The 64,700-nt window shown below is 38.5% G+C and overlaps 1 protein-coding gene across 1 annotated transcript; it reads left to right on the forward strand.

The window, feature by feature from the left end:
• Positions 1-12,250: 12,250 nt before the first annotated feature.
• LOC123248698 lies at positions 12,251-58,566 on the forward strand. Its single transcript, XM_044677556.1, has 8 exons — positions 12,251-12,820; positions 18,404-18,545; positions 24,262-25,177; positions 43,422-43,620; positions 43,687-43,810; positions 45,037-45,464; positions 48,611-48,749; positions 57,031-58,566. The coding sequence occupies exons 1-8, from the start codon at positions 12,401-12,403 to the stop codon at positions 57,939-57,941; spliced, it is 3,279 nt and encodes a 1,092-aa protein (XP_044533491.1). The 5' UTR covers positions 12,251-12,400; the 3' UTR covers positions 57,942-58,566.
• The last annotated feature ends 6,134 nt before the right edge of the window (positions 58,567-64,700 follow it).

Consider the following 64,700-nt stretch of genomic DNA (forward strand, 5'->3'; position numbering starts at 1 on the left):
GGTTGGGGTACGGCACTCCATCTCTAAAAGGTTTGCCATCACTGCTATAGACATTTTTGGACTTTCTGGCCCCTGAGAAGGCAGAGAAGATTCTGTCCAGCTTCTTTGTTCCCTGGGGCTGTGAGTTTGGCTTGAGTGACTTCATTTTTCTCTTAATTTGTGACTCTAAAGACTTTTCCAGCTACAGAGTTGGAAAGGGATTTTATATTGTACCTCTTCTTTGATCCATAAGTGCCCTGAAAGTTGTTGCTACTTAGGAATGCTGTGAGCATGTATGTGTTGTGAACATGTTTCTCTTTGCTGCCCACTAGTATTTTTTTTTCTTTGTGGCTTCTTTTCCACAGCATACTATAAAAGCTTACCCATATTCTTACTCTGAGTGGAGTAGAAGGACTTGCCTTGGGATAATATGTATATATTTTAACTTGAATTATTTCCCAACATCAGAATATATTATTGTTCTTCAATCCACTTTTATGACACTAGTTAGGGGATGTGGCCCTGAAAATTTGGAAGAAGAATGATAACCATACCAGTAGGATTCAGCTTGAACAGGCTACATGCCTCAAGGACAGGCCACCATCATGGATGCAGTGGCAACTGGTTGTCCTGAACTCTGGTGCGGGGAAGGAACATGGGGAAAGCATCCCTTCTGCTAATCTAGGGAAGTGATATTATGGCCATTCTGTGTGGAATGGTCAGTAGTATCTGAGTGTAGAAATATTCCTAGTAGATAAATTAAACCATATCATTAGCACCTGCCCATGATATGAAAATGTCAAGTAGTGGGCCAAAATAAAAAACTAAACCCTAAAAGGGTTATGACCGAAATCTCAGTTGCTATAGAATTAGGAGGACGCAGTGTGGTGCTTAGATGGTAAGGCTGAGAGACAGATGGAAGCTGGAATTTATAAGAAGGACTGTGAGGCTTAAGACCGAGATGTGAAGGAAAGCAGTTTAATCCTAAAATCTATTAATTTAGCTCCTGGGAATAAAATGTTTTGATACATCTTTTAGATACTGGGTGAACCTAGGCTGGCAAAGCTTCTTCTCCAAAGGCATGCGATTTTTCTGTGAAGAGAATCTGGGAGGCATGAAATAAGAGTAGGGTTTGAGACTGAGAGCTGCAAGAAACCTGTACATTTCAGAGAAGTCATAGAATCACTGAGCCTAAGAATTTGGCTCATCAGGAACTGTATTTGGTTGAGAATCCTCACTTCAGTAGTCATGACAAGGTCTGAGGACCTCTAGTGAGAGAAAAATCATTCTTTATCTTCTGAGGCAATCCCTTCTCCTCTTGTACATCTCTAATGTTAGGAAGTTTTTAATGACATAAAATGTAAATCTGTCTGCAGATTCTGCCTCTTGCTCTTCATTCTGCCTCTGGGGCCAAACTGATTAAATCTAATCCTTCTTCCACATGACAGGCCTTCAGGTACTTGAAGACAGTTATGTTTCTTCAGCTGATCCTCATGAGTGCTTTCTCCAGTCTTCAGTCTTGGGTGCCCTCTTCTGGACATGCCACATCTTGTCTGTGTCCTCACAACCTTATTGAGTCTCCTTGTCTCAGCAGAGGCAGTGAGCTTAGATTGGCAAGACTGTACAAGGCTATGCTGATGCCTAGAATTGAACATAATCCTCCAGATGTGGTCCAACTAGAGCTGGGTGCAGCAGAACCTTTACTCTCTTGACTGCTGCTGGTGTCATAAGTGAAGCCTAGTATAGCATTGGCTTTTTGACTGCTGTCACAGTGCTGACTCTTATGAACTTGTGGTCCACTGGAACCTACAGATTTTTGTGTGTGTGAATTGAGGTTTCCTCTCCTACCTCCTTTATCTTATTTGACTCAAGTCATTATTATCTCGTCAGAGGTCTTTTTGTAAACTAACTGATCACCCAACAGGTCAGCTCTGCCACCTACAACTTTGACAAACATGCCCTCTATGTCTTGTTATGAAATATCGACAATGGTGTTGAAGAGTTTAAGGCCAAGGATAGATGGTGGAGACAATCCACTGGAGATCCCCTTTTGAGTTGATGCTCCATTAGTGACTACTCTTTGGGCCGGTCAGATCCCCTTGATTGTACTCTTACAAAGCTCGTACCTCTCCATCTTGTCCCCAGAGATAATGTGAGAACCACTGTTAAGTGCTTTATTCAAATACAGCAATTCCAATAATTGCTATTTGGCAATAAACTGCATCTACATCATTCTGCTGATCTATAGTCTAGTTACGTTCAAAAGAGGCAGTGAGCTTTGGCTGGCAAGGCTCCATTCTTTCTTCTTGATAAAGTTATGCTGGCTTTTAGGGAGCTTTGCTTCTCATTCTCAGTGCTTGCAAACTATCAGTATTTTAGAATATTCTTAGGAAAAAAGTCAAACTCCCTGTCTGGTTTTTGCAGCCTCTAATCTCATCTCTTTTTTTGACAGGCATACTTGCTGCTTTCTTGGCTCATGACACTTTATTTACAATGTTACAAATAGGTGACAATTGGAAAGCTGAGCTTAGGCAATTTAAAAATCATTGATGTCATGGAAATTTAGGGCAAATTCTGGTGAATTCAACCCTAGGATTGATTTAAATGGTTTATAACACAGGCCAGCACATGATAGAATGGCTTGGGTGGATCAACAGTCATTTGCTTAGAGATGGAGTCCCAGGTGAGTTCTCTCACCCCCCAAATTATGCCTCCTATTAGGGCAGCATGCCAGCTGGTGGCCTAGATATGCAGCATGAGTTCTGGGCAAAGGCACACTACATCTGGGTTTTATAGAGTTTTCCATCAAAGTGCTTGCTGTGGAAGCTTTCATATCGCTGGTCAGGTGATGGGGTCAGGGAACATGGTTGAGTACCAAAAGAAGGGTTTCTAAAAATTAACCAGGAAGACCAATTCAGGATGAAGCAGGTGGAATAATAACTGTGCTGCATCAGCAAGCTTGTGAAAGAGTTTCAGCAGCCAGTTTTAACTAGAACTGTATGCAGTTAAGGTTTAATTTTACTAGCAGTTTGCAGCAGCTTTCAGGTCTTTAAGAATAATGCCTTAGGGTCTCCTGACCATTTAGTGGTAGTCCCCCCAATATGTGAAAAAAAGCAATTGCTTAAGAACATTTCTCAGAATTTTTGGAAAAGGGAGAGGTTGCATATCAGACTACTTTCAGCACAACAAAGATGATTTTACAAGCAGATAAGCAGTAAACAGTCACTTATCAAGGAACTCCAATTTGAATTATACACGAATTTCCACCCAAGATGAGATAGGACAGGGGTCGAATCTATATATCAAAAATCAAAGGAAAACAAACAAAAAATAAAAGGAAATTGGACTTTATCCCAAGATCTTTTGTATATTCAGTTAAACTGTGCATACTATTAAAGGTTCTCTTCCTACTTAAAATGGGTATTTGGAACACCAACAAATATAAGAATTGTTACTGGAGAAAGTAAACCTCTTTTGGGACTTTGATATGCAAAACTGTCCAGAAATAGAACTTCAATAGGTAAATTAAAAAAAAAATCACAACTTTGCACAATAATAAAGTTAATTAAGTGTTGGGTTAGCAAAACAGTTGTAAGATGATCGTATTTAGTTAAAAAACTCAAAGAAATTACTTTGAACAAAATTGACCTTGAATGGCCAGAAGGAGAGGCCAAATATGCCTTGGACTATTTGATATATCAATTATCCACAAACTAGGACTTAATCAAATTAAAACTAAAACTATGAAGAGTAAAACTAGTCTCTTGGAGGGCAGGAACAGTTCCATTTGTGCTTATGTTATGCAAAGGTAGATTCAAACAATGAAATAATACTTTTTCCTATAACTCAGTACTTCAAAATTTAACCCAGAAATTAGTTAATAATTTTGCCTACAACATCACCATAGTTTTTTTTTCCCAACATCTTTTGCTTCGCCTTCCTAGAGTACCATCCCACATAAGGGACATTTTAAATTAAAAAAAAAAAAAAAGGAGGAAAAAAACAGCACAACTAATTAATACATCAGAAATATCTGAAAATAAGCTCAAGGTACCAACCACACTTATGGACCTCTGACTTCTGCAGATGAGTAGGCTGGCTCTGCCTCTTTATGTTGCTTCTTTTAAGCCATGCTAGTTCTTTTGTAATTTTGCAACATTCACTTGTTTGGATGTGTGTGTGTGTGTGTGTTAATGTGTGCATTCTATTCACATTGTTTTCATATGTATACTATTTTCTTGGCTCTGCTTACTTTATTTCTGTATCTTTATTTTGTATTTATGTGGGATCTTCCTACGCTTCTCTGTGTTCACTCTACACATTTTTTTAATAGAACAATTTTTAAAATTTTGAAAAATTTTTTTTTACTGTTACATCATTTCTCACAGCATTTATGTGTCTTTTTTTTAAAGCTATTCCTGAATTGATAGGTGTTTTACTTTGTTTCTAGTTCTTGTCTATCACAAAAAGTGCTGGTATAAATATTTTGGTACATGAGGACTTTCTTATCAATGGTCTCCTTATGTATATAAGCCCAGTAATAGAATTTCTGGGTCATATAATATGGACTTTTTGGTTACTTTATTTGTATACTTCCAATTTGCTTTCCAAAATGGTTTTTACTGCTTCATAGTGCTATCAAAATACACTATTGTGCCTCTCTTCCCAAAACTCTTTGCATAATTGCTCTTGCTATCTTTTGGTAGCTTCGTGAATTTTCAGGGTCATTTTGATTTGTATTTCTCTTATTATGAGTGATTTGGAACAATCTTTCATGTGGTTGTGAATGATTTGTAATTCTTCTTTTGAGAACTTTTCATTCAATTCCTTTGACTACTTATTTATTGGGAAATGACTTTTGGTTGTGGTTGTGTGTGTTTGTGTATGTATGTGTGTGTAAATCATTTATATATCTTAGATACTAAACCTTGGCAGAGAAATTCAATACAAAGATTTTTCCTCTCATTTTACTGCTTCTCTTTTCCTTTTACCTTTATTTAGGTATATTAATTTTATTTGTGCATAAGCATTTCAATTTCATATAATCAAATTTACCTAATTTATCTTTTGCATTTACTTTTATTTGGTTAAAAATAAATTTGCTTCTCTTCTAAAATTTTCTATAGTAAGCTCTTTAATATTAAGATAGTGTATATATTGTATAATAATTATATAATATATTGTGGAATATGGTGTAAGGTCTGTCTGATCCTAAGTGCTGCCATATTGCTTTTAAGTTTTTTTCAACAGCTTTTATCCAATAGAGAGTTGTTTTCTAGGTAATTTTTGTTTTCTGGTTTATCAATTACTGGGTTATTGAATTTTATCGTTTCTCTTTCTCCCTCATCTAGGATATTCTACTGACCTACTTCAACTCAAGTCAATAAACATTTATTAGGTGCCTACTATATTCCAGGCAATGTGCTCTGGGGATACAAAAAAAAAGAAAAGGGTAAAAGAGTCCTTGCCCTCTGTAAGGGGAAAAAGGGGTTTTTGGTAGAATATTAAAAGGTTGGTCACCAGGGGATTGAACAATTATCAATCCCCTATTAAAGAATAACCTCAAGTTAAAATGACTTTTATGGAAGTTTATTTACAAAATATAGGAGAGAGTGGAAGTAGAGAGATGAGAAGAAGGTAAAAGTAAGAGATTGCATTTAAGTCTGGGTTTTACTCCGGCAGGGCTCCAGAAGCCCAACTGGAGAGCCTAAAAGTTAATTAACAAGGGTTTTAGCCACAAGGGCTTCTCCCAATCAAGGGAGCCTCCTGGAGGCTAATACCTCCTGGGAGGTTAAAGGAGTCAGCCTTCTTCACTCACCACGTGTAGTTCTAAGAGAGAGATTTAAGAGCAGTCTCACCAAGGTCTCAGGGTCCCAAGTCCAGAACTCCTCCATGTACAAGCAAGAACCAGAAGAGTTCTGGCTCACTCAATTCTCTTTTTAAAGGGGCCTCTTTTGCAGTCACTTCCTGTGCCTTCCTTTCAGTTTGCGTGTCCAATCACAACAGACACTTTTCTTAGGACTTCCCAGGAGGCAGTCAGTAAATTCTGATTTGTTACTCATTCTAACACACATGGGTTACAGGCCTCCCAACTCGTGAGTTAAGTGGAAATGTTTTCACCTTTGGTGATTAAATCTAAAGTTGGGCAAGGTAGACTTAATCTCATTATCACATCTCCTGGAGTTTACAAGCTTACAATTTAATGGGGGGAAGATAATGTGTAAATAAATATATACAAAGCAAGCAATGTACAGGATAAATAGGAAATAATTAAAGGAAGGAAAGCCTTTAGGGAAGGCTTTGTGGAGAATGTGACATTTTAGTTAGGACTGAACTGAATCTAGTTGGAGCTGAGGAGGGAGCATTCAGCTTGAGAAAATGCCCAGAGCCTAGAGAGAGGCAGTGTCTTGTTCATGTAATAATGAGGAGGTCAGTGTCACTGGATTAGAGTTTGTGTTGAGGAATAATGTGTAAGAAGACTAGAAAAGTAGTGAGGTGGGGGTGGGGGGAATAAGTTATGAGGGACTTTGAAATGCTAAACAGAAAATTTTGTGTTTTTTCTGGGGGCAATAGAAAGCCACTGGAATTTATTGAGTAGCAGGGAGACATGATTAGAACTGGGTTTTAGGAAATCTTTAGTGGCTAAATGGAGGATAGATTGAAGTAAGAAGAGGTTTGAAGCAGGTAGACCTACCAGTAGGCTATTGCAGTAATCAAGGCAAGAAGTTTTGAAGGCATGCACATCATATGAGAGAAGGGGGTCTTATTGGAGAGATGTTGCAAAGGTAGTGGGATAAGAGACTGTGAGGAATCTTAGATGACTTCTTGGTTTTGAGCCTAAAGGACTGAATGGATGGTGTTGCCCTCTAAAGTAACAGGGCAAATAGGAGAGGAGGTTTTCAGGGGGAAAGATAATGACTCCTGCTTTGGACATAGTGAGTTAAAGATGTCTATTGAACATCTCTAATTTTTAACCAATGATTTGATGACTATTGCTTTTTAATATAGTTTGAGATCTAGAAGTGCTATTAATCCTTTGCCTTGCCATCTGAGAACAAACTGAAACCTAAAAAAGTTTATAGAAAGAATTTTATTAAGTTGGTTTAGTAGAGGAGAGAGCCAGAAAAAAGTGTGGATTATCTTTTCTCAATCTCTGTAGTTCAAACACAAATGGCAGGGGGCAGCTAAGTAGCTCTGTAGATTGAGAGCCAGGCCCAGAGACTGGAGGTCCTAGGTTCAAATCTGACCTCAGACACTTTCCAGCTGAGTGACCCTGGGCAAGTCACTTAATCCCCATTCCCTAGCCCTTACCACTCTTCTGCCTTGGAGCCAATACACAGTATTCCAAGACAGAAGGTAAGGGTTTAAAAAAAACAAACAACCAACCCTTCCCCCCTCCCCCCCCAATTGCTGCTTGACATCTATATCAGTAGGCAAGTATAAACATTCAGTAAAACTTGGACAAAGCCAAAAACACAGACTATAGACTGATGGAAAACATAGGGTTCAAGACTTGGTTTTGCCTAAAACAAGATCTTTCCTTTCCAAAGCATTCCTTTCAATAATCTCCCAGCTTCTTTGAAGGGTTGTTTCAGACAGCATGACTCCCACCTCACATTTGGGGTTAAACAATAATAGCCACAGAAAATAATATTAACAAATAAAGTATTTTCTACATAACTCTTCTTCTCTTTCTCGTTTCTCTGAATATTTTAGATCTTTTGGTTTTTTTCAAGTGAATTCAAGTGAATGATTATTTTATCAAGTTCTATAAAGTATCCCTTTGATAACTTGATTAGTATAGCATTAAATATATTAACTTTGGCATTATTGTCATCTTAATTTGATTGGCATGGTCCAGTCATGAGCATTGGATAGTCCTTCAATTATTTCTTTAACGTAGCACTTTGTAATTGAATTTATATGTCTTTTGTGTGCTTTGATAGATGATTCCCAGATATTTTATATACTGCATAATTATTTGGAATCAATTTTTCTTTCTCTATTATTCTTGGACTTATGTTATATAAAATGCGATTGATTTGGGGGAGGGGTGTTATTTGTAGCCTATAACTTGGCTAAAGCTATTAATTTTTCACTATTTTTTTTATTAATTCCCTATTATTTTCCAACAAAACATCGTCATCAGAAAATAAGCAGTTTTTATCTCCTCTTGACCTGTCTTTAAAAGTGTCTTATACCTTTAATATTTTCTTATCTTATTGCTCTTGATAGCATTTCCAGAATTATAACGAACAATAATTTGAAAAGTGGACATTCTTGTTTTATTCCTAAATTTTTTGGAAAAGGTGCTAGTGTTTCCCCTTTCCAGAAAAAACTTCCTTTTGGTATTTTTAGATATTGATATTTTTAAAAGGCCTCTCTATGCATATATTTTGCATTTTTTAAGTATAAATGTGTTTGCTCTTTGTTCAGGGCCTTTCCTTCATCTACTGAGATAATTGTGATTTTGGTTATTTTTGGTTTTAATAAGATTGTGTTGGTTATTTTCCTTAAATCCCTATTATAAATCAATTTGGCTATAATGAATGATTTCTTGGATAAATTGCTATAGACTGACAGGATTTTATCTAAATGATTAAAAAATTCTATATTAATGATATTAGTCTACAGTTCTGAATTTTATCCTTCTTTGGTAGGGTGCCTTCTTTATTTTTGGAGAATATTTTGTGTAATATGAGTCAATTGATTCTTAAGAATTTGATGGAATTTTCCTGTGAATCTTTAAGGACTAGGATCTCCTGTCTCCTTTTTTTATACTTGGTTCATTTTACTTTCCCGAGACTAGATCATTTGAGATCTCTATTTGGTGTTCTGTTAGTTTGAGTATTTTATATATTTTAAAGGTATCCCTCTTTTTTTATGCTTTCAATTTTGTTAACATATAACTCTTTGATAAGTTCTAATAATATTTTAAAATTTCTTCAGGTTTTGCTGTGATTTCAGCTTCCTCACTTGTTATTTTGTTGATTTGATTTTCTGCCCTTTTAAAAATCATACCGGGTAAAGGTTTATCAGTTTTATTAGTCTTTTCAGAGAACCAGCTTTATTTCTAATTTTTTGGTTTGTTGTATTTCTCTTTTAATTATAAATATCTCCTCTTTTGTGCTTATCTGAGGTTTTTTTAATTTGTTGTCTTCCTTATTTTTAAACACATTTAAGTCTTCTTCTTTTCTATTTTTTTTCATGTATATTTCATGGGATATGACTTCCCCTTGAAGACTGCTTTAGGTTCATCTCAGAAATTTTGGTGCTTTTTCTTCATTATCATGTTTTTTTCATATAAATATTGTTTCTATAATTTATTTTTTCTTTGACCTCTAGTAATTGTAATTGTCTCTCTTCATTTTTCTGCCGAAAAATTTTCATTTCATTGAAAATTACATTTTCATTACATGAAAATACATTTCATTGATGATATCTCTTACTTCAACAAAAGACTAAAATAATTGGAAGGACATTTATTGCTTATGTTTGAAATGGGTCTGTACAATTAAAATGATACTAGCCAAATTAATCTACAGATTCAGTTCTCTGCTAATTAAACTGCAAAGGAGATATTTATAGAACTAGATAAAGCAATTAATTTGGAAGATCAAATGTTCTTTAATCACAAAGGAAACAATAAAAAAAGGAGGAATGAAAGTGTAATAGCACTTCTTGATCTGAAGTTTTACTATAAAACAATAATCATCAAAACTATTTGGTTTTGGGGTCATCTGGGTGGCTCAGTGGATTGAGAACCAGGCCTAGAGATGGGAGGTCCTAGGTTCAAATGTGACCTCAGACACTTCCTAGCTGTGTGACCCTGGGCAAGTCACTTAACCCCCATTGCCTACCAGTGGTTCCCAAACTTTTTTTGGCCTACTGCCCCCTTTCCAGAAAAAATATTACTTAGCGCCCCCTGTCACATACTATCACCGCCTCCAAATGCATCTGTGGCCATCACGGGCACCTGAATCGCTGCAGCACCCACCAGGGGGCAGTGGTGCCCACTTTGGGCTCACTGGGCCCTTACCGCTCTTCCGCATACATAGTATTGGCTCCAAGGCAGAAGGTAAGGGTTTTTTAAAAAAACAAAAAAACAAAACCAAAAAAACTATTTGGTGTAATTGAAGCAATAGAAATTTAGATGGATGGAACAAATTAGATAAGGAAAAGTGAGAAATGATTTAATTAAATTGTAACTTAGGGTCACAGTGTTCGATTGACCCAAGAATAGGATATAAGATCATTAATTTCAAGCTGAAATGTACTTTACAGGTCATCAGCTCAATCTCATCCTTATGGGTGATAACTCAATTTTAATTTCTGGGTAATTCTGAGGTTCTAAAACTTGAAGCTATGCCACTTCACTAACCACTAATAGAATATTGGAATTAAAAGACAGCTCTTCATTTCCTGAAGTTTAGGGTCATTAAAGAAGCCCAGCAATTTCCCATTCCCATTCAATGCTACTCTCCTTTCTCTCCTCTTGTTTAATTCTGGGCTCCATAAAAATAGCAATATGATAACTTCACAGAATCATAATGAGATTCTTAATGGAAAGTAGGTAGGGAAGAGAATCAAGAAGAAAAATGAAAGAAGGCTGTAATTCCCTAATAACTCCGTAGTGGCAGCGGGGTGTTGAGTACCTGAGGGCAAATCCAGCCTCAGCCCCTTACTCGTCTGTCCTCTAGATCAAGTCACTTCGATCTCTAGTTTTTCCATCAGTAAAATGAGATAATAACAGCATCTAACATGCGAAGGTTGTTGTGTAAATGAAAGACTATTTGCAACATTAAAACGTTAGCTTTTATTATTGCTGGATTTCGAAATGTAACTCACAAGCGGTCTGGTACTGGAGTGTGTTGGGAGGGTTAGGGGCGTTACGGAGAAAAAGGTGAATGGACCCAAAAAGTGAACCCCAAGTACTAAAAAAGTTGGCGTTGATAAACAGATGCACCACACCCTGGCGGGAAATGGCAGGTTGGCCCCTGATGGTGCGGCCAGCGCCTTTACAACAGACTATAGAACTGGCGTTTCGTCCCCAATCCCCAATAGAGTGGATGAATTTGGACGAAGCCAACAGCCCAGCCGAAAGACAGTTCCTCCTCTGATTCCTTGGAGCCAGGCCGACCCTGAGAACCCAGCGATGACGTCACCGGAGCGGGATCATCCCGATTTCCCGGCGCCAAATTCCATCCTGGGCTTTCTCGGCCTCATCCCCACCCATCCCCATCTTCCTTGTGGGCAAGGAGGTAAGGAGGCTGGAGAGGGTGGGGCCCGCCCTCTTCTAGGGGGAGGAACCAGTTCTCACTTAACACACAGAGCTCCCAGAAGGCCAATTCCCTTGGAGGGAGAAAAGATTGAGCAAGCATCTCCAGGTGCTGCTCCCAGGATGGAAGTTGTCTCTGGACTACGATTCCCAGAGGCCTTCGGGGCAGAAAAATGTCCATTTTCCCCTCCTGACTACATTTCCCAGGGGTCCGAGTGGCGACATTCTCGGGGGATCTAGTGCCAGTTTCCTTTCTCTGCTGGATCCTGAACCTTGAGCTCCCTGACTGAACCCTTTGAGTAGCTCTGGCTGCAGTTCTCCCCTGCAGTGCAGACCCACGCCCTCTTGTGTAGAGCCAGCCCCGGGCTGGAGCATGAACTCTGCCGGAGTCACGTGCAGCTCTAACCCATCTCTATAGCAACTGCTTGACAGTGGTCCGTCAGTCTCAGTCACCCAGAAAAGGGCGGAAACCGGGTCTGGAGGTTCCGGGAAATGTAGTCTGGAAGCAGAGGTGCAGACAGGGTCGCTGTGATTAGAGGAGGGTTGGGGTTAGAAGCATCCCTGCAAGTGGCAGGAGCTAAACTACTTAAAGAAGCCAGATATGTTGTGGATGACTGCAGGTCCCTCTGTCAACTGAGAGCCCTTATGTACGAAGCCTATGAAGTTGGAAGTTGGGTTTCCTGGCCCCTGAATGGTATTGGGGGAGGTTGGAAGGGGGAAGGGAAGGATACATGGGGAGGGGGGGGAGGGAGGGTAGGTGAGAATGGGGGGCGGGATTGGTTGTTGGGACTTCTGCGCATGCTTGGTGGCATTACAGGGACTACCTGGAGTGTGGCCTCTGGGAGGTCTGGTGACCGCTAGAGGGCCCACAAATTCACAAATTTCTATTTCTCCCAAAGAGAAAATATCCGAAATTGCTTTGGAATTACTTGTTTAGTTTTTGTCAGAGTTGCATTCAATGAATTATGCTTCTGACTGACTTTCATTAAGTTGTTTAAGTTCTCTAATAACATTCTAAATTTAATAACTCATTATTAATTGTGGTTTCTTATATCTTATGAGTGTCCTTGAAGAGCAACCTAAGGGGAACATCTTTAAGGCATAGACCCATCTAGAGTTGTTTTAAAAACTCGAAAAGCTCAAATGGCTCTAGAACCCAGAGAAGCTGCAACCCTCGATCCAGCATGGAAAGAGGGACTTGAAGTAATAAAAGTAAAGATGGAGGAAGAAGAGGATTACCTGTGGGGGAAGAAAGGTATCCAGAAGAGGAACAGCCCTTCCACCCAGGAGATCTCCCGCCTGCATTTCAGGCAGTTTGGCTACAGTGACACACCTGGACCTCGAGAGGCTCTGAACAAACTTCGGGAACTTTGTCATCAGTGGTTAAAACCGGAGATACATACAAAAGAGCAAATTCTAGAGTTGTTGGTCCTGGAACAGTTCCTAACTATTTTGCCAGAGGCCCTGCAGACCTGGGTGAGAGATCAGCATCCAGAGAGTGCAGAGGAGGTGGTTACTGTGCTGGAAGATTTGGAGAGAGAACTTGGTGAATCAGGACGTCAGGTGGGAAAGAGGCAGGTTTGATTTACTGTGGGGAAATGAGGTTATGTTGTTTCCTTTATTAGACAGTGAATTCCTTGAAAGTAGGGACTATTTTTTTGCTTTTCTTTGTATCTCCAGAATTTAGCACAATGCTTGAGTAGATACTTAATAAATGATGATTTACTTGCTTTGTTGATTAAGGGAAAGATAATGAGAAGAAAGTGTCTTGAGTTCAAATTTTCAGTGAGTTTAGTGGCTAGGAGTCTTAGTCCATGAGTTTGTCTCCTCTTTACTCTCTTATTGTCAACTGCTCACCACTCTTGAACATATGCAAGAAACGTAGGTAGGAATTTCTTCCTTCATGTAGGGAACTGTAGAATATAAGCAATATGTTTATAGACTCATTCAGATAGTTATTGACTGCCCGCTATAGGTAAGTCATTGATTGCTAATACACATGAGGGCTACAATCCTCATTTCCTGTATGATCATCTAAAAATTGATAAAGATGTAATAGATTCAGTTCTGTAAACATTTACATGCCTAACCATTATATCTTGTTTATTATTTTTTAGAAACCCCTAGGTTTCAAGGGCAGCTGGGTAGCTCAGTGGATTGAGAGTCTGGCCTAGAGACAGGAGGTCCTAGGTTCAAATCCGGCCTCAGACACTTCCCAGCTGTGTGACTCTGGGCAAGTCACTTAACCCCCATTGCCCACCCTTACCACTCTTTCACCAAGAAGCCAATACACAGAAGTTAAGGGTTTAAAAAAAAAAAAAAGAAAAGAAACCCCTATCTTATGTTTCAGAATCTATACTAAGTATTGGCTCTAAGGCAGAATAGTAGTAAGGGTTAAATGACTTGCCCAGGGCCACATAATTAGTAAGTGTTTGAGGCCAGATTTGAATTCAGGATTCCATCTCCAGTCTTACTCTCTATCCATTGCAACGTCTAGATGTTTCTAACTTCCTTGATTATTGGAAGTCTTGTAGGGAAGACAAGAAATTAATTATAGCACCAATTAAATGTAATAAAGATATAGGAGAGGTAAAGAATGTTATGAGAGTTCAGAAAAGGAAGAACTTACTTCTGGTTGGTGGTGGAGGGACCTGAAGCCAAGAAAAGTTTTTGAAGGAGATGTTGTTTAACTTTGCTTTGGAAGAGGATGATAGGTAGAATTTCAAGATAGGTTGGCTATAGGGTGTGGGAGTAAGTTAGTATATTCCTGGTATGAGTACTGTGTGACAGAGTAACTATTTAGAGCAGTGATTCCCAAAGTGGGCACTACCGCCCCCTGGTGGGTGCTGCAGCAATCCAGAGGAGCGGTGATGGCCACAGGTACATTTATCTTTCCTATTAATTGCTATTAAAATTAAAAAAAAATTAATTTTCAGGGGGCTAAGTAATATTTTTTCTGGAAAGGGGGCGGTAGGCCAAAAAAAAGTTTGGGAACCACTGATTTAGAGCCAGAAGTGGGCTTCTAATGTGAGGTTAGGTAATAGGGTCCTATTGGTTCTTTTCTATGGAAGGAAATTAGATGAATAGAGCTATTGGTAAGGTTCATTGAGCAGTAGCACCGGGATGAGGAAGGAAAGGGAGGGAGTAACATAAGTTCGATCATCTAACTTGGGAAAATTTTATGGAAATTTATTACATGTAATTGGTAAAAAAAAATTACAATATATATAAAAAGATTCATTGGGCAGTACTTGGAGATGCTAAGGCTGGAGTTAGGGAAACTCGTTAAAAGGATTGTTGCACTAGTATAAAGGAAAGGTATTGAGGCCCTGCTGTAGTAGAAATGTGAATGAAAAGAATGAGATGGTGGTGAAAATAATTTCAGAGAAAGGATTCAGGATCTGTGTTTCTTCCTTTTTCCTTGTTGGCTACATCCAAAAATAATGCCAAGGTTTCCAGCCTGCATGTTTGAGAGTATGTTCATATCATTAACTGAAGTGGGGGCCTTTGGACAGAACTTATTTGTTTAGTTTGGGGCATGTTGAGATTGGAGTGCTCCAAATCATCTAACAAACAATCTCACTCTAAGAGGGAGGTTTGAGACATAGCAGTGGGAGTCATTTGCCTCCACAGTGGCCAGAGTTGAAGTTGTGGATGTGGATAATATCAACCAAGAAGAGAGAGTAATAAGAGGAGTGGGTCAAAGAAAGCTTTTCAGGACATCTTCCTGTAGAGGATAACAAGAGGAAGAAGAGAATTCAAAGGAGAGGGAAGAGATTTGGCAAGCAGGAAAGTATAAAAGTATGATTTCTAAGAATCTGAGTAGGGAGGGAGTAGGTTAACAGTGTCAAATGCTGCAGAGAGATCATGGATAATAAATTAGAAGGTGGTCACCAGAGTGATGAGTAGAAAAACTAGAGATTAAGAAACAGTGGATAATGAGGAAGAAGTAATGAACATCAAAGAGGAGGAAAGAGGATGGAGGGATTATTTGAAAGAAGTAGCAACATTAGGGGAAGGTTTCTGTTTTGGGGATACAGGAGGCTAAACATGGATTGTAGGTAGGAGGAAAGTGCTTGCTGAGAGGAAACTTAATAATAACAACAGCTAGTATTTCTAGATTTCTTGAGGGTTTGAAAAGTGCTCTTCGTACAACCCTATGCTCAGCGACGTTCCCAGGGTCATAAGCTGGAAGTATTTGGAAGCAGGATTCCTACTCAGATCTTCTTGTTTCTATGAAAGAAAAGATTATCATGGAAACAAAATTCTGGAGGAGGCAAGAGGAGGTGGGGTCAATATTACAAGTGGAGTTTGTTTTGGCAAGGAGGAAGGCCAGTTGTTTCTTTGGGCCAGGAGGGAAGAAAAGATGGGTAATCTATTCCAGAGGTTTTGAAGTGAGGAGGAAGGGAAAAGCTGAGTGGGCTTATGTCAGATGACCTCAGACATTTTAGTACAAAGTAGGAAGTGAAATCATCTGTGATTGAGGAAGGGAGTAGGAAGCAAAGCTAGGTGATAGTAGAAAAACACTTGGAATATGGGAAATGTGATAGGGAGTAAGTTGTATGTAGGTAGAAGAGTGGTAAGGGCTAGGCAATGGGGGGTTAAGTGACTTTTCCAGGGTGACACAGCTAGGCAGTGTCTGGGGCCAGATTTGAACCTAGGACCTCCCATCTCAAGACCTGGCTCTCAATCCACTGAGCCACCCAGCTGTCCACTTTATAGACCATAAATATCTAAATCCAGAGCATTGTGAAATGTCAGTTGATTAGTTTTGGTAAGTTTCTGTTGAAAGTGGGTGGATGTTGTTCTTTTTTTTTTTTTTTTAGCATTATTTTTGAACTGGTTCTTAAGGGATAAATATACATATATCTGAGTATGTATGTGTGTATATACATACACACTTACATATAAGCAGACATACCATTGCAAGCATACTGAATGAGGTGAGCAAAGTTAGGGAGCCTGATGTGTAAAAAGTATTTACTGCATAGTTGACTACTTTGAGGTAGAGGATTCTTATACTATAATAACTTGAGACTGCAAAGAGAAGAGGATTTTACATGGCAGGCTAAGGCATTATCAGTGGCATTAGAGACTCAATGAAGTTTTCTTTTGACTGAGGTAGTGTTATGACAAAAAGCTATTTTAGAAGGTATGTTTAACTTAATTAAAGGAGACTGGAGGCAGGAGTACCATTTTAGGAAGCAATTTCTAGATATTGTGTATAAATATGAAAAATGATAAAGGTTGCTATAATAATATAAATTAGTATTTTAATTAAAGCCATGCTGATAGATAAAGTTATTAGACCATGCGCTTGCAAGCATTCAAAACTTGCCGCCTAGCCATAATTGTCTCCTGTCTCCTCCCGAGTCTGCTGGCCAAGAGAGTCACTCCCCCCTAACTCAGGAGATTTAAACTCTTCCCTGCCTGGAGATGTAGGCGTCCCCATGCCCAGAGAACCGGAAACGGAAACCCGTTGGACCTCGGGAAATGTAGTTTGACAATTTCCACGTGTCCATAGAAAATATATATACTTTTAGATGACATCTCCCAAATTTCACTTTTACATGTGGATGGATGGGTGGATAGAAAGCAAAAAAAAAAAAAAAAAAAAAAAAATCAATGAGTGAGTGCTTGGATACAGGAATCAGAAAAAATCCAGGATGACTCTGATTGATTATGTAATTGCCAAATCTACCTGAAAGTGAATGAGATCTCCGAGGAGAGTTTAGAAAAAGGGGAAGAGAAGGCAAGAAGCATTTATTAATTTCCTACTATGTGCCAGGTACTGTGCTAAGTGCTTTATATATATTAGCTCATTTGATTTCATTTAATCCTCATAACTCTATGAAGTAGGAGCTATTATTATCCTCATTTTACAGCTGAGGAAACTGAGACAGAGAGTAGATAAAGTGACTTACCTAGGGTCACATAGCTAGTAAATGTCTGAAACTCCATTTGAACTTGGGTCTTTCAGATTCCTGCCACTTTGCAGTGGACAGGAGAAGAATTGAATCTTGCAGCATGGCTTTTTTTAGGCATTGGGAGAAGGGAACAGAATCATACAAGGATCTCGAGAAGATGTGGTCAAAGAGATAGGAGAACAAAGATAGTTTGCTCTTATGGAAATCAAGGAAGTGAAGAGTTTTATAAAGGAGAAGGGAGCCAACGGTGCCCAGTGTGGTCAAAGGACCAAGAGGATGAAGACTGAAAGTAAGCATGGAGTGAGAAAGAGGTTAGTAGAGTGTCAAGTGTGGTGGATTTGGATTGGGAAGTCTTGGGCTTGAATCCTGTCTCTTCCTCTTATTGGAGCAAGTCTCTTAACCTCTCTAGACCTCAGTTTCCTCACTCTGTAAAATGAAGAGTTTGAACTAGATGACTTTTAAGGTTACTTTCAGCTCTCAGGCTATTATCTTCTATCATAACAATAAAGGAGACTATCAGACTTTCCAAACTTTTTCAACCAGCACATTCTATACTCTAAATCCTCCCTAACATTCTAATTTAGGCTTTATGTTTGAGAATAATTGCCCTGGGCCAGCAGGTTTTTTATAGTTTCTAGAAGTTAAAATAATGTTATCATTATGGTATGGTTTGTTGAGGATGAAAAAGTAAGCCCATAATTTATCTTTAATTGGTAAAAATGGATAAATATAAATAGGGATATTTTTGTGATTGTTTCAAGATTTTATATGCATTCAACTCAACACTAAATTATTCATTGTCCAAATAACTACATGATAACATTAACACAAACTTTTTGAGACAAATACTTCCTATGCGGTTACTTCTTTCATGTGCCAAGTCAGCCAGTATGAATTTTTTGATGTTTCCTAAGGTAAGAACATTGGCTAAATGCTTTTCCACACTGAGTACATTTGTGGGATTTGACTCCTATATATATTCCCTGATGTTTTTGAAGTTCTGAGTTCTGCTTGAAGGCTTTCTCACATCCATTACATTCAAATGGTTTCTGGACAATAAAAAGTGGCCCCTTGGTTGTTTTATGGTTTTTCTTGATCTTACATGTGAATTTCTGGTTTTTCTGCCCTTCTCCTGTATCCCTGTGCTTTGTTTCTATAATGATGTTTTAGCTTCCCTGTTGATTCTTTCTCAATGCCAAACATTTTTCATTATCTTTAGGTTGTATCCATTACAGCCAGAGAGGCAGGGGCCTGGGAGAAGATGACGCCTTTGAGAGCAGCACAGGATGCATTGAATGTCCAGCCTATGAACATCCAGATCAAGTGTGGGTCTCCAGAGCCCCAGTTCCTACAAGAAAGAGGTGAGAAGCAAGGTTGTATAACAAAGGGAGGGGATGAAGGGAGAGAAGAGGTGGGGATGTGATGGGGGTTGTTTTTAAATAGATTAGAATAGGGTCTAGCTCCTCAGTTTCAGTGATTAGGAGGCAGTGTGATGTGCAGGGCATGGTGGCAAAGGACATTGGTTGAAATGCTGACTTTGCTAGTTCCTATCAGTGTGATTTTGGGCAAATCGTGTGACTTGTCTGGGCCTCAGTTTTCTCATCTGTAAAGTGAGAGGTTGGACTAGATGATTTTTCAGATGCTTTCCCATTTAAAATAAGTGATTCCATGAAGGGATTTTAAAGACTAATCATTTCAAGTGCTGTATGATTTTGTAAATCAGATCAAAACTGTCAGCATCTTTACTAAGGACAAGAAAAAATTACATCCCTGATTCAGTTATTCACAGGAAATGTTGCTTAAGTGATTTTATTGTTGTTACAAACTATTATACTATATTTGCTTTGTTAACACTCAAGATAAATCAACATTTATTTATTTTTTAAACCCTTACCTTTTTCTTAAAATTGATACTAAGTTTTGATTCCAAGGCAGAAGAATATTAAGGGTTAGGCAAATGGGGTTAAGTGTAACTTTCCCAGAGTCACACACCTAGGAAATTCTTGAAACCAGATTTGAACCCAGGATTTCTTGTTTCCAGGCCTAGCCTCTCTATCCACTGAACCACCTAACTGCAGGGATTGTGGTAAACACTAGGCATACGAAGAAAGGCAAAAAACAATCCCCAGTCTCAAAGAGCTCACATTTAAAAGGGAAGACAACATACAAACACTATGTACAAACAAGATATATCTAGGATAAATTGAAGATAATCAGCAGAGGAAAGACACTAGCATAATGGGAATGGTAAAACTTCTCATAAGAAAATGGGATTTTAGGGGGCAGCTGGGTGGCTCAGTGGATTGAAAGCCAGGCCCAGAGATAGGAGGTCCTGAGTTCTAATGTGGCCTCAGATACTTCCTAGCTGTGTGACTCTGGGCAAGTCACTTAAGCCCCATTGCTTAGCCCTTACCTCTCTTCTGTCTTGGAACCAATATACAGTATTGATTCTTAAACAGAAGGTAAAGATTTGAAAGAAAGGAAGAAAGAAAGGAAAAAGGAAAGAAAGAAAGAGACAGAGAGAGAAAGAAAGAAGGAAGGAAGGAATGAAGGAAGAAAAGAAGAAAGAAAGAAAGAAAAAAAGAATTTTATCTGGAACTTGAAAGAGAGAGAGTAATCCAGGTATATGAGATAGCTAGTGAAAATGCAAGGAGTGAGAAATTCATTGTTATGTTTGAGGAACAGCAGGGAGGTCAGTCAGTGTTATTAGCAGCAATACATCGAGGGAGGTAAGGTTTAAGAAGGCTGGAAAGGCAAGAGGCCAGGTTATGAAAAGTTTTTAAAGCCCAACCCAGGATTTTATATTTGATCCTCAAGCTGATAGGGAGACACTAGAATTTATTGCATGCAAAGGAGAAAGGAAGGGCTTGAGTTTGCAAGGTAGAAGGAGATGTGGATGTGGAATGACAACTGATTGTGATCAAATAAGGAGATTTTAGTGTTTGTGAATAGGGAAGTGAAATACCTGTGGATGATCATGAGGTTAAGCGTATGGGGAGCAAGAGAGGGATGAAACAAGCATTTATGACAAGAACACTGTGTGCCAAGCATTATGATAAGTGCTTTACAAGTATTTGCATTTCATTTAATTCTCACAACAATTCTCTGAGTTGGGTACTATTATTTTCTCCATCGTATAAGTAAGGAAACAGTCAGATAGAGGTTAATAGGCATAGCCAGTAAGTGACAGACTGTATTTGGAGACGAGCAAGTGGATGGATATAGGAATCAGAGTCTTCCTAACTTCAGGGCTAGTATTCTGTCCACTGCACCACCTTGCTGACTCATATTCATTTCTGTGTGTCATTTAGGGGATAGTTGAGGAGAAGGAACAGTGTTGGTGATGGTAGTGGTAGTAGTAGTAATGGTAGTTGTCAGTCTGATTGACAAAAGTTCTACCCAAGAGACAAATGAGACCAGAGTAGGGTGGTACACATGGGTTTACTGAAGTGGCAAGGAGCCTAATGCCAAGAGGATTAGCAAAGGAGTCCTATAGGGGAGAGAATTGGGGGGAAAGAGGCAGCCAGGGGGAGCCCAATGCCAAGAGAGTTGGCCAGGCAGTCCCAACTGAGTAGGGGGTAGATATAGGATCTTATAGGTTTGGGGAAGGAAAGAGCTGAAAGGATAAGGCAACCTGGATTGCCTCTGTTGGTTTTCTCTAGGGAAGGTGAGCTACTTGGACCAATTTCATTAGATGTTCCTGAGTGGGGTGGGGAGTTCCAGCCTCTGGGGATTGGGAGTGGTTTTCAGGCTGATGCTCAGCCATGCAAGACAGGTTGAGGAACAAAGTCCTGGTGTTCTGCCAGGTATTGGAGGGTGTGCTAAGGTCTGTCAGTAGTGGTAGTAGTGGCAGCAGCAGTAGTGGAAGCTGCTAGCATTTTTTAGATCATTTGAAGGTTTATAAGTATAATCTCATTTTGTCCTCACAACTTTTATCCATTAGATTGTGAGCTCTTTTCAAGTAGGGACTATTTTTTGCCAATACATATATGTACTGTTTGTCTTCTGGAATGTCATATTCTAAGCTCTTCATAACTTGGTAGTGCTGGCTCCCAAATTGTGGATAGCCCTAACTGTGCCTCCTTGGCACTTCAATTCTTTCTTTCTGGCTGCTGCACTATTTTTTCTTTGATCTGGAAACTATATTTTGGCTATAATGTTCTTGGGAATTTTAATTTTGGGGTTTCTTTTAGCAGGTGATCAGTGGATTCATTCTGTTTTTGCTTTGCCCTCTGGTTCTAAGAGATTTGGGGTGTTTTCTTTTAAGATTTCTTGAAATAGGATATCTAGGCTCTTTTTTTCTGTCATGACATTCAGGAAGTCTTAAAATTTTTAAATTTTAAATTTTAAATTCTTAAAATTTTTCTCCTTGATCTGTTTTCTAAGTTGTTTTTGTTTTTAAATATCTTAAACTTTCTTCATTTTAAAAAATCTTTTTATTTTAATCTTTCAATCTTTTGATTTTAATATTTCTTGCTGTTTCATGGAGTCATTCACTTTTATTTGGTCTCTTCTAATTTTCAGGGAGTTTATTATTTGGATAAGGTTTTATATCCCTTATACCAAGCCATTAATTCTCTTTCAGAACTCTCATTACTTTTCTAGTTTTTTTTTCTTAGCTTTTTTTTTCTTTCTTTGAAGTTTTGAATCTACAAGATGTATTGGAGTTATTCCCTTCTTTGGAATTTATGACTTGAGTGTTCCTGTCACCATAATAGCTTTTTTCCCTGCCTTGATCTTCTAAGCCTACTTCCTGATTTTGTTAGGGCTGGACTCTGTGCCCTTCTATAGAGAAGTTCTGGGATGGGCCTCTTGCTGTTTTATATATGTTTTGAGGATTGTGTTGTTTCAGAATCTCAAAGACAACTTGGACTAGAGATCTACAAGTTTTCAATTCTCCCAAAGAGGTCCATCTAGGTCAAAGTGTAGCTGTTGACTTTTGGTCTGAGCTCTGCAAATTCTGGCTGGTTTTGATCTGAGCAACAGTAGACTGCTGCTGGACCCATCCAGTACCATCCATTTCAGAAGCTTCTGATTCAAAATGACATAACTATAGATTCCCCTTTGGATTGTGATTCTTCCTTTGCTAATTCCTCTATAGGTTTCAGACAGAAATAAGGCTGGAAATAAGACCTTAATATGCTCCTGGGGCCTGACCACAATTTTGTTGTTGGCTTTTAAACTTGCTTCTTTCTTGTATACTTCCTAGGGCTGAGACTGCCAAGATGGGAAGTGTCCTTCTCTGCTTGATTCCGCTCAGTGACTTTATAAGTTTAATATGGACTGTAGAACTGAAAAGTTTTTATGGATATATGCTTAAGGTACAGAATTGAGATGCCCCTTTGCTTTCCTTTACTCTTGATGTCTCCTTTTTCCTAGTCCCACTGGCATGGCAAACAAGTGTTAATGAAGTCCTTACTATATACCAAAAACTGTGCTAGGGACTAGGGAGACAAATACAAGGAAAAAGATAGACACTTCCTGCCCTCAAGAAGCCTACATTCTAAGTGGGGAAGACCACACAGAAAAGTAGAGAGTGGGGCAAGTTGCTCTATCACCAGGGCATGGTGATGAAAACTGGAAAGTTCTTGGAGGAACTCACCAGTGGGAGAAGGGTGCTGGTATTGTGGAGCAATGTTCCAGGGAGAGAGGGTTGTAGAGATGGAGAGATGCTACAGGATGAGGAGGCCCTAAGCACCGAGGGAAGTTCAAGGGTGAGAATCATAGCAAAACCTAGAAAGTCAGCATATGAAAAATAATCCAAATCACTGGATTGGAAATTGTTCCTTTATTCTTACCCCTAAATACTCAGACCCTTATTTTATATCCTCTTATCTTTTCCATCCTTTTGAAAGCTCATTTCCCTCACACTCCAATTTTTCTCCAAGTCCTAATTCAGCATGTTGTATTCCTGCTTAGTTTTTCATCTCTTTTCTGCCTTTTTTCAGTTTTTTGTTCAGACTTTGTATATCATTTAAAATGCTCAATTCCTTCACTCCCAGCCCTCCTTTATAACTCATAACTTACAGATAGGCAAAACAAATAAACCCATTGGCCTTGCCTGATAATGTATGCCTCATTCCATATGTATAATTTACCAGACCTTTGTTGAGACATGCATGTCTTACTAGCCATCCTCTGAAGTTATATCACTCCACTGTTCAGAGTTCCAAAATCTATGAATATTGTTTTTCTTCACCTCATAATGATTTTGTAAATTCTTCTCTGGAGTTTGATCTGTTCTTATGCAGTGTTATTCATTAAAGGCTTCTCAAGTTTTTCTGAGGGCTTCATATTGATATTTCTTATGGCACAATAATATTCTATTATATGCCCTGGTTTGTCCAGGCATTCCTCAGGTGATGGGCATCCACTTCCTTCTTTGGCATTACAAAAAGTGCTGTTATAAATATTTTTGTATATGGGGCCTTTCCCTCTGTCTTTGGTTCCTACTTTCTCTGATTTATCTCCTACTTTCTTACTGTCATAGAATGGCTCATTTTTTGGGCTACATTTGACTCTCTACCAGATACCTCTGGCCTGCCTCACTTGGCTCCTGTGTTTTCACCCTTGTCTCCTCTTACCATTTCCTCTAAATTGGTATACCATTTGTGAAAGTTCACAGAAATGTATGCAGACTGTGTTCATATTTTACATAATTTTATTTTGATTATTCTGTTTCTAAAAGGCAATGTGGTACCAATAAAATGGAGATGGATTTAGAATCTGGATTTTAGTCCCAGCTCTACAACTCACTAGCTGTATAGCATTGATCAATTACTTAATCTCTCTTAGTCTCAGTTTCCTCATCTGTAAAAGAGGGGGTTGAAATAGATGATCTCTAAAGACTCTTCCCACTCTAAATCTATGATCTTGTCACCTCTTTTATCTTTAATTTCCTAATTTATAAAAATGAGGATAATCATATCTCTTGCTTATTCAAAAGGTTTGTTGTAGTTTCCAAACAGGTAATGTATATAAAGGACTTTGGAGATGTGAACCTTTGTCAGTATTCCTTAAAGTAGGTCACTTTCACCCAGCACACATGACATTTGTATTTTCTGTTGATCATTTCAGATTTTGAGATTGGTATCAAGTGGTCTCTTCCAAAGCAGGAATTTTCTGAAGAAGTAGAGTCAAAGGAGAAGATATCTGGAAGATGCCCAATGGATGTTTCTCAGGGAGCCAATACTGAAGAAGCCTATGAATGTGAAGACACTTTAAGTAAGCAACAGGAAAACAAAATGGAGAAAGTAGATGGCTCCCTTTCTCAGGATGGAAATTATATGTTAGTGACCATCCCTTCTGAAAAAACTCCCTTAGGAGAGAATGGCCATAAATATGATGAGTGTTTGTGTAGTTGCCATTTGAACTCAAACCTGGTTGCACAACAAAGAGTTCCAATAGGAGAGAAACTCCAGATATCTGCTACAAATGACCAAAACTCTAGACAGAATTCATCTTCTAGTGTACATCAAATAAATCAGACTATCCAGAAACCATTCGAATGTAACGAATGTGAGAAAACCTTCAAGCAGAACTCAGAACTTCGAAAACATCAGGGAATACATATAGGAGTGAAACCCCACAAATGTACTCAGTGTGGAAAAGCATTTAGCCGACGTTCTTACCTTAGGAAACATCAAAAAATTCATACTGGAGTGAAACCCTATTCTTGTAGTGAATGTGGGAAAGCTTTTAGGGTAAGCTCAGACCTTATTCAACATCAAAGAATTCATACTGGAGATAAACCCTATCATTGTAGGGAGTGTGGGAAAGCCTTCAACCAGAACTCTTCCCTTATTCAACATCAGAGAATTCATACTGGAGAGAAACCCTATGAATGTGATGAATGTGGGAGAGCCTTCAATCAACGCTCAGCTCTAACTCAACATCAGAGAATTCATACTGGAGAGAAGCCCTATGAATGTAAAGAATGTGGGAAACCCTTTAGACATTGGTCTGGCCTTATGACACATAGAAGAGTACACACAAAACTTTGACCTTATGCACATTCTTAATTTGACAAATCTTCAGACTGTTTTGCAACTGTTATTAAATCTTGGAAAATGTACCTTGGGATCAAAATCTCTAAAATAATTGTGAGCGCCTCATGGGCAGAGCTTGTGCTTGTCTTATTTTTGTAGGACTCTCTCCTGAGTATCATGTGCCTATGAGACCTTCATTAAGGTTTATTTTGTGATAGACTAATCTATATAAAGAAGGGGAGTTAACATTGTTTAATGCTCCCTTTACTTTTTAGGAAACTCAAGGAATTTGAAATAAATGGGAATGTAATATTCTATGCTGGAGCTTAGTTACTCCAAAAAATTATGAATTAGATAAAGCAGATTTGCTGTCTTTTTTATCCACTCTTCAGGAATCCCTATATTTGTTGTCAGTTGTCACTAACAGGAAGGAGTCATGAATATTGTCAGTTGATTGTCCCTCTCTATGTGATTATTCCTACCTCCTCCCTGACCTCCACTGGCATCTGCATATGAGGAACATAAATACATGAAGAGAGATATTTCCATTTTTCCCCCCCCACAGAAAACAATATAACTAGTTTCTGTTTTTCTGAAGTAACCTGACAGTGATGAGGTTGTTGCTAATATTAGTTTTGTCAGTTTTATTGACACATACTCTGTAAAAGTAGTTAATAATTTCTTCTCAGTTATGAATTTACCTTTTCCTTTTTTGATAATGATAATTTTGTTAAATCAAATTACCTAATGGTTTATCTATTTCCTTTTTCTCCCAGCTCCTAGCTTTAATTAATTGGTTTTTTTCTTTCTATTTAAAAAATTCTCTCCTTTAATGTTGAAGATTTCCATCTTAATTTTTAATTGGGAGGGGCAGTTTAAATTTGTTGCTTTTTCTAACTTTTTTACTTGTAAGCTTCTGTTTGTTGGTCTGCTTTCTCTTTTATTGATTTAAGTATTTAAGATATAACATTTCCCTTAAGTCTTCCTTGGGTACAACCGGGCTTTGGTATGCTATCTTTTTATTGTCATTATCTTATTGAAATTATTGTTTCTATGATTTGTTCCTTGATTCACCTGTTGTTTAGTTTGTATTATTTAATTTCTAATTGATTTTTAAGTTTTGCTTCAAAGGCTATTGAATATAATTTTTATTGTATTGTCATAAAAGATGAATTTAATAGTTCTGATTTTTTGTATTTTTATGTGATTTTTATGCACTTAATACTTGATCAATTTTGTGAAAGTGCCACACACAGCTGAGAAATAGGTTTACTACTTTCTATTCCAATTCAATATTTTTTTTTCTTTTTTGGTCAGGAATATATAGATCTGATATGAGAAGCCCAACACGATATTATATTTTTACTATTTTTCTTCCTAAAATTAATTTAATTTTTCCTTTAAGAATTTAGATGTTCTTCTATTTGGTGCATATGTTTATTATTGATATAAATTCATTGATTGTAATACCTTTCAGTATAATGTGTCTTTCTTGTTTTTCTCTTAGACAGGTCTTCTTTTGTTGTTACTTTATCTGAGATCATGATTGCTACTCCTGTCTTTTTTACTTTAAGTGAAGGAAAATAAATTGCTCTGGCCTCTCATTTTAATTCTCTTGTGTATCTTTCCTTTTCAAGTGTTTCTTGTAAACAACATATTTTCTGGTGTCTAATCCTTCTGCCATACTGTTCCCTTGTATGAGCGAATTTATCCCATTCATGCTTATTGTTAGCTATATATTTCTCTCAATCCTTTTTTCTTATACTTTGTTTCTTGTTTTTTTTTGCCTACTCTTTAAGAGTCTCTCACTCACTCTTTTAAAAATCCCAATTCCTCCCTTAATCTTCCCATTTTATTAATAATGCCTTTGCTGTAATCACTTTTCCTCCTCTTCCTGTGTTGAATGAAATTACTTCTGTACTCAACTATGTGTATATGTATGAATATTTTTTCCTCCTTTGACCAGTTCATATGAGATTGAGATTAAAGTGTTGTTTGCTTCTTTGCCCCACACTCCCTTCTTGAATAGATTTTTCTTTGTGTACTCCATTTACATGAGATAATTCACCCCATTCTTCTCCTGTTTCCCCCTCCTATTCAAGTATATTCCTTTTCCTCTTCCTTCCAATCTTTTATATCATTAAAACATAATATAATCGGGGCAACTGGGTAGCTCAGTGGATTAAGAGTTAGGCCTAGAGACGGGAGGTCCTAGGTTCAAATCCGGCCTCAGACACTTCCCAGCTGTGTGACCCTGAGCAAGTCACTTGACCCCCATTGCCCACCCTTACTACTCTTCCACCAAGGAGCCAATACACAGAAGTTAAGGGTTTAAAAAAAATAAAAAAATAAAAAAAATAATATAACCTTTCCCAGACTTTCTTTGTGACCTCTGATGTTGAGTGGATACATGTATATCTCTCTATAGAAGAATGCAAACATTTTATTCAATAGGAAGGAATTCCAATTAAAATAACTTCTGATAACAAGATTACTTGAAAGTCTATCTGTCAAGACACACAGAGGAACTATATGAACATATTTTGAAAATAATCTTTACAAAAATGTAGGCCAAAATATATAAATATTGATTGCTGATGGGTAAGCTGAGCTACTGTAATAAAAATGAAATTGCTACCTAATTAATTTACTTCTTTAGGGCTGTACCAAACTAATAAGGGATTGCTTTATAGAGCCAGAAAAAAATTAAATTAGTTTAAAGAACAAAAGATCAAGAACATCAAGGGAATTAATGAAAAAAAGAGGAAACGACCATTCTACAAAGCTATAATCGTCAAAACATTTTGGTACGGTGTAAAGAAATGGGTTGGCCAGTGGGACAGAATAGGTACACAATATACAGTGTGTGATAGATCCAAAAATCTCAGCTATTGTTTCCAGAGCTCGCTATTTGAGAAAAACTTGTGAAATTTGGAAAGTGGTGTGTCAGAAACTAGATATAGACCAATATTGTACACCAAATACTAAGACCAACTAAATGAATACATAAGTTAAACAAAAAGGGTGACATTAGTGAAGAAGTTACCTTTCAAATCTAATAATAGAGGAAGAATTCATGACCAAAAAAAGACAGGTTGACAGGAGATAAACAATTTTGATTGCATAAAATTAAAGAATTTTTGCACAAAGAAAACCAAATGTTGCTAAAATGAGAAGAGAATCAGGGAATTGGTAAAAAGTTGTTTTATAAGATTCTCTGATAAATGCCTTATTTCTAAAATATATTGAGATTGCTAAAAATTCATAAGTCGTTTCCTAATTGGTAAATGGTCAAAGGATATGAATAGGCAGTTTTCAGAGAAAGAAATCTAAGCTATCAATAGCCATATGGAATTGGTTCAAGAATAAGTGCTGGAGTGGGGCAGCTGGGTAGCTCAGTGGATTGAGAGCCAGGCCTAGAGACGGGAGGTCCTAGGTTCAAATCCAGCCTCAGCCACTTCCCAGCTGTGTGACCCTGGGCAAGTCACTTGACCCCCATTGCCTACCTTTACCACTCTTCCACCTATAAGTCAATACACAGAAGTTAAGGGTTTAAAAAAAAAAAAGAATAAGTGCTGGAGGAGTTGTGAGAAAACAGGTACATTAATACACCATTGATGGGACTGAAAGCTGGTCTGGCCATTCTGGAAAGCAATTTGGGATTATGAACCAAAAGCTATTAAACTGTGCAGACAGGGATAGTGATACTAGCTCAGTAATCCTAAAGAGATCAAAGAATGGAAAAAGTCCAATAAGTACAAAAATATAACCACTCTTTTTGTGGTAGCAAAGAATTGGAATTTGAGGGGATACCCATCATATCAGGGAATGGCTGAAAAGTTATGGTATATGAAGTTGATGGAATGTTGCTGTACTATAGGAAATGATGAAGGAATATTTCAGAGAAACCTAAGAAGACACATGAGATAATGCAAAATGAAGTGAGCAGAACCAGGATGATAATATAGTAATAATAATAGAGTGACAATAAACAACTTTGAAGGTGATCAACTATAATTCTAGGGAACTCCTGATGAAACATGCTATACATCTCCAGATAGGGCAGGTATGAACTCAAAAGGAAAGTTTAAGGTATATGTTTGTTTGGGGTTTTTTGGACATTGCTAATGCTAGAATCTTTTTATCTTGATTATACATGATTGCAACAGATTTTGCCTTTCTTGATTTGTCAAAGGAGGGAAGAAGAGTTAGGGAAGCTTCAAGGGAGAGAATTTAGAGTTGAAAGTACAATTTAAAGGATCCAGGGGAAAAAAGCAGTAGAAGTGCTCATAATATTTCTGCTACTTGGCATATGTGGTACTTGTTATTTTGTAAATAGTTATTTTATAAGAAGGGAATATATATGGCTTTTGCCAATTCAGAGAAAGTAAAATTCATATCCAAGAAAAATGAGAGCTATGTTTTAGGGGTATTGATAGGTTTGGAGGGTTAGTGCCTCCTTGAGATGTGTAATATAGGCACATGAGTTCTTTGAAATGAATTGGGGAACACTTCTTTTTTTTAAATTAATTAATTTTTTTATAATGATATTTTATTTTTTTAGAAAAATTTTCCATGGTTACATAAGTCATGTTTTTACTTTCCCCTTCATCCCACTTCACGACCTCCCCCATATACAATGCACATTTCCATTGGTTTTAACATGTGTCATCAATCAAGACTTATTTACATATTATTGGTAGTTGCATTGGTGTGGTCATTTCGGGTCTACATCCCCAACCATGCCTGCATCAACCCATGTGTTCAAGTGGTTGTTTTTCTTCTGTGTTTCCACTCCTGCAGTTCTTCCTCTGAATGTGGGTAGTGTCCTTTCCCATAAATCCCTCAGAATTGTCCTGGGTCATTGCATTGCTGCCAGTACAGAAGTCCATTACATTCAATTTTACCACAGTGTATCAGTCTCTGTTTACAATGTTCTTCAGGCTTTGCTCCTTTCACTCTATATCAATTCCTGGAAGTCTTTCCAGTTCACATGGAATTCCTCCAGTTTATTATTCCTTTGAGCATAATAGTATTCCATCACCAGCATATACCACAATTTGTTTAGCCATTCCCCAATTGAAGGACATCCCTTCGTTTTCTAGTTTTTTGTCACCACAAAAAGTGCAGTTTAAATATTTTTGTACAAGTCTTTTTTATCTATGATCTCTTTGGGCTACAAACCCAACAATGCTATGACTGGATCAAAGGGCAGGCATTCTTTTATAGCCCTTTGAGCATAGTTCCAAATTGCCATCCAGAATGGTTGGATCAGTTCACAACTCCACCAGCAATGCATTAATGTCTACCATATCGTTTTGATGACGACTGCTTTATAGTATAGTTTAATATCTGGTACTGCTAGGCAACCTTCCTTCATGTTTTTTTTTCATTATTTCCCTTGATATTATTGATCTTTTGTTCTTCCAAATGAACTTTGTTATAGTTTTTTCTAATTCAGTAGAAAAGTTTTTTGGTAGTTTGATAGGTATGGCACTAAATAGGTAAATTAATTTGGGTAGAATGGTCATTTTTATTATGTTAGTTCGTCCTACCCATGAGCAATCAATGTTTTTCCCAATTGTTTAGATCTAGTTTTATTTGTTTGGAAAGTGTTTTGTAGTTGTGTTCGTATAATTCCTGTGTTTGTTTTGGTAGATAGATTCCTAAGTATTTTATATTGTCTAGGGTGATTTTAAATGGTGTTTCTCTTTCTGATGCGTTGGAAATATATAGAAATGCTGATGATTTATGTGCATTTATTTTGTATCCTGCAACTTAGTTAAAGTTGTTGGTTATTTCTTTTAGTTTTTCAGTCGATTCTTTAGGATCTTTTTAGTAGACCATCATATCATCTGCAAAGAGTGATAGCTTAGTCCCCTCATTGCCCATTTTAATACCTTCAATTTCTTTTTCTTCTCTAATTGCTACTGCTAGTGTTTCTAGTACTATGTTAAATAATAGAGGTGATAGTGGGCATTCTTGTTTCACTCCTGATCTTATTGGGAAGGCTTCTAATTTATCCCCATTGCATATGATGCTTGTTGATGGTTTTAGATATATACTGTTTATTATTTTTAGGAAAGGTCCTTCTATTCCTATACTTTCTAGTGTTTTCAATAGGAATGGATGTTGTATTTTGTCAAAGGCTTTTTCAGCATCTATTGAGATAATCATGTGGTTTTTGTTGGTTTGCTTTTTGATATGGTCAATTATGTGAATGGTTTTCCTGATATTGAACTTTCCTTGCATTCCTGGTATAAATCCCACCTGATCATAATGAATAACCCTCGTGATCACTTGCTGGAGTCTTTTTGCTAGTATTCTGTTTAAGATTTTTTTTTATCTATGTTCATTAAGGAAATTGGTCAGTAGTTTTCTTTCTCTGTTTTTGATCTACCTAGCTTTGGGATCAGTACCGTATTTGTATCATAAAAGGAATTTGGTAGAACTCCTTCTTTGCTTATTATGTCAAATAGTTTGTATAGTATTGGAATTAGTTGTTTTTTGAAGGTTTGATAGAATTCACTTGTGAATCTATCTGGTCCTGGGGATTTTTCCTTAGGGAGTTCTTTGATGGCTTGTTCAATTTCTTTCTCTGAGATTGGATTATTTAAGTATTCTATTTCTTCTACTGTTAATCTAGGCAATTTATATTTTTGTAAATATTCATCCATCTCACCTAGATTGCTGTATTTATTACCATATAATTGCACAAAATAGTTTCTAATGATTGCCTTGATTTCCTCTTCATTAGAAGTAAGGTCTCCTTTTTCATCTTTGATACTGATGATTTGGTTTTCTTCTTTCCTTTTTTTAATTAGATTGACCAGTACTTTGTCAGTTTTGTTTGTTTTTTTCAAAGTACCAGCTTCTAGTCTTATTTATTAATTCAATAGTTCTTTTATTTTCAATTTTATTGATTTCTCCTTTAATTTTTGCAATCTCTAATTTGGTTTTTAGCTGGGGATTTTTAATTTGTTCCCTTTCTAGTTTTTTAATTTGCATGCCCAGTTCATTGAGCCCTATCTCATTTGTTAATATATGCACTCAAGGATATAAATTTCCCCCTGAGTACTGCCTTAGCTGCATCCCACAAAGTTTGGTAGGATGTCTCATCATTGTCATTCTCTTCAATGAAATTATTGACTGTTTCTATAATTTCTTCTTTAACTAACTGGTTTTGGAGAATCATATTATTTAATTTCCAATTAGTTTTTGATTTGCCTGTCCATGTGCCCTGACTAATTATTATTTTTATTGCATTATGATCTGAGAAGGTTACATTTATCATTTCTGCTCTTTTGCATTTGTTTGCGATGTTTCTATGCCCTATTACATGGTCAATCTTTGTGAATGTACCATGTGCAGCTGAAAAGAAGGTGTATTCCTTTTTGTCCCTATTTATTTTTCTCCACATATCTATTAAATCTAATTTTTCTAGGATTTCATTCACCTCTCTTATCTCTTTCTTATTTTTTGGTTTGATTTATCTAGATCTGAAAGAGGAATATTTATATCTCCCACTAGTATGGTTTTACTATTGTTATATTTAAAGGAGGTCACTAGTATCTATTTGAGGTAGTAGAAATGATGTACAGAGAAGATAAGATGGCACTTCTCCTTTATAACAGTTGCCCAGGCAGGATCCTTCAGGTCAAAGAGGTTTATCCCTTCAGGACCCACCTGGGGTTAATTGATATATTAATGGGCTCTTCAGCTGGGATAACGTTGATATTCTGACTGCATTGGCTCCCTTCCCAAAACAAGCTTTGAAACTGATTTAGGAAGGTACTTTACACTTTATATATATTAATAAGAAGGATAAGGTATTAGGAGACCCTATTTAAATTGCTACTATTGAAACCCTAACTGCAGGTAAATGAAGAAACAATGTTAGCTTCCCTCTGGTTCAGCCTGGCCAGGGCTAAACCAGAGTAGGTAAACTGCTGGGAAATCTTTAGCTTCTTCTTCTGTAGATCTTAAGCCTTAACAGTTGAGATATATCCACCCTTCCACCCTCTTCTTCGTCTCCTGCCCACTTTCCAGATCCCTCCCGGGCCCTGGGAAGCCTAGATAACTAGATGATGAAACTCCTAATATCTAGGGACAGTAGACACCGAGGTGGTGGTCAAGTACAGGTTGATAATGGTATATCAAGGACAGGAAGAGCTTGCAGAGTAGTGTTTGCAACTCTCTCACTCCAAGACCAGGATCCACACTGATCTCTAGCCTCAGAACAGGTAAAAGACCCAGAACTTCTCCTCAGGGTTCTCAACCCCTCCTGCCTTTTGCATGCCTCTCTGGGAACATTCTATCCAACTGACTTATCTGTCAATCATTGAATGAACTTCAAGTTCCCAGAGATTCAATATAACACTATCTATTTCCTTCTTGAGCTCAGCCAGTTTCTCCTTTAGAAATTTGGATGCTATACCATTTGGTGCATACATGTTGAGTACTGTTATTTCCTCATTGTCTATACTGCCTTTTATCAGGATGTAATTACTTTCCCTGTCTCTTTTAATTATATTTATTTTGACTTTGGCTTTGTCAGAAATCATGATCGCCACTCCTGCCTTTTTTTTTTCTCATTTAAAGCCCAAAAGATTTTGCTCCAGCCCTTGACCTTAAACCCGTGTATGTCCACCTGCCTCATATGCATTTCTTGTAGACAACATATGGTAGGATTATGGTTTCTAATCCACTCTGCTATTTGCTTCCATTTTATGGGTGAGTTCATCCCATTCACATTCAGAGTTATAATTATCAGTTGTGTTTTGTGTATTCCCTAACATTTTGGTATCCTATCCTAGTTCTACCTCTTCTTCTTACACTATTCCCTTTTAAATCAGTGGTTTGTTTTAGACCAGTCCCCCTTGTCCCCTCCCTTGATTTACTTCCCTTTCCACCCCCTCCCTTATTAGTCCCCTCTTTTTATTTTCTAAGGCCTAATGAGTTCCCTCCCCCCTTTCCTCCTCTCCCTTTTTTGACCTCCCCACTCCCCTGCTCCCCTTGGTTAATCCCTTCTCACTTTCTCAGTAGGGTTAGATAGGATTTTATGTCCCAATGGATATAGCTACTCTTCCCTCTCAGGATTAATTCTGCTGAGAGTAAGGTTTAAATAGTACCTCTTAATGCTCTCTTCCTCTCCTTCTTATAATAGTATTCATCCCCTCCCCTTCCTTTGCTTTCTTTGTGTGGTATAGAATATCCTATTTTTCTTATTCATTCAAGTTTCTCTTGGTGTCATCTACTATTCACCCCCTCATTTTTCCCCCACCCCATCTCATCTTAGACCATTTAGTGCTCCAATATCTCCCTAGAAGAATAATTCTTCTAATTACTATAATAGTGAATACAGTTTTTGAAAATTACACATAACATTTATCCATATAGGAGTAGAAATCATTTGATCTTATTAAAGCCCTTAATGAGGTAAATTTAAAAATAAGAGTTTTCTTTCTTTCCCCTCTGTTTCTTATTTACCTTTTCATGTTTCTCTTGGTTTTTGTGGTTGGATATCAAACTTTCCATTTAGTCCTGGTCTTTTCTGTGCAAATACTTGGAGATCTTCTATCTTGTTGAATGCCCATACTTTCCCCTGGAAGTATATAGTCAGTTTTGATGGGTAGGTGATCCTTGGTTGTAGACCCAGTTCTCTTGCCTTTCTGAATATCATATTCCAAGTCTTGTGATCTTGTAGTGTGGAGGCTGCCAGATCCTGTGTGATCCTGACTGGTGCTCCTTGATATCTGAATTGTCTCTTTCTGGCTTCTTGTAAAATTTTTTTCTTTTACTTGGAAGCTCTTGAATTTGGCTATTATATTCCTGGGGGTTGTCTTTTCTGGGTCTAGTGTAGAGGGTGATCTATGGATCCTTTCAATGTCTATATTGCCCTCTTGTTGTAGAATTTCTGGGAAATTTTGCTGAATAATTTCTTTTAGTATGGAGTCCAAATTTCTATTAATTTCTGCTTTTTCAGGAAGACCAATGATTCTCAGATTGTCTCTTCTAAACCTGTTTTCTTGGTCTGTCACTTTCTCATTGAAATATTTCATGTTTCCTTCTATTTTATCAGTCTTTTGACTTTGCTTTATTAATTCTTGTTGTCTCGTGAGATCATTGGCTTCTAATTGTCCAATTCTAGCCTTTATAGACTGGTTTTCAGCTAAAATCTTTTGGTTTTCCTTTTCAGTGTGGTCTATCTGGTTCTTCAAGGCTTCCAGCTGGTTCATTTCTGATCTTTAATTTGCTTACCAATTTATTTGATTTCTGAGCCTCACTTTCTAATTGCGAAATTCTGCCTTTTAAACTGTTATTTTTTTGCCAGATCTCTTCCATCTTTCTCATGATCTTAGATTTGAACTCTTCAAGATCTTGTGACCCATTTCCATTTTTTGGGGAAGGTTTGGATGTCTTTGTTTGTCCTTCTCTGTTTTCTGGTTTTTTTCTGTGCAGAAGTTATCAAGTGTTAAGAGTTTTTTTCTTGGTCTTCTTGTTTATTTCTTGGGCTTTGCTTGGCATCATTGTGGTTTATCCGCCAGAAGTCTGAGTAAGGCAATCTGATTCTCTTTGTATGGAGTTAGGGAGCAGTTTTTGCCTGAGGCTACTTTGTGAGTCTCCTGGTTTCTCTGGGGGCCCTCCTGGGGTCTCTGGTCTAGTTGTTTTCAGGGTCGAGTCCCCATGGTCCTAGCCAGCTGCCCAGAGCCCAGAACTTGGCCCACGCTTGCTCCTCCACCTGAGGTTTTCCCCCTGAGTTTGAATGCAATGGGCACTGCTGCTGCCTCTCTCAGCCCCACTCCTGTGTCCAAGGTCTGAGTTTTCCAGCCTCCTGGGGTCTCTGGTCTAGCTGTTTTCAGGGGCAAGCCCCTGTGGTCCTAGTCAGCTGCACACAGCCCAGAACTTGGCCCACGCTTGCTCCAACACCTGAGGTTTTCCCCTGAATCTCAGAGTGCTGGGTGCTGCTGCTGCCCTCTCAGCCCCACTCCCGTGTCCAAGGTCTGAGTTTTCCAGCTACCTGGGGTTTCAGGTCCTGCTGCTCTTAGGGGCAAGCTCCTAGTGGTGCCAGTTAGCTGCCCAGGGGCTAGACTTTGTGTCCCTGCGTGCTCTAACTCTGGTGCACAGCCTCTGCCTCTGGTACTGTGGGTGGGGTAGGGGTAGGGGTGATCTGCTCACGTTTTAATCGGAGCTATTTCCCCCCCCTTTATAGTGTGGAAGTGCCCAAATCCCATGTACCTTCGATACTGTGCCCTATTGTGGGGTCCCTTCTTTCATTTGGATTTTGTTTTCTTGTCCTTTGGAGCTATGCTATATCTATTTGTAAGGAGAGAAAGTTGCCTTGCCTCTATTCTGCCATCATCTTAACTTGGAAGTCTGGGGGACAGCTTCTTTTTAAGAAGGCACAAATAGAAAGTCACTGGCCTGGAAAACTGTAGAATAACAACTATAGAGGTCTCGATGATTTTGACTTCTATTTGGGAAGAAGGAGCTGGGTCTTGAGCTGGGTTCAAAGGCTATCTAGCATAAAAGTCCTGGTCTCAGTTATTGATTTCTCTGTCCCTTCTTCCCTTAGCCAGAAATTTTCTTGAATAATGACCAAACTCAATCCATGAAGTCCATGTTCTGAGAACTAGACCTCTCAGTCTATCCAACTGAGTGGGATGTTTCATTTCCTTACCACAAGAAGATAGTTGAGGTACTTCCTGTTTTATCTCAGGCCAGCACTAAAAAACTAGGATTTGGAAGATGACTAATTGCCTCAATTCCTGGAATGGCTACTTAGTCAATAGATACCCCAAACCCTTTGGGCCTTGGAATTTCCTGTTTTCCATAGTACTAGGGGTTTGAGTTGAGGGACTTTTATTTTTCTCCTAATTTGTAGCTTTGTAGACTTTTTCAACTACAAAGGTGCAAAGGGATTTTACTTTGCATCTCCTCTTTGATCCCTCATTATCTTGAAAGTCATTGTCACTGAGGAATGGACATATAGGTATGCTGTGTACATGAATATAGTGAACTCTCTACTTATCTATGTTGACCACTCAGTATTTTTGTTTCTCTATGTCCCCCGCCCTTTTTTTTTAATCTTCTGTCTTAGAATCAATACTAAGTATTGGCTTTAAGGCAGAAGACTGGTAAGAGCTAGGCAATTGGGAGGTTAAGTAACTTTCCTAGGGTCACACAGCTTGGAATTATCTGAAGTCAAATTTGAACCCGTGACCCCCCATCCCTAGGATTGGCTCTCTATCCACTGAGCCATCTAGCTGCTGCCTTCCTTTCCAGCTTACTCTTATCCCTGTTTTTTGTATTGGGCGAAAATGGTCAAAATGATTATTTTCTGTACTTGAATTGACTTCCACCATCAGAATCTGTTGCTGCTGTTCAGTATGTTCTGCTACATGACACAAGTTAGGGGTGTGCAGTCCTGGGGAATAGGGAGGAAGGGGTCTGACCACACCAGTGGGGCTCAGCTTGGACATGCTACCCAAACCTCAAGGAAGGGCCCCCAGTATGGTTGAAATGGCATCTGAGGCCATTTGTGTCTTTTAAATCCTACTAAATTAGCACCTTCTAACAAGAGGCCTGCTTCGACTCCTCTTCATTCCAGTGCCTTCCTCCTGTTAATTTTCTGTATTTATCCTATATATTACTGGCTTTGTAGATATGTTTCCATGCTGTCTCCTTCACTAGGTCATAAGTTTGGGAGAGGGACTTTTTTTTTTTTTTTTTTTTTTTTTTTGCTTCTTTTTGTATACTCAGGACTTGGCACAGTGCCTGGCACTTAAATGGTATTTAATAAATGTTAATTGATTGATTGACTTAGGGTAGAGTTGTGGCAAATGTATCAAAATGATTCATGATACAGTGAAGCTCAGCAAAGGGGGATACAATACAGATGGATAGCATTCATTCAGGGTTAGAATCCCAGGGGGTTTTGCTCCCCCCATCCTCTTGAGCTACATTAGAGCAGCATGCTGGAAGGTGGTCCAGACAAACAGGAAGGATGGGCTCTGGTCAGAGGCACAGCACCCCTGGGGTCCTGGGTTTATATAGGGTTCTCAGACAAAGGGCTGGCTGTGGCAGCTGTCCCATTGCTGGTGGGTGAAAGAGTCAGGGAACATGGACCAACAACAAAAGTAGGGTTTCTAAAAATTAACCAGGAAGGTCACCTCAGACGAGGAAGGTGGAATTCTAGCTGTGCTGCATCAGCAAGCTTGTGGGAGAGTTTTAGCAGCCAGTTCTAACTAGAACTATGTGTAGTTAAACTTTAACCTTATTATGTAACCTGTGCCATACCTGGGAGAGTAGGGCCATAGAGTCTGCTGACTATTCAATATTATACTCCAAAAAACGTGAGGAAAGAAGTTGCAAACTAAAAATTTTCAGTATTATTGAATAAGGGATAGACTGCACATCACCAGAAAACCCTGGATGGAGGCATCTAGGTTGCTCAGTGGCTAGATAGTCAGGCCTGGAATTGGGAGGTCCTGGGTTCATAGGTGGCCTCAGTTACTTCTTAGCTGTGTGACCTGGGGTAAGTCACTTTACCCCAATTGCCTAGCACCCCTTCCTTCTCTTCTGCCTTGGAAACAATACTTAGTATTTTACTTTTAAGATGGAAGGTAAGGGTTTAAAAAAAAAATGAAAACCCTGAATAGCAGTAAGAACCAATCTCAGATTCATCTCATAAACCCATTGTTAATTATAGAGATACAGGAGTAATATTTTATTAGCAAATAAGTATGGAAAACAAAAAAAAGTATTAAGGAACACTAATTTTTGTAGTTATTATTATCTACTGAATAACAATTATTTCTGAACTTAACAAAAATCATATATTGATGTAACTTGTCTGCTTCCATGATTCCCTTAAAAAATAAGGTTGTGTTTATGGTACCAAATTTCAATAGATGCCAAAATAAATTTCCACAAACAATTTGTATATTGTGGTTTGCCCCATTTTTAAAGAGTGGAGCTATTTGAGGGTGATATGCTTTCCCATTACCTTACTTATATTTCCCTACATTTCCTCTCAAAGTTTGCTGAATTGAGTAAGATCAGGAAACTGTCCACATTCCCTCCCATCTCTTGTTTTTTTGTTAGGTCAAATTTTAATTTAATAAATACAATCATGACTTGGATTTTTGAGTCACTGATACAGCTAAGATAATAGGTTCAGATAATAGTGATGCTATTATTCCGAAAGTAACTATATGCTTCTTGAACATATTAAAGTTGTTGCCGTTGTTCATTCGAGTCTGACTCTTAAGACATGACCCAATATGTAGTTTTCTTGGCAAAGACACTGGAGTGGTTTGCCATTTCCTTCCCCAATGAATTAAGGCAAACAGAAGTGAAGTAATTCACCCAGGGTCACACAGCTTGTTATAGGATTTGAATTTAGGTCTTCCTGTCTCCAGGCCCAGAACTCTAGCCACTGAGTAATCTAGCTAACTCTATTAAAGTAGTAGCCCATAGAAATCAAAGACAAAGAAGCAATACCAGACCTCACTCAGGTTACATAGTATAAGACAGATTGTACAAGTAGAATTTCTGTGAAAAATATGCAATCGGTGTGTCCTCTCCCTGCCCCTATAATGGAGAGGAGACATAAAGTTGACCCCTTCTAGCCAATTACTTGATAGTTTGGAAACAAATCTTACAGAGATAATATTTGGGCTAAAGGCATTTAACATTACAATCAAAACACTGAAGAACAACATAGGATATCGTTGCATAGCAGAGAGCAATAACACTGACGGTTGTCTCTTGCAATATTAAGTACTTTAATATCTCATCACGACAGGAGTTGGACTGGATTCCAACTTTTCAAAGACTCAGTCCAAAAATGTCTTTGTTGACATTAGTCCCAAACAAGGGTCCAAGGACTTCTGGCAGCATCTGTTGGGTTATGAGATTTAGTCTATGTTAGAGATTTTTATCACCCATTATAGATCTTAATACTTTCAGCAGTTTCTTCAGGCAAGTTAAGTTAATAAGCATTTATTAAGTGGTTTATGTGTAAGGTATTGTGGTAAGCATCGGAGCTACAAAGAATGGCCAAAACATTCCAAAATAAAATCTTACACTCAAGAATCTAACACTATAACAGGAGAAATGACATGTACCAAATTTGGTACTAACAACCTGCCAAAAAAAATACATATACAGGATAATTTCTGAGGAAAAAGGCATTAATATTAAGGGAAAGCAGGAAAGATTTATTGCAAATTAGATTTTAAAGGAAGTCAGGAGGCAGAAATTGGGGAGAGCATTCTAGACCTGGTAGCCAGGGAAAATGCATAAAGTTGGGAGATGGAGGGTCTTTTGGGAGGAATAGAAAGGAGTGTCAATTTGACTATATATTGGGTCATGTCTTAAGAGTCAGACTCAAATTTTTTGGCCAAAATTTGCAGTCCTTATCACTTCAGCAGAGTGATCCTGTCTTTTGCAATGGGGTCTCAAATTCCTTTCCACTGATGGTGACTGGAAATTGCCTCTCGCATGCTGGATTCCTCTGTCAGGATTTCTTTAGCTATGGAAATCTTACTGAGATGATGCTTCTGTCTACACATAACTCAGATTTTTAGATATACACCCATTGTGTGTGTGTGTAGTTGGACTAGTTTTTAAGCTTCAATCAATGCTGCTTACTTGAAACATAGAAAAAACAAAAGCTCGCAAACACTGTTGGCCTGGAACTGCCAAGAACTGCTTGTATGTATATGTTCATTGTTCAGTCCATGATCCAGTTCCTTAAAAACTTCATCCATCATGCACTGGCGTCCTGCTACTCTGACACCTTGGGCTGTGGGCATAGGCTCACACCATCCCTCACCATCTCTTAGGAAGCTAATGGGTATTGACTAGGGATTGTTTGGCACTGGCTCTTTGTCCACTGACTCTCTGGTATATCCTTCCATGGCCCACTTTTTGGAGGTTTTCTTAGTTGACCTAGCTAATAAACACTATTTTGTTTTTTTTTAAATAGCATGCCACTTCAAATGATGGAAAAACCTATAGAATTATCAACAGTGAATACCACTGATGGTTTCTTGCATCCTAGGGAAACGACATGGCTCTTTTTTTCTTCACCTATTGCTTTCCAGATCCTTAACTGTGGCATTTACACAGGGGTTTACCTAGGTGTGCTGGTCCCTGACTTCTGACCACCTCCCTTCATTCATAAAAAACAAACTATGATTCTTGTCACACCACTCTGTGGCATTACCATCCTCAAGCAGAATTCTGGAGGGCAGGGCCTATGTTTGCTCTTCTTTGTATCCCTAATACTTAGACCATTGCCTCAGACATAGTAAGTGCTTAATAAATATTGATTGACCAGACCTAAGAATTTGCAGCTGAAAAGGCCCCTCTATTACAGCCAATGGAGATATCTTAGCTGGTGGCTGAAGACAACTTGGGGTGAGGAAAGGAAAAAAGAGAATAAGAAGGTGAGGTCACTCCAGCATAGTTTACTTCCAAGTTTTGTATCAAGGACATTTAAACTCATCTACTATAAGGAGCTTCTTTCCCTCTGGCAAGCCCCAATGCTTTCACTTGACTATATTGTTGGGGTTTGTAGTGGAGTGATCATAGAGAAACTAGGTGTAAGGGGAGGGACAAGTAGAAATAAAGCCCCGTTATTTAAAGGAATTTGGAGACCACCAGCCTTAGCCTAGTTCTCAAATAAACATCAACTACTAGCATTATTCATGTCCCAAATGGTGGCAACCCTTCCCAATCAACTTGAATTTTTCCTACTTGCTTTCTTCTATTCTGGAAAAAACCACTGGGTGTTGCAGTGTTTTTCTACAACAAATACACAGCACATGTCTTAATTCCTCAGGCACTGAGAGCTTCCTAAGAATCCCCAATATGGGGATTCCTCTGTGTAGTTCTGTGAGGTCTGAAACCTCTCACCCAAACTCCATGAATCTCACAAGGTGTTGATACAAGGCCAGGTAATCAATGACTACTTGGCAAATATTTGTCATTTGGGAACTATTTGGTGATAGTGATCCCTTGTCCCAACATTTCTTTTAGCCCTGCAGCTTTAGTTCTTATAACTGTTGTTTGAGTTCCTTGCTCTCTGATTTTCATTAGATTTCAGACTTAGGTTCCCTGTCTGAGTCTGGGAATTTTTCTTTTATGGTGGGGGAGGTATAGCAAGATCTATTCCTGAAGGTGGGGAAGGAGATTTTTCTGATAGGGCTGACTTCATGGTGTTTTAGAACATGGTGCTTTGAAATGGAATTTGAAGTAATTTTAGTTCTTTCATTTTTATTTTAATTTCTCTTTCCAGTTTACAAACCTCTAGTAAGGTTAAAGAACTTGTCCAAAATAGTCCAATTACTTTGTGCTCTGACTGGACTGGAACCTGGGTCTTCTGTAAGAGAATTTAGTGTTTTTCCTACTATACTGTTATGTATGGCAGTTTTAGGAGTGAAAACTTAACAGTATTGTGCAAGAGTACAAAGAAAAAAAGGAATAGTACTGTGAGACTGAAAAGTTCATAGATTAGGCTTTTTCTTTCTCCCTATCATTCTGCTCTTCTCTTCTGGGAAAAGTGATTTAGTAAGGATATTATAGTCTGGGACAGTGGTAGGGGAAGGGAGACTTCTAGGCAATGAGACTTCAGCTAGCCTGTTGGTACTTTTATATGATGCAGTAGCAAATGGAATAGAATCATTAAATTAAAAAAAAATCTTTACCTTCCATCTTGGAATCAATACTGTATATTGGTTCCAGGGCAGAAGAGCAGTAAGGGATAAGCAGTGGGGGTTAAGTGACCTGCCCAGGGTCACACAGTGTCTTGAGGTCAGATTTGAACTCGGGGACCGCCTAACTCTAGGCCTAGCCCTCAATCCACTGAGCCACCTAGCTGCCCCCTATAATGAGATTCTTAATGAAAAATGGGTAGGGAAGAGAATCAAGAAGAAAAACGAACTGGGGAAAGGGCTGTGCTTCCCTAAATAACTCTGTAGCCGTAGCAGGGTGGTGTGTGCAGTGCCTTGAGTTATGAAAACCTAAATGCAAATCCAGCCTCAGTCACTCGTCTGTTATCCAAAGCAAGCCATTTCAAACTTTTTACTTTCAGTAAAATGGGGATAACAGTATCTATATGCCAAGGTTGTATAAATGAGAGACTATTTATTTGCAATCTTAAAACGTTGGCGATTGTTATTGCTAGATTTCAAAATGTAACCCAAACTAATAGGTATAAAAACCGTCTGGTACTGGTAGCAGGGCGCTAGAGAGAAAAAAACAAATGGATCCGAAGAGCGAACCCCAAGTGCTGGATAAACAAATGCCCCAAACTCTGGGAAAAGCGGGCAGGTTGGGCCGCGAAGGTAGTATCAGAGCCTTCAACCGCCTAAAGGAACACGGACTTTGCTCCCGAGCCCCGAGAGTTTGGCCGAAGTCTACGGCTAAGACGCCAACCGTAGTTACCCCACCTCCACCTCCACCTCCTCCTCCACCACCTCCTTCTCCTCCTCCCACCCTGGAGCGCACCCCACCCTCCGCGATGACGTCACCGGAGCGGGACCATCCCGATTTCCCCGCGCCAAACTCCATCCTGGGGTTTCTCGGCCTCATCTCCAGCCATCGCCATCTTCCCTGTGGGCAAGGAGGTAAGAGGCCCGAGGAGGAAGGTTTGGGAAATGAAAAGATTAGAGGGGCAGGTCGTTGCAGTTTGAAGAGAATTTAAACACTTAAAAGTCTTGGGAGTACGATTCAGTTTGAGTGAGAAGGGGTTGTGCGCTTATCTCCGGCTGTTGTGCGTAGCCATGGAAGCGCGTGCGGGTTGCCGTTAGACTGCGATTCCCAGAGGCCTCCGGGGCCTAGGGACATCCAGTTTTCCGGACTACATTTCCCAGAGATCCAGGCGGCGACGTTCTCGAGAGACCTAAAGCCAGCTTCCTTTCTCTGCTGGACTCAGCCTTGAGCTCCGTCACCTATCGAAGCCAGTGGACAGCCTAGCCTTTTCTACAGTCCTGTAGACTGTGCTTTTAGTCTCAGTTCCAGGCTGTAGCGGGGCAGATAGGTCTCTTTTTTGGAGTCACGTGCCCTTCAAACTGGTCTCTATAGCAACCGCTTGACAGTGGTCCGTCGGCCTCAATCACCCCGGAAAGGGCGGAAACTCGGCCCGGAGGTTCCGGGAAATGTAATCTGGAAGTGGAGGTGCAGACAGGATCGGGCGGATGGAGAAGGGGCGGGGTTGGGAAATAACTAACTCACTTCTGCCTCAGGCGAGGAAGCGGAGATCTAAGGAATTGTGGTGATGACTGCCGGCCCTATTGTCAGTTGAGAACTCTCTCGCCCGAGGCCTGTGATTTTGTTTTTTGAGTTTCTTGGCCTTTGCGTGGCATTGGTGGGGGTGTGTAGAAAAGGGTAGTGGAGAGGTTCTAGGTTTTATGGGGTGCGGTTGGGCTAGGAGATTTTTGCATTCCTGGGGGGCGGGGGAGTCCGTCTGAGTAGTTGCGCATGCCCCGTGGCATTACTCGGAATCTGGAGTTCGACCTCAGTGATCTCTGGTGGTCGCTGGGGGGCGTCTGTACTCATTATTTCTTTTTTTTCTCAGTAGAGAAAAATATCCAAAATTGCCTAGGAATTAGTTGGTTAACTTGTTAGTGTTTCTTTTCATCTTGTCACGGTTCGTGTTCAACGAAATATCTTTTTGCGGGAACTTCATTAACTTGTCTACGTCCTCTTAATAGCATTATTAATTTAATAACTCGTTGTTAATGTTGCTTTCTTATATCTTAGGGGTGTCCTTGAGGAGCAACCTCAATATCTTTGGGAATATCTTTGAGGCGTAATCCCGTCTGGCTTTTTTTTCCTTCTAAATTTGAACAAGTACAAATGGCTGTGGAATCTAGAGAGGCTGTAGCCTTGGATGCCCAGAATCCAGCCGGAAAAGAGAGACTTCAGGTTGTAAACATGGAAGAGGAAGAGGATTACTTATGGGGAGAAAAAGGTAGCCAGAAGAGGAACAGCCATTCCACTCAGGAGATCTTCCGCCTGCGTTTCAGGCAGTTTGGCTATTATGATACACCTGGACCCCGAGAGGCTCTGAACAAACTCTGGGAACTTTGTCATCAGTGGCTAAGACCAGAGATACATACAAAAGAGCAAATTCTAGAGCTGTTGGTCCTAGAACAGTTCCTGACTATTTTGCCAGAGGACCTGCAGACTTGGGTGAGAGATCAGCATCCAGAGAGTGGGGAGGAAGTGGTTACTGTACTGGAAGATTTGGAGAGAGAACTTCTTGAACCAGGACAACAGGTGGGAAAGGCAAGTGTAATTTGTTGATGGAAAAGAGTGTGTCCTTTTGTCTTTTTCATTGGAGGGTGAGCCCCTTGAGAGCAGACACTTTTTTTTAAACCTTTGTATTCCCAGCATATTCCTGGCATATAGTAGGCATTTAATAAATTTTTGTTGACTTAGGGAATAATTATGAGAAGAAAATTAGTAAGGTTCAGTGTTTAGTGTGATTGGCTAGGACTATTAACCCATGTATTTGTCTCTTTATTCTCCTGTTTCCAACTGCTCATCTGCTCTTGAAGATATGAAATGTAGGGATTCTAATTGTAGGGGTTTGTAGGATTGGGTGCAAGAACATGTTTGTAGAATCATTCAACAAATATTTTTTGAATGCTGATAATAATTAAATCACTGCTAATCAATGTAAAGGCTACAAAAAAGATAAAAATTCCTTGCTTCCTCTGACTTAAACCAAAAACTGATAAAGTTGCACTAACTTCAATAAACATTTATGCCTATGCTTTGTAACCTCCTTAAGGACTAAGAGACTAGTTGCAGAGATAAGACAATACTATAAATTCCAATTAGAATATAATAAAGTTATAGGAGAGATACAGAATGTTGAGAATTCGGAAAAGGAAATGCTTGCTTCTGACTGATGGTGGTGGAATTGTATGCAACAAAGAATGATTCCCCCACCCCCCTTTTCTGTAGAGGAGTGAGCTCCTGAGCTGTGAATTGGAAGCGGGTGATTGGGAGAATTTCAAAAGATAGGTATAGAGAAGTTAGTGAATTCCAAGTATGAGTGACTGTGTGATTGATAGATAGCCAGGGCAAGCATTTAGAGCCAGGAAGTGGACTTCTAATGTTAGGGAAGGGTGTAGGGACCTGTTGAAGCCTTTTTATGCTGGGGAATAATATGAAAAGAGCTATTATTTTTTTTTTGAAAAATTTTATTTAATTAATTGATTTAGAATATTTTTCCATGGTTATATGATTCTTGTTCTTCCCCCCCAGCCAATGAGTAATTCCACTGGGTTTTATATATGTCATTGATCAAGACCTTGAATAGAGCTATTATTAAAGATTAATTGGATTGTGATTGGAGGGTGCTAGAGGAATTGGAGTCTGGGAAATTGGTTTAGAGGCATAGAGGAGAGGTGGTAAAAGCCTGAATTAGTAGCTGTGTAAAAAGAAAGAACAGATGAGTTTATAAAAAAGATTTCAGAGGTCAACAAAATTTATGTCTCTTCTTTTTCCTTTGTTGGCCACATCCGAAAACAGTGGCAAGGTTTCCAGCTTGCATGTCTGAGAGGGCCTTCATCTCATTAACAGAATTGGAAGTGGTTGGGGGTGAGCATAACTTATTTGCTTAGTTAGGGACTTATTGAGCTTGAGGTATCTTAGGTCATCCATTTGAGATCTAGTAAGTAATTTCCATCCCTGAGAGATAGGAGAGACATTTGCAAGCGTAGTAGTCTTTGGAGAGTCAGTTCAACTATTTACGGAATAGTTGATTAGTTTGGAGTGGAGAATTCATATAAGGAAATAGTTTGAGATGAGGCTGGAAGGGAACAGGGTCTAACAAGACAGTCTCTAAGGAGTATGGATATCAATATCAGTAATATTGGAGGAGCTAGTGAAAGATTTTTTTGTTTTTTAGCTAGACTGTTATGAGAATTAGTTTTAGTAGGAATATTCTGGTGGTGTATTATTTTGTTAAAGAAGATTGGAGGCAGGGAAGCATTTTAGGAAGCAACATCTGTAGTTAATCAGTGTACATTTATCAAGCATCTTTATGTGAGGAATATGCTAAGTGATGTAGATAGAAAGACAAAATCAACTTTTTTGAGTGACTAGATATAAGGAGTTAGGCAGAAAGTAAAAGGTCACTGAGTTTTTTAATCTGGTTGATGATATAATTGCCAAATTTAACTGAAAGTGAATGAGATCTCTGAGGGAGAGTATATGTAGGGAGAGAAGAGTAGAGGGCAACGAACTGAATCCTAGATATGGCTCTTTGTAGGCAAGGGAAGAAAAGAAGCATAGAAGGAAATAGAGGAATGGTCAGAGAGGTAGTAAAACAAGACTAGTATAGTTTTATGGAAATCAAAAAAGTAATGGGTTTTTATAAAGGAGAAGGGGGTCAGCAGTGCCTGTGGTCAAAGGTCAAAGAGGATGAAGACTGAAAGTAAGCATAGAGTGAGAGGGGGTGTCAAGTGTGGTGGATTTGGATTGAAAGGACCTGTACTTGAATCCTTTCTCTTCCTCTTATGAGACCAAATCTCTTAACCTCTCTGGGCCTCAGTTTTTTCATTTTGTGAAGTGAAAGGGTTGGACTAGACTTTTAAGGTTCCTTTCTTTTGTTATAACCACAAAGTGAGTAATCATATTTTCCCAAGTTTTTAAGCCAGCTATAATCTATACTCTAAATCCTCCATAACATTCTACACTTAGGCTTTGTGCTTAAGAACAATTGTTTTGTGATAACGTGGTTTCTTGTGATTTCTAAAAGTTAAAATAAAATTATGGATGTGTTAGGTGATAGTTGAAAGTAAACCTACAGTTTATTTTATTTTATTTTATTTTTTAAACTCTTAACTTCTGTGTATTGGCTCATAGGTGGAAGAGGGTAAGGGTGGGCAATGGGGGTCAAGTGCCTTGCCCAAGGTCACCCAGCTGGGAAGTGTCTGAGGCCAGATTTGAACCTAGGACCTCCCATCTCTAGGCCTGGCTCTCAATCCACTGAGCTACCCATCTGCCCCACAGCAGTTTATTTTTAATTGATAAAAATGGATGTATACAATTAGGAATTTATCCACAATTGTTTGAATACTAAATCATTCATTATTCAAATAACCACATCATGATAACATTAACACAAATTTCTTAAGATTTTCTGTGTATCATTAACAAAAATTTATCATGTCATTAATTCTTTCATGTGCTAAGCCAGCCATTTTCCTGGATTGCAATAGACCATTATTAATAAAAAGTGCATCCTTGGTTGTTTTATGGTTTTTCTTGATCTTAATATGGCTAATTTTAATCTGACACACAGATTTATGGTTTTTCTGCCCCTCTCCTGTATCTCTGTGCTTCATTTCTATAATGATGTTTTAGCTTCCATGGTGATTCTCAAAGCCAAACATTTTCATTATCTTTAGATCGTATCCAGAGAGGCAGGGGCTTGGGAGAAGATGGCACCTTTAGGAGCAGCTCAGGATGCACTAAATGTCCAGCTTCAGCCTATGAACATCCAGATCAAGTGTGGGTCTCCAGAGTCTCAATTCTTACAAGAAAGAGGTGAGATGCAAGTTCATATAACAGAGGGAGGGGAAAAAGGGAGGGAAGAGATGGAGATGGGAAGGAGATTGCTTTTGTGAGTTAGAACAGGGTCCAGCTCCTCAGTTTCAATGATCGAGGTTTTGTGATATATGTATGATTTGGTATCAGAGGACATTGATTTAAATGTTGGTTTTGCCAATTCCAATTTTGGGTGGGTAAGTCATGTGACTTGTCAGGGCCTCAGTTTTCTCATCTGTTAAGTGAGGAGGCTGGACTAAATGCTCTTTCATATGCCTTCCTATTTAAAAATCTATGATTCTGTGAAGGGATTTCTTGAGGAATTTTTTTATATGAGAAAGAAACAACCAGTAGATAAGGAAACACTGAAGATTAATAATGGGGATTAATAGAAGGGACAATCTACTGGAGAAAAAGAAATGGGCTGAAATCACTTCTTCATTTAGTGGGGTTTGCCTTAGCAAGGAGGACCAGCCTCTTCATGAGAGACTTGGATGAAGGAGGCTGTAGAGGAGGAAAGCATCTTCATGATAAGAGGTGAGGAGATAAGAAGAAGCACTTAAGAGGAAGCATGCCATGATTTTCTCAGTGAAATATGAGGCAAGGCTCTCTGTAGAGAGTGGTGGTGATGGGGTGGGGCTCATAGGATAGTGAATTGATTAGGGGGAGTTATAAAAGGATTATCTTGTTACAGTGAGGGCCCAGTTGAGATTATGTAACAAATTTATAATGAATCCAGTCAACACAATTTCATTTTTCTCCACTATTATTCAGGAACACATGAGTAAGAGTGAAGGCAGAGGATGATGCTGTTATTCTGCTGTGTCAGTTATGTCTGACTTTTTGTGACCCCATTTGGGGTTGTCTTGGCAGATTTGTTTGCCATTTCCTTCTCCAGCTCATTTTACAGATGAGGAAACGGAGGCAAACAGGGTTAAATGACTTGCCCAAGGTCACACAGCTAGTAAGTATCTGAGGCCAGATTTGAACTCAAAAAGATGAATCTTCCTGATTATAAGCCCAGTACTCTATCCATTGAGCTACCTAGCTGCAATTCAAATTTAAAGCTGTGATTTGATAGAGCTAGATAGTAATAGGACAATAGGGCAAAAGGGTTTTGAAAGAAGATAGAATAGAGCAGACTTGGTATTTGTCAAGATAGGGAAGGGAAGAGTGGAGGAGTGACATTCTGGGAATTTCTATTCCTTCCTACACTGTAGTTAACTATTGTGTCTCCCTTTTGGTGGTAATAAGCAAACTTCTTTCTTTCCCTTCTCTGCTTTAAAGCCCTTTTGGGATTTATAAAAAAAAAAAAAACCACATATGTATTTATATATATACATATACATATACTTTTTTTCTCTCAATTTTATTTTTTCCCAATTACATAGAAAAGCAATTATTAAAAATTTTTTTAAATTTTGATTTCCAAATTCTTTCCCTCTCTCCCTTTTCCTGAGAAGACAAGCAATTTGATAATAGGTTATACGTGTACAATAGTACAAAACATATCCCATGTTAGTCATGTGAAAGAAAACAGACCAAAAAAATGAAATGAAAAAGAAAGTTTTAAAAAGTATGCTTCAATCTGTATTGAGACTTCATCTGGAGAAGGATGGTATTTTTTATCATAAGTTCTTCAAAATTGTCTTGGATCCTTGTTTGTTGAGAATAGCTAAATCATTCATAGTTAATCATTATACAGTATTGCTGTTGCTGTGTATAATCTCCTCACTTTACTTTGTATTGGTTCATGTAGATATTTCCAGGTTTTCCTGAAATTTTCCTGCTCATCATTTCACTTTCTTCCTTTCTCTCATTAAAAAGAAACAAATTTAAAAAACCTTACCTTCCAACTTAGAACCAATATTGTGTGTTGGTTCTAAGGCTGAAGAGTGGTAAGGGCTGGGCAGTGGGGGTTAAGTGACTTACCAAGGGTCACATAGCTAGGAAGTATCTGAGACCAGATTTGAACCCATGACACTCTGTCTCCAGGCTTAGCTCTCAATCCATTGAGCCACCCAGCTGCCCCTATCATCATAATCACATACTACAATTTGTTTAGTCATTCCTCAGTTAATGAACATCCCCATAATTTCCAGTTCTTTACCATTGCAAAAAATAAGCGCGCGCTCTCTCTCTCTCTCTCTCTCTCTCTCTTTTTCTCTCTCTCTCTCTCCATATATATATATATATATATTTGTACATACAAGTCCTTTTCTTTCTTTCCTTTTTTTTTTTTTTAAATCTCTGGGATATAGACCTAGTAGTGGTATTATGAGGTCAAAAGGTTTGCAGAGTTTTATAGCCTTTTGAGCATAGTTCCAAATTGCTTTCCAGAATAATTGGATCTGTTCACAACTCTACCAACGGTGCATTAGTGTCCCATTTTTCTCACATCTCCAATATTCATCATTTTCCTTTTCTGTCATATTAGTCAGTCTGATATGTATGAGCTGACACCTCATAGTTGTTTTATTTGCATTTCTCTAATCAATAGTGATTTAGAACATTTTTCATATGATAATAGTTTTGATTTCTTTGTCTGAAAATTGCCTGTTCATATCCTTTATCCGTTTATAAATTGGGGGAATGACTTGTATTCTTATAAATTTGACACAATTCTATATAGTTGAGAAATTAGACCTTTGTCAGAGAAATTTGTTGTAAAATTTCCACCTCGACAAGTTTTTTGCTTCTAATTTTGGCTGCATTGATTTTGTCTGTGCAACAACTTTATAATTTAGCATCATCAGAGTTATCCATTTTATGTAATGCTTTCTGTCTTCCTTTATCGATAGATCTGACAGGTAAACTATTCCATGCTCCCGTAGTTTACTTATGGTATCATCCTGTCTGTATCATGTAATCTACTCAGTATCCACCTCTGTTTTATGGGTGAGTTTATCCCATTCAAACTCACAATTTTGATTAATATTTTCCTCCATCCTACTTTTTATCCCATTTAATCCTTCTCTTCTTTTACCTATCCTTCTGACCACCGCTTCCCCTGAATCTGCCTTCCTATCAGCTTCTCTCTCTTTCCCTCATCTCCCTCCCCTCCTACTTGCCTTTAGGATAAGATAAGATTTCTATACCTAATTGAGTGCATATATTATTATATCTTCTTGAGTCAATTTCAATGAGAGTAATGTTCAAGTGTTTCTTGACACTTCCCATCTTCCCCCTCTAAAAGCTCTTTTTGAATCTCTTTTACATGAGATAATTTAACCCATTCTGCCTCTACCTTTCCCATTCTCCCTGTGTATACCTCTTTCTCGCCCCTTAATTTTATTTTTTGGGTGTCATTTCATTGTATTCAACCTATGTCCTCTTTATGTATTATTCCTTCTAACTGCCATAATAATTATAAAGTTCTTAGGAGTTAAAAATATCATTTTCCTATGTAGGAATATAAACAGTTTACCTTTTTCAATCTCTTATGATTTCTCTTTCCTGTTTACCTTTTTATACTTCTCTTGAGTCTTGTATTTGAGAATCAAATTTCATATTCAACTGGTATTTTTGTCAAGAATACTTGAAAGTCCTCTCTACTCAGTTTTGGTGGAAAGGTGATTCTTTGTTGCAATCCTGCCTCTCTCCTTAGCCCTTGGAATATTATATTCCAAGACCTCTGGTCATTTAATGTAGAAGCAGCTAATCTTTTGTTATCCTGACTTTGGCTCCATGATATTTGAATTGTTTCTTTTTTGGCTGTTTGTAATGTTTTTTCTTCTCTTGGGAACTCTGGAATTTGTCTATAACATTCCTGCGAGTTTTTATTTTGGGATCTCTTCCAGGAAGTGATTGGATTCTTTCATTTTCTTTTTGAGTTCTAGAGTCAGAACTTTTGACTCTAGTTCTTGGAGTCAGAACAGTTTTCCTTGATAATTTCTTGAAATATGCTGTAAAGGCCCTTCTTTTGATCATAGCATTCAGGTAGTCCAATAATTCTTAAATTAAGTCTCCTGGACTTTTTTTTTCAGGGTGAATTATTTTTCCTGTGAGATATTTCATGTTTTTTTTCCCCTATTTTTTCATTCTTTTGATTCTGTTTTATTGTTTTTTGATGTCTAATGGAGTAATTAGCTTCCATTTTCTAATTCTAATTTTATGAAAATATTTTCATCAGTGAGCATTTGTAACTCCTTTTCCATTTGGTTAACTATATATTTTTTTAGAAGTTCTTTTCTTCAGTGAATTTTCATATCACTTTTCCCATTTGGCCAAATTCTACTTTTTTTCTTTTTTTTTTTTTTCCCTAAACTCTTACCTTCTATTTTAGAATCAATACTGTGTATTAGTTTTAAGGCAGAAGAGCAGGAAAGTCTAGGCAATGGGGGTTAAGTGACTTGCTCAGGGTCACACAGCTAGGAAGTGTGTGAGGCCAGATTTGAACCTAGGACCTCCTTTCTCTAGGCCTGGCTCTCAATCCATTGAGCCATCCAGCTGCCCCCTCCAATTCTACTTTTTAAGGAGTTTTCTTCAGTGGATTTTTGTGCCTTTTTTACCCTTTGGCCTATTTTCTTTTTAAGATGTTATTTTCTTCAATTGTTTTTTTTTTTAAGGGGCAACTAGTTTGTGTAGTAGATAAGAGTTCTGGACCTAGAGTCAGGAAGCCTCATCTTCCTGAATTCAGATCTGACCTCAGATTTCTATTAGCTTTGTGACTCTGGGAAAGACACTTAAGCCTCCGAGTTTCCTCATCTGTAAAAAAAGCAGGAGAAGGAAATGGTTAAACCACTCTAATATTTTTGCCAAGAAAACCCCAAATGAGGTTATGAAAAATCAGACACAACTGAAAATGACTGAATAGCCACAACATTTTTTGTGTGCCTCATTTTCTAAGCTATTGACTCTTTTTTCATGAGTTTCTTGCATTACTTTCTTTTCCAGTTTTCCTTCTAACACTCTTTTTTGGTTTTAAAAATCTTTTAGAACTCTTTTGGGGCCTGAAACCAATTTACATTTTCCTATGAGACTTTGCATGCATTGATTTTGATATTATTGTCAAATTATTACCATATTCACTTTCTATGGTCAGGTTATTTTTTTGGTTATTTAATTTTCCAGACTGTTTCTTGACTTTTAACTTCATGTTAAAGTTGGGCTCTGCTCCTAGGGTTGAAGGGGGTACTGTCCAAGCTTCAGGTTTTCCTGTTGCTGTTTTCAGAGCTAGTTCTGGGGGTCTTGAAGTTTTCCGTTCTTCCAAGGTAGTGTTATTTAAGGAGAGGTGTGGTCACTGCTCTCCTCCACTGTGCTCTGCTCTTTGACCACAAATACTTTTTTCTGCCCTGGAACTGTGTCCAGTGTCCTTGTTCTTTCTAGTGCTCCTCTTCACCCTGAGAGTGAAGTTGAGTTCAAGTTGGAACTGCATATGGACAATGCAACAGAGTCCTGCTCCTAGTCCCAGCAAAAGGTCTTCTGTAATTTCCTTTTCCTCAATTGTCTGACCTCCTTACTATTGTGGGAAGGGAGCTCTGGAAGCTCCCCAACCTCCTTAGTTTCCTTGGGTTGGAAAATTGTCCTTTTGTGGGTTCTGTTGCTTCTGAATTCATTTCGAGGCATCATTTTAAAGTTGTTTGGAGGAGAATTTCAGAGAACTCAGGTGAGTCCCTGCCCTTATTCTGTTGCCATCTTGTTTCCAGGCATTACTCTTTCCTCTTCCCCTGGCATATATAATCTTAATGGTCCTTATTAGATATTATCTTATCTCTGCTCATCTAGTGACAGCTACTGAATCTTTAAGAACTTAACATAGACCGCAAAACTGAACTTTTTTTAGATGTATTCTTAAGGTATAGATAGAACAGAGATGCTTCTCTACTTTCCCTTAGTATTGGTGTCCCCTTTAACCTAACTCTACTGGCATGGCAAATAAGCAGGCATGAAACCCTTACTATGGCTAGAAACTTGCTAAGAACCGAGGAGACCAATATAAGCAAAAAAGAAAGACAACGCCTGTTCTCAATATTTCTTATATCTTACTTGGAAAAAAACAATACACCAAAGGAGTAGGGAAGGGAAAAATACCTGCAAAGGGAGCAAACTGTCAAAGTTTGGAAAGTCAGAAGCAGAATTGGAAGGGGAATGAAGATTGGCTGGCCTGGGCCCTTCCTTAAAATGGAGGCCTTGTGAGAAACTCATCAGTGGGAAAAGAGAGCCCTAGCATGGTGGAAAAAATGTTGCATGGTGTGAAGACTGCAGAGATAAATGAATGTTCCAAGGTCAGAGGCCCTAGACTCTGAAGGAAGATCTATGGGGAAATGGTGGCAAAGTTCAGGACGTTAGAATATGGAAAAAGATGATTCAAATCACTTTTTGTTCTATTACTCTTGCTACCTATCTGTTCAGTCTCTTGCCTTATACTCTCTTCTCATCTTTCTCATCCTTATGGAAGGATTATTTTACCCAAACTCCAGTTTCTCCCCCTATTCCTTGTTTATCATGTTATATTCCTACATGGCTCTTCATATTTTTTTCTTGTAATATGTTTTATTGATAGGTAGCTCAGTAGATTGAAACCAGGCCTAGAAGTGGGAGGTCCTGGGTTCAAATCTGGCATTTGACACACCTAGTTATGTGACTCCAGGCAAGTCACCCAACCCCTATTGCCTACCCCTTACCATTCTTCGGCCTTGGAACCAATATCAATTCTAAGAAGGTAAGGATTAAAAAAAATGTTTTGTTGATGTTCTTTTTTTTAACATCACCTTAAATTCCCAATTTGTTTACTATCAACTTTCCATAGAAGCTTCCCTTTTAACTCAATGAGTACAGTTGAACATAACAAATCAACCCATTGGCCTGAACATTTCATTTCTATAGTTTACCATCTCTTTGCTGAGAAGTGCCATGCCAAGTATTCCTCTGAAAGTTGTCACTCCATTGCCCAGAGTTCTGAAATTCTAGAATATTGTTTTCCTTTACATTATAGTTATTATGCAAAATTGTTCTCCAGGTTTTGCTTTGTTCTTTGTGGACTAATGTTCCTACAAATCTATTTAAGTTTCTCTGAATGTGTCATATTAATTTCTTAATGGTGTCATAATATTCTTTTATTTTCTTGTACTATAGTTTATTCAGGTACTCCCCACTTGATGGGCACCTATATTTATTATTTTTGTTATCTTTGTTATTATAAAAAGTGCCATATGCTTTTTTATATGTGAGACTTTTTGTTCTCTTTGGCTGTTTACTTTCTCATTCTTTTTGTCTTAGATCAGTTAATTTTTTTTGTCTTAAATTGTCTTCTCTGCCAGATACCCTTTTACCTCAAGGATCAAATGTAAAATCCTCTATTTGAGGTCAAAAGCCATTTATAACCTAGCCTTCCCTATTTTTCTAGTCTTCTTTTGCCTTATCAAAGGTCTCATAGACTCTTTGATCCATTGACACTGGCCTCTTTATTGTTCTTTGAAAATGTCACTTCTTCTCCCAATGAGCATTTTTATTTCCTGACCAGTGATCACAAGCTTATTTCTGACCCCTGCTTCCCCTAGTTTCCTTTAAGTACTAGCTAGAGTTTTACCTTCTACAGAAGGACTTTCCCAATCCCTCTTAGTTCTAGTATTTTTGCTCTGCTAATTATTTTGTATTTATCCTACAGATAGCTTTCTGGGTACAGAATTGTTTGTATGTTATCTTCCCCCATTAGGTTGTAAGCTTCTTGAAGGCCAGAACTACCTTTTTGTCTTTCTTTGTATTCTTAATGTTTAGCATACTGTCTGGTGCATAGTGGGCCCCTAAAATATATTTATTGACTTACTGGCCTGGCCTCTTTGTGTTCACTCTTGTTTTCTGTTACCATTTCCTCTAGAAATGGGTTGCTGTTTGTGAAAGCTTACTGAAACAAATATAAACTTTATACATATCTTGCACAGCATATAATTTAATTTTTATTGTTTCTAAGAGGCATTGTGGTCTCATTGAAATGTTGATGGATTTAGAGTTTGAATTTTAATCATAGCTCCTCAACCTACTAACTGTGTGATTGTGGCCACTTAATTTCTCTGGGCCTCAATTTCCCCACCTGTAAAAGAGGATTGGAATATCTATTCCTATTTAAATCTTTGATCATCTCACCTCTTTTATCCTCAAGTTTTCTAATATATAAACATAAGAATAATCATACTTTCTGCTTATTCAGAGACTTGTAATAACTGCAACAGGTAAAGTATATTAAAGGCTAGGGAGATGTGAACCCTTGTCAATATTCCCTTTTAAGAAGGCTTTTTCTCCCAGCACATATGACATCTGTGTTTTCTCTTGATTATTTCAGATTTTGAGACTAGTACCAAGTGGTCCCTTCCAAAGCAGGAACATTCTGAAGAGGTAGAGTCACAGGAAAGGATATCTGGAAGATTTCCAATGGGTGTTTCTCAGAGAACCAAGATTGAAGAAGTCTATGAATGTGAAGGCTCTTTAGATGAGCAACAGGAAAACAACATGGAGAAAGTTGATGGATCCCTTTCCCAGGAGGGAATTATGCTAGTGACCATCCCTTCTGAAAAAACTCCCTTAGGAGAGAATGGTGATGAGTATGAGAGTCTGAGTAGTTGCCATTTGAGCTCAGACTTGGTTATACAACATAGAGTAGAAAAACCCTATATGTCTAATACAAATGACCAAAACACTAGACAGAATTCATCTTCTAGTGTACAGCAAAGAGATCAGACTGTCAAGAAACCATTTGAATGTAATGAATGTGAGAAAACCTTTAAGCAGAACTCAGAACTTCGAAAACATCAGAAATGTCACATGGGAGTGAAACCTCACAAATGTACTCAGTGTGGGAAAGCATTTGGCCGTGGTTCTGATCTTAGGAAACATCAAAGAATTCATACAGGAGAGAAACCCTATTCATGTAGTGAATGTGGGAAAGCCTTCAGGGGGAGCTCAGACCTTATTCAGCATCAAAGAATTCATACTGGAGATAAACCCTATCATTGTAGGGAATGTGGGAAAGCCTTCAATCAGACCTCTTCCCTTATTCAGCATCAGAGAATTCATACTGGAGAGAAACCCTATGAGTGTAATGAATGTGGGAGAGCTTTCAATCAAAGCTCCGCTCTTACTCAACATCAGAGAATTCATACTGGAGAGAAGCCCTATTCATGTAAAGAATGTGGGAAACCTTTTAGGCATTGGTCTGGCCTTATGACACATCGAAGAGTGCACACCAAACTTTGACCCTATGCATATTCTGAATATGAAAAATCTTCAGACAACTTTGTAACTTTTGTTAAGTCGCAGAAAACACATACTGGGATCATAATCCCATATAGTGATTATGAGCTCTTCAAGGGCAGGACCTATGTTTGTCTTATTCGGTTTGGTCCTTGCCAGAGTGCCATGTGCCTATGAGAAATAAGGTTTATTTTGTGATAGGTTAATCTAAGTAATGAATGGGGAAGAGGAAACATTATTTACCTCCTCCTTTGACTTAGGAAACTCAAGGAATGTGAAATAAATGGGAATGTAATATCTTGAGATGGAGTTTAGCTACTCCAAGAAACTATGGATTGGACATAGCTATTTTGCTTTGCCCTTTTTGCCAAGTCCAGGAGTCCCTATATTTGTTGTCAGTTGTCATTGAGATCAGGGTGATGTAGATATTGTTGGTAGACTCTCCCTCTGGGTATGATCATTCCCTCCCCCCTTCCTGACCTCCAGGGGCATTTGTCTCTGAGGAACAGAATTACATGAGGAGAGTGATTCCAATATTTTTTTCCCATGGGAATAAATGAACATAGTCTTCATGTCTCTGAAGAGGTTTGATGGTGGGGGGTGGGGGTAGGGGTGGTAGTTATTAGTATGTCAGGAAAGAAAGGAAATAGACACACTTGTGTAGTTTTTTGTTATTTGGCATGTAAGGCATTTACCATTATTTTTGTAAATAGTTATCTTCTAAAAGGGAAGGGTATGTGGATTTTGCTATTTCACTGGTAGAATTGATCTCCCAAGAAAAGGGAGGCTGTACTTCAGGGGATTAGATGAGGTTTGGGTGCTCAGAGCTCCATCCTCAGGATGTATAGAATAGGCAAGAGAGTCCTCTGAGAAGAATTGGGGACAGCTTTTTAAGAAGGTCCAAACAGAAAGCCAGTGGACCTGAGAACTATAAAATGACAATGGTAGAGTTTCACAAAGATTGTAACTCCTTTCCCAAAGATGGGAGTGGGCCTTGAGCCAGGTAGAAAGGATGTTCAACATATTGATCCCTCCCCTCCCCACTCCTTCCCCTAGTCAGAAGTTATCTTGAAGTATAACCAAACTCGGGCCTTACAGTCCCTGTCCTGAGGAGTACACCGTTCTGTCTTCCTGGCCCAGTGGGACATCTCAACTTCTTTACTACTTTCTTTAGGGAAAGGTGGCTGAAGTACTTTCTCTTTCCACTTAGGTCAGTGCTAAAAAGCCAGGACTTGGTAGTGGAGTCACTGACTCAATTCCTGGATTGGGAATTTAGTCTATAGACATTCTGGGCCCTTCTGATCCCTGAGAAGAACAGAGAAGATGCTGTCTTGTTTCTCTGCCCCTGGAAGTCTCATTTTTCCATGTTGCTGTGGGTTTGGCTTGAACGATTTCATTTTTCATCATATTTGTGTCTTCGTAGACTTTTCTAACTAATCAGAGCCCTGAAAGCTATTGCTACTGAGGAAAGGAGTGTGAGTATGCTGTGTGCATATATGGGTGCTTTTTTGCTGGTCACTCCAATATTTTTGTTCCTCTTTCTACTGCCTCTCATAAAAGGTTACCCTTATCCCTGCATGGGTAGAGTAGAAAGCCTTTTCTCGAGACCTTATTTTTGAAAACGTGAGTTGTCTCTCAACGTCAGAATCTTTTGCCATTGTTCAATCCTTTTGCAGGAGACAAAGTGAGGAGCATGTGGCTCTGGGATTTGGAAGGTGGGTGCTTTGGTAACCACAGCAGTGGGCTTAGCTTGGACATACTACTCATGTTTACAGTGGCAACTAATAAGTCCTGGTCTTGGGTTTGGGGAGTGGAAATGGGGAAAGCATCCTTCCACTAACTTAAGGAAATAGCATCAAAGCACTTTGTGATAGAATGGTCAGCATTTTCTAGATTTATAAATATATCTTTTTAGACCAATTAGACCACATAATTAGTACCTGTCCACAGTGTGAAAATAACAAGCACAGGACCAAAGGAAAATGTAAGAGTTATGGCCCAATCCATAGTTGTTTTGGAATTAGAAGGAGGCATCTTAGAAGGTTTTGCTGGGGAGAGGAGTTGGTGGCATTTGGAGTCTACAGGGCAGCCTGAGGTCTGGCTAAGATTAGGATGGGAGGTAGAGTGTCCTTGGCTCTATTAATCTACTTTTGGATGTAAAGTGTTATGAAGCATCTTTTATATACTAGGTCAACCAAGTCTCCTAAGGCATGCGATCTTCTATGAAGAGAAAAGAGGAGACATAAGATTGAGAGCTATTAAGGAACTCATAAATCTCAGAGAAGTCATAAATTTACTGAGCCTAAGATTTTGGTTTCTCAGAAATTTGTGCTACTCATACTTGAATGAGAATCCCCAAGAGTAGCCATGACATGCCTTTTGAGAACCTCTAGTGAGAGAGAACCCATTACCTTCAACCCTTGTTTTTTTTTTTTTTTTTTGCATGGCTCTAATGTTAGGAAGTTTTTACTGACATAAAAATGTAAATCCTTCTGCAGATTCTGCCTCTTGCTCTTCATTCTACCCCTCTGGCCAGACTGATTAAATCTAATCCTTCTTCCACATGACAGGCCTTCAGGTACTTGAAGACAGTTATGTTTCTTCAACTGATCCTCATGAGTGCTTTCTCCAGTCTTCAGTCTTGGGTGCCCTCTTCTGGACAAGCCACATCTTGTCTGTGTCCTCACAACCTAATAGGTCTTTTTGTCTCAGCAGAGGCAGTGAGGTTGGCAAGACTGTACAAGGCTATGCTGATTCCTAGAATTGAACATAATACTCCAGATGTGGTCCAACTAGAGCTGGGTGCAGCAGAACCTTTACTCTCTTGACTGCTGCTGGTGTCATAAGTGAAGCTTAGTATAGCATTGGCTTTTTGACTGCTGTCACAGTGCTGACTCTTATGAACTTGTGATCCACTGGAACCTACAGATTTTTGTGTGTATAAATTATTTCCTCTCTTCCCTTCATCTTATTTGACTCAAGTCATTGTTATCTTGTCAGAGGTCTTTTTGTAAACTAATTGATCACCCAACAGGTCCTTTGCCACCTACAACTTTGACAAACATGCCCTCCATGTCTTGTTATGAAATATTGACAGTGGTGTTGAAGAGTTTAAGGCCAAGGATAGATGGAGTTGATGCTCTATTAGTGACTACTCTTTGGGCCAGTCAGATCCCACTTGTCCATAGCTTTCTGTCTTGTCTCCAAAGATAATGTGAGAACCACTGTTACATGCTTTGTTCAAATCTAGCAGTTCCATTTTAACTGTATCCACATCATTCCCCTGATCCACCAGACTAGTTACCTTCAATAGAGGTAGTGTATCAGTTTTATGGCAGTAGCACAGTAGGGGCTAAGTGATTTTCCCAGGATCACACAGCTAGGAAGAGTCCAAGACTAGATTTGAATCTATATCCTCTGCTGTGCTCCCTAGCTGCCCCTCCATTCTATATTCTTATTATACTCATATCTTTTTAATAGTTTTTGAATATTGTTAGGAAAAAAAAGTCAAGCTCTCTGTCCTGTTTTTGCAAACTCCAATCTCATTTCTTTTTTTTGAAAATTAGGAACATTTGCTCCTATGACACTCACTTAGAATTTTAATAGATGGCAGAACTGAAGGAGGATGGAGCTTAGGCAATTTAAGAAACATTGTTATGGAAATTTAGGGTAAATTGTGGCAAAATGGGTTAAAGTTTGTATGGTTCAAAATGGTTCATGCTACAGTGAAGCTTGGCAGAGGAGGGTATGGGCAGGTCAGATGGATAGATTCAGAGTCCCATGTGGGCTTCATTGCCCTCACCATCTTGAGTCACACAATGGTAGCATGCTGGGTGGTGACCTGGATAAGTTTTGGGCTCTCAAAAGTGCAACAGCTAGGTGGCTCAGTGGATTGAGAGCCAGGCCCAGAGATGGGAGGTTCTGGGTTCAAATCTGGCCTCAGACACTTCCTAGCTTTGTGACCTTGTGACCCCACCTTACCCCAGATGGGAGGGAGGAAGCACTCCCATGGGGCTGTTGGGAAGAGGGATGGGTGATGGGAGGCATGGGTGGAAAGGGGGAGGGGGACAGTCCCTTCTGGCATGCATGCTGTAGGTTTGCCAACACAGGCCTAGCCCTTACATTCTTCTGCCTTGGAACTAATACACAATATTGATTCTAGGATGGAAGGTAAGGGTTTAAAAAAAAAAAAAAAGCTTAGCACCTATAGATTTTCAGACAAAGTGCTTGCCATGGCAATTGTCACATTGCTGGTGGGGTGATAGGGACAGGAACATAGACCAGCAGCCAAAGTAGAGTTTCTAAAAATTAACCAGGAAGGGCCAACCCGGGATAAAGAAGGAGGAATTCTGGCTGTTTTGCATCAGCAAGTTTGTGGGAGAGTTTCTGCAGCCAGTTCCAACTAGAACTGTGTAGTTAAGGTTTAACATTACCCAGAATTATGTAACAGTTAACATGCCTGGGAGAATGGGGCCGTAGAGTCTGTTGGCCATTCAGTTCTTTCCAAAAAATGTGAAGAAAAGAAGTTGCATGAGCAAATCTTCTCAGAATTATTGGTTGCAGGAGAGACTGCATATCACTAGAATCCACTGGATGTCAACAAGAACCAATCCTAGATTCAATTCACACTATCCATGATTTTTTAATTATAGAACTACAGGAATAACATGATTTTAATAAGCAAATAAAGAAACAAAACAAAAGCCTCATTTATCCAGGAACACCAATTTGAATTGCACAAAATTTTCCACCTTAGATGGAAAAGGACTGAGTTTGAATTATATAAAAAATTAAGAGAAACTGGACTTCTTTCCAAGACCTAAAAGTACTCTTCTACTAAATTTCACATACTGTGTAAGACTTTCCTCTAAAAACAGGCATTTGGAACCCTGACACCTATTATAAGAATTTACAAGAGAAAGCCCTCTTTAAAGGACTTTGATATGCACATCAACCCAGAAACAAAACTTCAACAGGTAAATCCTAAAAAAACCCCAAACCTTTATAGCTATGAATGACTGATTGTAATAATGTAAATTTATATGTTGGCTTTGACAGATGTGTTATGATGTAGAATTGTCCCAAAGTGTGTGTGTGGGATTACTTGAGAGGGGACATCAAAATAAGCATTATCCTTATGAAAAATTTCCCAAGAAGTGTTGCCCCTGGGGAGCCTTCAAGTTACAAAAGCTAGGATTTGATTAACAATTAGGTCAGAGCCCAGATTGGGTGAAAACAAGATTACTGCAAAGTTATTTTGATTATAACCTAAGGTCACTTTGGCTTGGCTAGGCTGGCGGGGTAGATAAATTGATATGTACTTAACAAAAGCTTTGAATAGCAACTAATTTTCCTACGGATTCCTCCTTTCAGTGACACCCATTCATGATTGTTTTTTGGATCAGGCCATTCAAACAGTTCTCAGTCCTCTACATTAATCTCATATAGGCAAACATCTTTCCATTTGTGTACATGGGTTACTTTTTGAACACTGCTGAAATATAAATTATTTGTTTAGCATTCACCTTATGTGCCCTTATGTACTAAATTATAGCTCCACAGCAGTACATTAGGGTGCCCATCTTTCTACAACCCCTCCAACATTGACTTCCCATCTTTGATCATACTATATGCCACTTGGCTGAGTGTGATATGAAACCTCAGGGTTATTTTGATTTGCATAGCTCTTATTTAAATGATCTGGAGCCTTTCATATAGTTCATAGTTTGCTATTCTTGTTTTGAGACCTGTTTGTTTGAGAAATATTTATTCTTTGATCACTTTTTTCAGTAATTCTCAAACTTTTTGGTTTCCAACCCTTTTACCCTCATAAAAATTGAGGACTTCCAAAGAGCTTTTTGTTTATATGAATTTTATGTATTGATATATATTTATATACATATGTACATATATATATATATATACATTCAAATGTTTTAGTGTTATTATGGAAATAGTTTGGAGCCTCTGAACGGATCTTAGGCCCCCTTGGAGTCTTTAAATCACACTTTGAGAGCCACATATTCATCTATTGGAGAATAGCTTTTTTGATCTTGTATATTTCTGTTGACTATCTCTATATCTTGCATATATAGACCCATAACTGAGAAATTCATTACAAAGATTTTTCCATGTCAATTTTTCTTCATTAATCTTGTTTTTGAAGAACTTTTTTTAATTAATAGGGATATGAATCAAAAAGGTTTGGAAACTACTAGACTATTGTAACCTAACTTGCCACCCTTCTAATCTTTCTCCTTGTCAGTTTATTCTTCTTCATATAGCTGTGAAAGTAATCATTTTTAGGCACAAATCTGATCATGCTTCTCCCCTATTAAACAAAAGAAAACCAGCTTTTTTTGTCTCCCTCCCTCTCGGTGATAGGGTAAAAAACCATCTTCTTGACTTTCTGAAGTCTTATTTTCATCTATCTAATGGGAACTGGCCAGTGAGAGTTCATTCCTTTGAGTATATTCCATATGTATCTTGGTACTAGTACCTTGCCTGCTTCTATGTATGAATAATTGATAGAAGGGCTCTCTCTCTGATTCAGTGGATTTCCAGGTATCCCATGATTGTTGTCTTTTGGCTTTGGAATGGTGACTTTAACTGACTGCCAAGCCAGAATTGAGAGTGTATACAAATGGCTCAAAGAAACAAAAGAATTGTGGTATGAGGAAAGAGGTAGCCAGTGATTTTTGTCTGTTCTGGCTGCCCTACTCATCTACCCCCCAGGCCTTTGAATGCAAGACATCACTGTTC

The sequence above is a fragment of the Gracilinanus agilis genome, chromosome 1 (assembly GCF_016433145.1).
Source record: "Gracilinanus agilis isolate LMUSP501 chromosome 1, AgileGrace, whole genome shotgun sequence".
Taxonomy (NCBI): domain Eukaryota; kingdom Metazoa; phylum Chordata; class Mammalia; order Didelphimorphia; family Didelphidae; genus Gracilinanus; species Gracilinanus agilis.

What these genes read in the sequence shown, in the direction of transcription:
- LOC123248698 (XM_044677556.1), top strand. Translation starts at nt 12,401, where the DNA reads ATGGCTCTAGAACCCAGAGAAGCTGCAACCCTCGATCCAGCATGGAAA. An exon ending in CCAGTTCCTACAAGAAAGAG is followed by an intron (nt 18,546 to 24,261) that starts GTGAGAAGCAAG and finishes TGATCATTTCAG; the next exon opens with ATTTTGAGATTGGTATCAAG. An exon ending in CTACGGCTAAGACGCCAACC is followed by an intron (nt 43,621 to 43,686) that starts GTAGTTACCCCA and finishes CCCACCCTGGAG; the next exon opens with CGCACCCCACCCTCCGCGAT.